At 36.8% G+C, this 70172-nt stretch overlaps 8 protein-coding genes, 1 non-coding gene and 1 pseudogene across 9 annotated transcripts; 5 read left to right on the forward strand and 5 right to left on the reverse strand.

Annotated features, from left to right (window-relative positions):
• The first annotated feature begins 318 nt into the window (after positions 1 to 318).
• On the forward strand, positions 319 to 2257 carry LOC133852618 (uncharacterized). The gene is made up of 2 exons (XM_062289387.1): positions 319 to 1728; positions 1817 to 2257. Exons 1-2 carry the CDS (start codon positions 319 to 321, stop codon positions 2255 to 2257), a joined length of 1851 nt encoding a protein of 616 aa, XP_062145371.1.
• A 144-nt stretch (positions 2258 to 2401) lies between these two features.
• Positions 2402 to 3342, forward strand: LOC133852619 (uncharacterized). The gene is made up of 2 exons (XM_062289388.1): positions 2402 to 2791; positions 2884 to 3342. Exons 1-2 carry the CDS (start codon positions 2402 to 2404, stop codon positions 3340 to 3342), a joined length of 849 nt encoding a protein of 282 aa, XP_062145372.1.
• Positions 3343 to 6479: 3137 nt separating this feature from the next.
• On the forward strand, positions 6480 to 12030 carry LOC133851000 (pre-rRNA-processing protein TSR2). The gene is made up of 4 exons (XM_062287286.1): positions 6480 to 6789; positions 7535 to 7623; positions 9777 to 9875; positions 11600 to 12030. The coding sequence occupies exons 1-4, from the start codon at positions 6600 to 6602 to the stop codon at positions 11840 to 11842; spliced, it is 621 nt and encodes a 206-aa protein (XP_062143270.1). The 5' UTR covers positions 6480 to 6599; the 3' UTR covers positions 11843 to 12030.
• A 1095-nt stretch (positions 12031 to 13125) lies between these two features.
• LOC133852729 (aldehyde oxidase GLOX) lies at positions 13126 to 15469 on the forward strand. Its single transcript, XM_062289481.1, has 3 exons — positions 13126 to 14221; positions 14354 to 14687; positions 14985 to 15469. The coding sequence occupies exons 1-3, from the start codon at positions 13313 to 13315 to the stop codon at positions 15410 to 15412; spliced, it is 1671 nt and encodes a 556-aa protein (XP_062145465.1). The 5' UTR covers positions 13126 to 13312; the 3' UTR covers positions 15413 to 15469.
• A 577-nt stretch (positions 15470 to 16046) lies between these two features.
• Positions 16047 to 19413, reverse strand: LOC133852620 (uncharacterized). The gene is made up of 4 exons (XM_062289389.1): positions 19305 to 19413; positions 18200 to 18344; positions 16413 to 16827; positions 16047 to 16316 (listed from the first exon to the last, which is right to left on the reverse strand). Exons 1-4 carry the CDS (start codon positions 19411 to 19413, stop codon positions 16152 to 16154), a joined length of 834 nt encoding a protein of 277 aa, XP_062145373.1. The 3' UTR covers positions 16047 to 16151.
• A 1272-nt stretch (positions 19414 to 20685) lies between these two features.
• Positions 20686 to 37488, forward strand: LOC133851063 (serine/threonine-protein kinase EDR1). Its single transcript, XM_062287366.1, has 13 exons — positions 20686 to 21356; positions 23731 to 24153; positions 30357 to 30460; positions 31755 to 32929; positions 33495 to 33535; positions 33826 to 33894; positions 34660 to 34760; positions 34946 to 35024; positions 35105 to 35203; positions 35916 to 35984; positions 36087 to 36136; positions 36738 to 36914; positions 37018 to 37488. The coding sequence occupies exons 1-13, from the start codon at positions 20928 to 20930 to the stop codon at positions 37151 to 37153; spliced, it is 2952 nt and encodes a 983-aa protein (XP_062143350.1). The 5' UTR covers positions 20686 to 20927; the 3' UTR covers positions 37154 to 37488.
• Positions 37489 to 42592: 5104 nt separating this feature from the next.
• On the reverse strand, positions 42593 to 42725 carry LOC133853070 (U1 spliceosomal RNA; annotated as a pseudogene).
• A 1621-nt stretch (positions 42726 to 44346) lies between these two features.
• On the reverse strand, positions 44347 to 44506 carry LOC133853068 (U1 spliceosomal RNA). Its single transcript, XR_009896194.1, has one exon. It is a non-coding gene; the product is annotated as a U1 spliceosomal RNA (small nuclear RNA).
• A 2700-nt stretch (positions 44507 to 47206) lies between these two features.
• On the reverse strand, positions 47207 to 53040 carry LOC133851814 (uncharacterized). The gene is made up of 5 exons (XM_062288400.1): positions 52601 to 53040; positions 52104 to 52252; positions 50416 to 50577; positions 49229 to 49344; positions 47207 to 47515 (listed from the first exon to the last, which is right to left on the reverse strand). Exons 1-5 carry the CDS (start codon positions 52830 to 52832, stop codon positions 47497 to 47499), a joined length of 678 nt encoding a protein of 225 aa, XP_062144384.1. The 5' UTR covers positions 52833 to 53040; the 3' UTR covers positions 47207 to 47496.
• A 10317-nt stretch (positions 53041 to 63357) lies between these two features.
• LOC133852411 (uncharacterized) lies at positions 63358 to 67946 on the reverse strand. Its single transcript, XM_062289168.1, has 2 exons — positions 67576 to 67946; positions 63358 to 64316 (listed from the first exon to the last, which is right to left on the reverse strand). The coding sequence occupies exons 1-2, from the start codon at positions 67890 to 67892 to the stop codon at positions 63662 to 63664; spliced, it is 972 nt and encodes a 323-aa protein (XP_062145152.1). The 5' UTR covers positions 67893 to 67946; the 3' UTR covers positions 63358 to 63661.
• Between the last annotated feature and the right edge of the window lie 2226 nt (positions 67947 to 70172).

A 70172-nucleotide genomic window follows, 5' to 3' on the forward strand; every position in this document is an offset into this window, starting at 1 on the left:
GTGGTCCCCAGATGAGAAGTTGTGGTTGTGTATATTGGTTGCTGTGTTGTGGTCCCCATATGTCACTTAATGTGTTGTTGGCCTTTATTTAATTTTACAACATGTCACTTACTATGTTTTATTAAATTTACCTCGTAGGATGGCACACAATAAACTAGTGGTTGAGGTCCATTTTGGGGTAGGTTTGACCGGAGTTTTGGGTGTGAGTATACGGGTGGTGAAGTTGAACTGCACAAAGATAGTGTTGACCTTGATAAACTATCTTTCTTTGAAACTGAAGATATATGTAAGGAATATGGATATAAGTTAGGGGATTTAATGTATTTTAAAGACCCCGTGAAGAGTCTTGCTGATGGGTTGCATTTAATTACTTCAGACCATGATGTGCTGAACCTGTCTGCTTGCCATAATGGGCATGCCATTTTGCAATTATATATTGTGTCTTTTGGGAATGGAGGAGGTGATGAAGAGGATAGTCAAGATGATAATGAATATGGAGGTAGGGCTGATTTGGATGATCCTTGGTGGGATGATAAGCTTACTGATACTGAAGACGTATTTGATGTTGGTGTTGATGTTGATAGTGCTGGACCCTCTAATGTACAACTTGATAATCCTAGGGTTGAACAAGGTAATGTAGAGGATAATGAAGAGGGTAATGATGAGAATAGTGAAGAGGGTGGTAATGATGAGAATAGTGAAGAGGGTGATGAGAAGTGTGAAGAGGGTGGTGATGATGAGAATAGTGAAGAGGGTGGTAATGGTGATAATGAAGATGAAATTGGTCATGATGACGATGACAATAACTCTGATATGGCTAGAAGTGACATACTTGTCTCACCAGTAGCTAGTGATGAAGAAGTTGAAAATTCTGAGTCAAGAGGGTCTGAGTTCCATGCAGTTGACCGAGGGGATCCAAGTTTGGAAGTTAAGATGAGATTCCCAAATATACAGACATTTAGGGAGGTTGTTAGGGTGTTCAATCTGAAGAGGGGTAAGGACATTACCTTTAAAAAAAATGAGAGAAAAAAGTGTATTGTTGTATGTAAAGAACCAAGGTGTAATTATAGAGTGTATGCTAGACAGGTGGATGATGAAGCTACATTCCAGATAATCAGCCTTCAAGGTAGACATGTGTGTGGCAGGCAATTTAGGAACTCAATTGTAAACTCTACATGGATAGCCGATAAACTGATTGATAAGTTTAGAGTTCAGCCCGACATGCCATTACATGTGATACAGAATGAAGTGAAAGAAAGATGGAGGATAGATGTGAATCCGAGCATGATGTATAGGGCAAGAATCAAGGCTAATAAAAAAATATATGGCAACCATGGGGGTCAGTATGCGGCCTTGTGGGACTATTGTGAGACCTTGAGAGCAACCAACCCAGGAAGTTGTGTTGTGATGAAAGTGGATAGGACAGTACCCGAGGCGAATCCAAGGTTTCAAAGACTGTATTGTTCTTTGGCAGCCATGAAGAAAGGCTTTTTGGAAGGTTGCAGGCCTGTGATAGGGGTGAATGAGTGTTTCTTTAAAGGGTCATTTAAGGGGCAACTTCTAGCTGCAATTGGACGCGATGTCAATGATAACATGTATCCGATTGCATATGTCGTAGTTGAAGCTAAGACTAAAGACAGCTGGATCTGGTTTTTGGAAACCCTAGTGTCTGATCTTGGGAACCATGAGCGGCATGGCAGGCCAACATTTATTTTGGATCGACAGAAGGTAAGCCATGGTTAGTGCCCCGTGTGATCTCATTTTATTTTAAAATGTTTAACATTCTTAATCTAATGTTGTGGTTTTTTGATCGTAGGGTCTAATGCTAGCCTTTGATTATGTCATGCCAACTGTCGATCACAGGATTTGTGTAAGGCATCTTTATGCGAACTATAGGGACATTGGGGGGCATAGAGGAATTGCCCAAAATGAGAAGTTATGGGCTACAGCTTCTGCATACACTGAAGGGGATTTTCTAAGGGTAATGGGTGAGCTGAAGAGAATGAAGAGTGATGCCCATGAGTACTTGGCCAAAATTGATCCTAGTACATGGTCAAGAGCATGGTTTGCTACGGATTCAAAGTGTGACCTTCTGCAAAATAATATATGTGAGTGTTTTAACTCATACATTCTAAAGGCTCGCAATAAGCCTATCTTAACCATGCTGGAGCAGATACGAAAAAAGTTGATGAGGAGATACCAGGCTAAGAGGGATGGCATTCAAAGTTTGACAGGGAAGTTAACTCCAAAAATCTAAAATAAGTTGGATGCAATACGGAATGAATCAATGGACTGTGTTGCCCTATATGCTGGTGATGACATGTTTAAAGTGACTGGTCCAGATGGTAGACAATTTGTAGTCAACATGAGGAGAAAAAGTTGTGGTTGTAGAGTGTGAGAAATGTCTGGAATCCCTTGTGTGCATGCATGTGCTGCTATTCGACATAGTTGTAAGAATACAGAGGATTATGTTGATGAGTACTTCACTGTGGAGATGTACAAGAAAGCATATGAGCCAGTTATATACCCAATGCCTAGTCAAGAGCAGTGGATACCAACCCAGCATGACAAGTTGGAACCCCCAGTATCAAGAGTGGCCTCGGGTAGACCAAAGAAGGTAAGAAAAAGGCAAGTTGATGAACGTAGAGATTCGAAAAATCCAAACAGAATGAGAAAATTTGGTGCTAGGATGAAATGCTCCATGTTTAAGGGCAGAGGGCACAATAAAAGGGCATGTCTAATGAGAAGTACCCAAGCAAGTGTTGTGCTGCCTACCCCACCTCCAGACAGTGTGAGTTTATTAATTATTATTATCCTTTATTTTTTATTATGTACTATATGCATACTGATAGTCCCACACCTTATTTGACTCATTTGGAACAGACACAAAGTACCACTTCAAGAACTCCTACACAGGCTACAAGAACAAATCTGGTCTCACCGCCTCCACCAGCAAGAACAAATTCAGTCCCACCGCCTCTACTAGCAACAACAAATCCAGTCCCACCGCCTCCACTAGCAACAACAAATCCGGTCCCACCTCCTCCAAGGAGACGGAAGACACAAAGGGTCGCGGCTATTTTTGGGAAGTCCAAACCGGGTCCCACCATACCTATTGATCTAACTGAGGGTGATAGTGATGAACGAGGTGGCCCTGCAATCCGAGGTGGCCCTGCAATCCGAGGGGGCCATGCAATTCGAGGTGGCAGTGCGGGAACCAGTGGGACAGCAACTAATCCGGCATCCAAAAGCAAGGGCAAACGTGTGATGGCCACTGTTGAAAAGGCAATTGAGATTGCTGAAGCGAAGAGGAAGAGAATGAGGCCAGAATGGAAGCGTTAATTAAATATGTGCTTGTATTTAATGCACATGTGCATAATCTATGTGTTTGACAATTGGTAGTTATGTGTTTGACAATTGGTAGTTGTGCGTTTGACAGTTGGTAGTTGTGTGTTTGACAGTTGGTGGTTGTGTGTTTGATACAGTACTAAAAATGCAGGATTGGTGGTTGTGTGTTTGATAGACAGTACTAGCAATGCAGAATTGCTTATTTTGTGTAATGATTACAATGTGTTTTATGATGTTGGAATGCATTGCAGGTTTTGACATTTGTGTAGTTTTGGAATGCATTGCAGGTTTTGATATTTGTGTGGTTTTGGAATGCATTGCAAGTTTTGATATTTGTGTGATTTTGGAATGACATTACAATATTTGAAGGGAACCTGTTGATGTAATACATAATATTGTCTTGAGTTGTTTCTAAGGTATCCAATTTTAAGCAGGTCCATATCATCGGATTGTGGATCAATTTTTTTTTTTTTTTTTTAATTCAATGATAGTGTGAAAAATATAATGGGATAAATTTCTGTTACTTTATAAATATAAGCAGCTCCAACTACAAACAATCCCACTTAAATACATGCAACAAGGCAACCAAAATACCACAACACAACTTAGTGCACAAAAAATGGTTCACTTCTAGCTTCTATGGCCCCATAGAAGTGCACAAAAAATGTCTAACAATACAACTCAAGGCAACCTCAAATAACCAACCCTATTGTCCTCCTGGTTTTTGGCTACATGTCCGAAGAAGAAACACAATGCAAATAAAATCCACGAACACACAAGCATTGTGTGGTAATTCTTCTTCACTGCTTCAAATTTGATCCCGCAAATCTCAATTTCTTTACGGTATTGTGCAATTTTTGCGTTCCTCTCATTGTCAACTTCGGCCTTCACCTTCTCAATCTCTTTCTCCATTTCGGCCTTCACTTTCCCAACTTCTACTTCAACCATGGTTTCACATCGTTTAGTTTCTGCCATCAAACTTTCGTGCCACTCAACCAATCGACCAACAACCCTCTGACCATGTGCACACATTTTGGGATCAACCCACTCAAAGAAACCACAATCTTTGTGGATCTGCAAAACACAACAAATAATGAAAAAATTGCAACTTGTCCAACTTGTCTAGAATGCATTCCAGATTTTGCCACTTTTTAGCACCAACAATCCAACATCGAATGGTATATATGCAGAAAAGCCAGATTCCAAAAGCTGACTATAAAATTGCAAATTTGAACTCCCAAATACAAAATGAAACCCTAAAATCGATCAGAATAAGTACTACTTGCCTTCTAATTTTCACACCCCATAAACCTTCTTCCGAAATTTTTGCTCGTGTGCCCCGTTTTCACATTCATTGGCCGCTCGCAGTAGCATACTCGTTGCCGTGAAAAAGTGGCAACACTCTGTGGGGACTCCGACCTTGCTTCCATCCTCTCCTTCAAGTGCCCAATCGATTGCCTAGAACAGACGGGTATCTGGTCAGGGGTCGAGTCCTGTGTCGAGGCGTCCATTGTCTCCGTCAGCCTTCAAATTCGAAACCCTTGTTTTTCTTGAAACCTTATCTTCTCTTTTTCTCTCCCCAATATTTGAACCAAATATACATGAAACAAAACGGGTGACTTAGAAAACAACGGCTCAATTTTTTGAGGGTATTTTTGTCTGGTTATCTGCATATAGTTACATGCCACGCACGTGGGTTCATTTCTGTCTCATCAGACGGAGCAATTGGACGGAAGGGGGTGGATTGAAATTTTTTTCAACTTTCTTGGGTGCAATTGAAGCAATTTAAACATTGGTACCAAAATTGAAAATTCGTGTAAACATCAAGGGGGTAAATTGCAGTTTTCCCAAAGTTTTATAATCTTTTTGATCGATGCACAACAAGAAGATGGGATATATGCAGCGTGTCAATGATATCGGGAAGGGGGGCTTGCATAGTTGCATGGGGGAGAAAAGTCCAATTGACAACAAAAATATCTTTAATAAAAATAAAAATATAAACTCTAACAGTTCTTTAGAGAAAAAAAAAAAAAAAAAAAACTCGGGTATAAGTTAGGCGGCTAGCAATTTTTGACATAAGTCGCGCATCCAACACGAAATTAAAGGGTTAAGTTTGAAAAGTCTGACCCGTTTAATTAAATGAGTTGAATTATGGTTGACCTATATAGTTTATACTCATCATGTGTCAACAAGACCAAAACCCAACATGTGACTACAAATTTCAACCCCTAGAGGTTCCTACTTCCATTGAACAAATGGAAGGTGTCGAACTACCTCAAGGCCATGGGTTGGAGACTTAGAGTGATCTAGCCACCCTTCTGCATAGAAGTAAAAATGCGGGCAGATAATAACCGTCTACATCCGCTATCCGCACTTAATTGATTCCATATATGATTACGCGATTAGTAAAAATCATTATATGCATATGCAGATGCGAATAGCGGTTTTAGGTTATGTGAATGCAATTAATAACAGCATTTACATTCCTTTTATATATAATATATATTTAATTAAATTCACTAAAACTACGTCGTTTTAAATTTGGTAAGTTTAAGACCTTTAGTTTATGTTAGGTTTTTTTTCACTATTATCTCAAAGTCATACCTTACTACATTTTACTTCTTTTTTTTTTTTTTCTTTTTTTCTTTTTTTCTTTTTTTCTTTTTTTTCTTTCTTTCTTTTCTTTGAGTAATCCAAATTTCGATTACTCTATGAGACAATGATCCTCTACGGCTGATAATCATGAATTGTGTAATAAGTGAAATCTTAATTTATTTAAACTTACATATATTAATAACCACATTATTTAATCTTACATATATACTAAATAGTAATCCAAGATGCTTATTATCTCATACGCGGATAACGAACAATAACCGCATTTAACAATTGCGCAAATGCGGATAGTAATTGCATAAAACGGATGCGGATACTTAAAAGTGATAACCATATTTTGTAAACATGAATGTGGATATTTTTAATAACCGCATCCGCATTTTTACTCCTATACCTTTGTCCGTCTAAGCAGAAAAAATAATAATAATAATAATAATAACAACAACAAGAAGTAAACGACGCCGTTTATCTGACGTACGGACACACTCTCTTCTTCACCAATCTTGAACCAGAACTACATAACACGAGACAGGATTAGAACATCGCAAGCAACCAAACCGCTCGCTCTGTTATAAGAGGCTTCACGTTCGAGCTCAAGTTTAGGGTTTTACAGAGAGAGAGAGGGAGTGGGTCCAATGGATGTTGATCGTCCGAGAGAGCTGTCGATGGAGGCTCTGGGTGTTCTGAGAGAAGGCATTGGTCTGGTCTTCTCTAAGTGGTGGGCGCTCCAAATGGCCGTCCAGAACGAGTGGGGGGGCCCTGACTCGGGCCGCAAGGCCGACCAGCTCGCCTCCGACATCATCTCCTGGTTCACTCAGTCCAGAGGTAAGTATGAAAATGTTGTGTTAAAATGAGAATTTTTCGCACTAAATCTTACATTATTTGTACCGAAAATGAAAGCTTTGTGTACAAATGCCATCTTTGTGGCACTTGATTGGGTTTTATTATGAAAATTAGAAAATTAGTACTTACAATGGGGTATAATTGGAGTTCTATTGACGAAATCATAGACCTTTTGCCTTACTTTTGTGCGCTTTTTTTTTTTGGCTGTTTTGAGTTGTAGAAAACAGGATTTGTGATAGTTGAGCAAATTGGTAATTCTTTTTGCCTATTATATTCAGCTTAATTGGCTTTTGTCAACTAAATGGAAGTTTACTTTTGAGTTTTCTGTCTTTGGGAATTCATTGAGGTTTGATTGGTTTCTTTTTTATGCTATAAGTGTTTTGTTTTATTGTTTCTAATGTGCTTGTCTTGTTTTGTTTTGTTTATTTTTCCCCGTTTAGTTTTTTGTTCAATTGACTTTGCAAAGCAAACTAAGGATTGATATTGATAGCGGCTCTTAAGCCTCTTATGATATGAATTTCCTTATATAAACTAAGATTGATGGGGGTCTGGTGCTTGTTTTATGATCCAAATGATTTTAGATCTAAGTTTTGAGACTTTTTGTACTTTATTCCGGATGTAATTGATATTTGATTTGCTTAAGATGTGCATGAGGAAATGTTTTCACATTGGATGTGATTTCAATTCTTTTCCTGATAAAACTTCTTTTCTTTTTTGTTTTCCCCAGAGCCGCTTTATATAGATGATTTAGAAAATATGCTTCATCAAGTTCTTGAGTCTCTCAATACCTTGGCTGAGGATGGCAGCGCTGAGGAGGTATGCCTTCTCTACGTTATTCAACCTTGAATTGCTAAAATCCATAGTTATATGTGATAATGGGGGTTCTGTTAATACTTCTGCCGAGTCTATAATTTTTATCATTTTTTTTCGCCGGAAAACATCATGTCTTTCCATTTGACTTTTTTTGATAAGTAAAGTATATTGAAAAAGCGCAAAGGGGCGCAACCCATAGTACACAGGACGTATACATGAAGCCCTTAATTCAAAGAAAAAAGAGAGCACCTATCTAATGTCTTTCCATTTGACTTCAGATATTAATCTTGTTGTGGTATCTATAAAGTGGTGTGGAAACTGTGGTTTTTTTCAATTTTTTTTATAAGTAATAGAAATATCATTAAAAAACGAAAAATGCAATCCATGTATACAAGAAGTATACTTGAGAAACACCTAGCTAGAAGTAGAAAAAAGAACAAGAAAATCAAAAAAAGTAAGCCAATTAGGAAAGACAGATGCAATTGTCCAATGGTAAAATTAATCAAAAAAAAAATTGTCCAAAGGTAAAGAATTTTTAAGAAGAAAGACTTAAACTCCACCACCATGCTCTCACGGTCTCGAAACTTCTATTATTTCTTTCCCTTCAAAGACATCACTAAAGGCATGAAAACATCTTCCACATAGCTGCACTTTGAGGTCTACCAAATAATCCCCTCCTACAAGCACAAAAGTCTACTACTTGTCTAAGCATGACCTAAGATAGCTCGACACGACTAAAGATAGTCATTTTGAAGTAATAGCACATAGATGTCTAGAGCTTCTCTTGAGTCATTACAAATGATATCAAAATAACATAGTAACGTAGTAACACCATGTGGTTGTGCGACACAACATGACATGAACTCTAACAAGGATGCAGGGATTTTAATGGGGGAAATTGTGACACCCCAGAACGTTAGTCTCACATTGGGAAGATGAATTGCCTAAATAGAATGAGTGGATTATAAAAGAATTGATGAGTGCTATGTCCCACACAGACACGGACCAAGGAGAGGCCCAAAGGGGCCATGGCCCCCTCTTGTAAAAAAATTGATAATGTATATATTTGGGCCAAAAGATTAAGTTTTGCCCCTATTGACTTGACTCCTATGGCCCTATTATAAAAACCTAATCTTGACCCCTTTAGTAACAGAACGACGTATGAAAATTCCTATTAAGTATGAAGGATAATTGGAGGATTCTTTTTCCTTTTCTTTTGTTTCATTCTTTGTTTTCAACATGAAGAACTTAATAGCCTTGGGGAATTCTATTGATATTGAATTGTTGATGAATATTACATGCTGAAATTTCAGAATCTCTCATAAACATATTGAGGTAATTCTAGGAAAGCATAAGCTTTTACATATTATACCCAAAGATTTTACTATTTTGAATAAGTTTATGGGGAAATCAAACGGGGTCTTAAGTCTGTTGATGATCCCACAATGTGGAATACATTATCATATGTGTATGAGCATATATAGGTTAAGGCACGAAAACTTCCAAAACAAAAGAACTTAAGATAAACCAAAACAATCAAACAAAGTCTTAAGTCAATTGATTGCATACTACAATGTCTTCTAATTGTTATTTGATAACTATAGTAGTTTTTTTAGCTCCTTAGAAAAAAATTTAACAAAAAAAAAAAAAAAATTGAAAAAAAAAAAGACTAGACAACCAAGAAACACCAAAAAACTGAGAAAAAAATATTACACAAAAGAAGATAAGCTTCAACACTATTGCGAGGCCCTAGGCTGCAAAGTCATTGTCTTCGTGCTTTGACCCCCTTTGATAAGAATTTTTGGTTCCGTCTCTGAATCCCAACATTGTTTTCTTACTAGATGAGATTAAGTTTTATAAGTGATTCTAAAGATCTCCAATTGTAACTTACTAGCATTTTTGGAGCAATAGTGCATATATAACTAGCGCTTTCCCTGATTCATTACAAAATACCATGGGAAATTACTAATATCAAATTAATGATCTTCAAAAATTTAAAACTGGTTTTATTAATTTATCATTGAGCTTGCATCTTCATGATTTGTTTAGTTTGAATGTCATTATATTATATGCTTTTGTTCTCTGGTTAATTTTTCAAATGAGAGTAATCTGTGTTTTTGGTTTTTGTGTTTGTGCATTCTCATAATACACAACAGGTAGCTGAAAAACTGATGATTATGCATGAAGAATGTTTGGAAGGGAATTTTAAGTCTATTGAAAACCTAAGGAAAGTTTCCGCTCATCATGTCAGACAGGTAATTATATCCCCCCCCCCCCCCCCCCCAAAAAAAAAAAAAAAAAGAAAAGAAAAAAAAAAAGAAAAAGAAAAGAAAGGAAATATATATATATATATATATTAGTGCTGTTAACCTAGGTCCTAGTGAGATGGTGGGAAATTTTTTAATCGAACTTGAAACATATCAAAAAGAGGTGCATTAGTTAATATAATGTAGGCAATTTTGTGTTATACTCCTTCCAAAATAAATGCCTTTCTTTCTTTTTTGATACAATGATACTACCCAAAATAAGTTGCCACTTTCTGAAAGTTGAAGCAATCATCTTTTTAAAATTTCCATGTTACCCTTACTTTTTTATTTTATTTTTTTGAAAAAAAAAAAAGAAAAAAAAAAAAAGAAAAGAAAGAAAGAAGAAAAGAAAGAAAGATGATGGCCTGTTGATGGTGTTTTCTGCAGATTGCTTTTCTGTTTGTTGTTGTTTGCTGCTATGCAGATCTGGTTTTCTGTGGGAGGGGGTTGTGTGTGTATTTGGTTATTGTTTGTTGCATGTGGTAGTGGTTTAGCAGGTTCTTTTTCTGTTCAAGTAGTTTCCTTGCTTGGGGATTGTCCTATGCAGGATTTGTATCCAGTTTTAACTGGAGTTTAAGGATGTTGAGTTTTGAGCTTATGAAGGGTTTTTATTCATCTAAAAAAAGAAAAGAAAGAAAGAAGAAAGTTCATTAAAATTCATGCCCACCCCTTTCTTTTATTTTCTTTTTTCTTTTGATAACTGGGGTATCCGGAGCTTTGCCTCGACTAGATCAAAGCGCCCCCTCTACATGGGTTGGGTAAAGCTTGGGCTTTCGCCTGCGGGCATGGCCCAAATGAATTGTTTGTACTCAAGGGTCGAACCTTAGACCTAATGCTTCATGATGCCCACCCCTAATTCAAAGGAAATTTGAATTAGAAACAGTACATATAAACTGGGACAGTAGAGGTAGTATATTTTAAGTCTTTAATTTCTTTTATTATATATTACAACATTATGTCAATGGCCTCTTGAGCAAAATGGCACCTCCATACCCCATAAGCACGGGTGGTGGTGACATCAGGGGTTCAAGTCTTATGGATTGTATTAGTTGCTTATAAAAATAAAGAAGTCATAAGATCTGGTCAAGAATTTTCAAATGGCCCTGCCTTACAATATTAGACAACCTATTATGCTACTACTTGATGGGAGTATCCTGTCACAATTAGAATATTTTGATATCACTCACCTATTCATAGTCGTTAAATTTTTATTTTTATTTTTCCTATAGGAGACTGTGTAGTGGCCTTTTTCCCTTGAAGGATGGCTTATTTTACTTTGTCAAAAACTGTTCTAGTGTTCAATGAACTGTGAGTCAAATATTAATAGTGATTCCAGTGAATCCCAAAGAGAGTTGATAGAAACTTAAAGTTTTGTTATGTAAGAAGAATTTATAATTGTTAGGTCTGGCATGTGAGCCATTATGTTGCAAAGTGTTGCAGTGAATGATGCCTAGACTATGGTGCTGGTGCGAAAACAAAAGAAGAAAAACCTAATTATGATGATGTATTATCATTTGGAGATTCTGTCATTTCGGTGTACAATCATGTTTGGTGGAAAGTGTAATATGTTTTTCTTTTTTGGTCATTGAGAGCCCCAAAAACCATGAATCAATGGTGTGATGTGTTGTCGAAAATTCAGAAGTTGGAATGACAAATTTTAGATTTAAAACCAGGTTGTGAATGATGATGACGATGAAGATGTTGGTGGAGATGATGGAAATGATAATGATGATTCATCATCAGCTATGATGCCGGATGATTCATCAAATATGATGCTTGATGCACCGGATCAGTCGCTGTCAAATTCAAGTCCAATAGATATGCCAGTCAATGACCTCAGACCCAAGGTGGCAACTGAAGCAGAAGATGGATGGGTCCAAGTTGCACGCAGACGAAATAGAGGTAAAAGAAATTAGCTAGGTTGAAACAATGTACCTGTAATACCTTTTCAGTAAGTATGCCAAGTACCCTTTCAGTATATCTTCTCTTCTACTTCCATTTGCGGTTTCCCCCCACAACAGTATGAATATGTATTATTATTTGTCGTGATAATTATTGTAAAAATTTTGGTTTGCCAATTTTATGAAGTTGTGGTCAACAAGTATATTGCTTTTTTCTGGACTTTCTAAGAACCTATAAAGCATCTAGAGAGATGGATATCCGATCATCTCTTGATGGTCGTGTTTCTTGGTTGAGTTTTTTCCGACTATGTTTAGTGATGGATTTCGGCTCCTCATCCTTGCCCCTAAGCATCCAAATGGAGGACTAAAGTTCGCTTCTTTTGTGTGCTGATTTGGAAGTGCAATCGTAGACAACTTTTAATCAGTCATTAAACCGGTTAGTCTTTCTATAAAAAATAATAATAATAATTAAAAGTTAAAAATTGCCATTAAAAGGCCGAAGGCTTTGTTATCTTAAGAGGTGAATTTTAGTTAGCCAGAACTAACACGGTTTCAACCTACTATATATTATTATGATGGTTCATATTTACCCGACAAGCATTAAATTTAAATCTATCTCAAGCCATATGTTAATAAATTGACTAACTAGCTAATGGTATAATTAATATATGCTAACATGTTATATCACTATTAACTAACATATATACTAATTACATGTAGTTGGTATAGTAATATACATTAACATATTGGCATGCATTTAGTATACTAAGTACTAACTATTTAATATATACACATATAGACATTAGACCTATGATATATATGTATATATATATATATATATATATATAGAGAGAGAGAGAGAGAGAGAGAGAGAGAGAGAGAGAGAGAGAGATTTAATATATACGAACAAGCTAACGCATCAAGTCAAACTTATACAAAGTACTTGTTCACAAACATTAATGGATTGAAGCTAAGTTTGTACATATTCAAACCAGTTCATGAGTAGCCTCCCCCTCCCTACATGAGGAAACAGTACTGCAAAGCATCCATGCATGCACATAAGTAGATCTGTAGATAGATATTAGATAAGACTCCGCCGATCCATCTAAGCCCCCAAATAAAGAAATAATTAATACTATATATGTTGATGACTATATGATTAGCAACTTGCGGAAGGAAATTAATGAACATTTTTTCAGCCGCAGATATGCAAGACAGCAAGAGTGCTTTCTCTGTGAGCTGCGCGCGAAGTTTAGGAGCCCCTGCAAAGATTAACTTTTCCCTCCGTTATTATTATATTAGTATTTTATAACAGTTTCTCATTTATAAATATAATCACATTTTCTTTCACTCCATCAACCTACCTCACTCCAACACCAACTTTTTTCACACCTCCGGCCGGCGACCTAACTGCCACCAGCCCTCCAAAACTCACCTCTCTCTCTCTCTCATTCTCTCCGCTTAATTACCATATTACCCACCGACATGATCGCACTCTTTCTAATTTTAGCCTCATCCATTCTAATCCCTTCCACCTTGGTTTTATCTCAAACGCTGCCAGCTCCATATTCCGGCGCGCGTAATGGCGAGTGGGAGCTTTTGCATGCATCCGTCGGCATATCTGCCATGCACATGCAACTCCTCTACAACAACAAAGTCATCATGTTTGACCGGACCGACTTCGGCCCATCTAACCTCTCACTACCCGACCGCCGGTGCCGGAATGACGCCGCCGATAATGCACTGAAGGTCGATTGCACCGCTCACTCTATCCTATACGATATCGGCACCAATACTTTCCGAGCTCTTACCATACAAACTGACACGTGGTGCTCTTCGGGAGCTGTTCTTCCCGACGGAACTCTCATCCAAACCGGCGGCTACAACGACGGCGACCACATTATTCGCTCCTTCACCCCATGCATGGACGAAAACTGTGATTGGATTGAGTTTCCAAAACACTTAACCAATCGGAGATGGTATGCGAGTAATCAAATACTGCCGGATGGTCGGGTAATCATTGTCGGAGGGAGACGACAATTCAACTATGAATTTTACTCTCAAATCCAAGAAGATTTTACTTCATCATCCCCGGGAAGTACTTTCTGGCTTAACTTTCTACTCGAAACCGTGGATCAAAGTGAAAACAATTTGTACCCATTTTTACACCTTTTGCCAGACGGAAACTTGTTCATTTTCGCTAATACACGATCGATATTATTCGATTACAACCAGAACCGCGTGGTGAAAGAGTTTCCTCGCATCCCCGGTGACGACCCACGTAACTATCCGAGCTCAGGCTCGTCAGTCTTGCTCCCTCTCGACGAAAATTATGGTAATGTTGTAGCTGAAATAATGGTGTGTGGCGGTGCACCACGATCTGGGTTCTTGCAGGTAATTTAATTATAAAACGTGAAATATATATTTAATTGAAATGTAAGGTGAATAAATGAGACAATTTAAACTGTCATGACATTGATTTTAATACAATATTAAAGTATCACTTAAGCTGATATATTCTATCAGGCAGCGGAATTTGGGAGCTTCTTACGCACGCTTTCCACATGCGGCAGATTGAAAGTCAGCGATGAAAACCCTAATTGGGTCATGGAAGACATGCCAATAGCGCGAGTGATGGGTGACATGTTGCTTCTTCCCAACGGAGACATCATTATAATCAACGGCGCAGGACGTGGAACGGCTGGATGGGAAAATAGTCAGGACCCTGTGAGAGCACCAGTCATCTATTGCCCTTCTGCGGCCTCCGACCAGCGCTTCTCAGTCATGTCGGCCTCGCCAAAGCCAAGACTATACCATTCCTCAGCCGTTTTACTACCCGATGGACGAGTTTTGGTTGGAGGTTGGTACATAACGCTAAACGATCCTTATCTCAAAAATTTAAGCTAATAGGAAGAGATGCTTTTAATAATTTAATTAATTATATTATAACATACATTTCATCTCACACGCGGGTTTAAACTCTTTCTTAGTAAGGCTCAACACATAGAATATTCTAATTAAAATGATGGATGAATTGTAAAGTTAGAGTTCGAACTTATGACATCTGCTCTGATAAACTAATACTGTATTAGATCATCATTTATTTCAAAAATTTAAGTTAAGTTATGAATTTAATCATTTAATTATATTTTAATAGGTAGTAATCCTCATATACTTTACAACTTTACTGGTGTCGAGTTCCCGACTGATCTAAGCCTAGAGGCCTTTTCGCCGCCCTATTTAACAGCGGGCTACAGCCTGATTCGGCCGGTAATTCTATCACTAAACGAGGTTGTAAGGCACAAGGAATTTTTCACAGTGACGTTCACCATACCAGAGTATTTGACGGTGAAGGTTATTTCTGTGAGGATCATTGCTCCTTCCTTTACAACACATGCATTCTCCATGAATCAGAGGATGGTGGTGCTGAAGTTGATTGCAGTTTCACGCTTGACAAAATGTACCTACAATGCAACCGTGGTGGGGCCATCGACGGCTGAGATTGCGCCACCGGGGTACTATATGTTGTTCGTGGTGCATGCTGGTGTACCAAGTTCAACAGGTATGTGGGTAAAGGTGCAGTGATTGGGTTGGTGAACTGCTTAATTAATTGTAAATGCTAATTAGGGTCGTTGTTGCTAATTAAGCTTATTAGGGTTACTGTCCTATATATTTGTGTAACTCTTGAGGTTGGGTGCATGGAAGGTGTGTGATATATATACACAATAACAGTTGGGCTTTAGTTTTATCAAAGCTAGACAGCATGTTTTGGACTTTGTGTTCTAAATAAAGCGACACGTATCCTTGTAAAAGGAAAAAAAAATAAAAAAAAATCTATATATATATATACACACACACATATCAAATACGTTCAAATGAACAGTCAAATTTTGATGTCCGGCTTACAACAATTTACAGAATTTACAACAATTTACAGAATTTATATATATATATATATATATAAAACAACACAAAAACAACGACAAACATTAAGCATCAAGCTTCTCCACCCCCCAACCTAAAACTTACATTGTCCCAAATGTAACAAAATAAAGCACAGAAGTATAGATTAAGAAGAGTACCTTGAAGTGATGAAAACAAACCAAACTTATACATGCAAAATTAGAAAAACAAAACAAAAACAAAGGAAACCCCAAACTACGACACAAACATAAATTTTAAAAAAAATAATAATAATAATAAAAATAATTCTCTATTTCATTTTTTTCTTATCAGCAATGTTCCAATCCATCATGCTTTTATAATCATACAAAACATCAAATGACTTACCACCTTGCAAAGCATCAAGTTTGGATGAACTTACCTAGGGAAAGTCATCATTGAATTTTAAGTGCGCATACTTGCGTGCTCCTGGCAAGGATTTTAAGTTATCCTTTTGCACAGTATCATTTGATGGCAATGGGTTGAGCTCATGAGGTGGCTGTTCAAACGGCTTCCAGGTGTTCACCACCAATCCAAGTGCACAATCCTTACAAAAATTCAAATCACAAGAGTTAGTCAAACAAGAGTCTAAAGGCTCATAAAGACAAGATATATCAGAGTGATCTTGCACAAGCGTTTCAACCAACTTCAGTTTATGGACATCTGCATCTTCTTCAACATCGCTAAACATATCATCCTCATCCATTTGAGGATTTTCAATTTCATTCTCCCCATATTGAGTCATTGAGTCAGAAAAATTTTCATTCTCAATATCATTCTGCAAATAGGACTCAATTCTATAGAGTGCGTCTTTCAACTCCTGTAAATCTCGCTTGGTGTCTTGGTTGATTTGGGCTTGCTCTTTCATGAAGGCTTGTAATGTTTCCTCCAAGGTTTTGGTTTGCACTGCATCATCCTTAATATTGGCTTGAAGGAATTGGTTGCTGACTTGAAGATAGTTTTGGAATGTATCCTCCAATGTATTTCGATGTGGTGGCACAAAAGGATGATGATTATAAAATCCTTGGGGCTCATTGAAAAACGAATGATTATTCCAACTGAAATTGGGGTGATTTTGCCAAGTGTGATTATACGCATGTGAGTATGGATTGCACAATGACCTTGGATACACACCTGAAAAAGGATTGCTCCACCAATCTTCCATTTCAAAAATAAATTAAAAATTAAAAATAAAATAAAAATAAAAATAACAGAAATTAAACTTAGTGTCCTAGACGCAATCCACGGCAACGGCGCCAAAAACTTGTTGGACCAAAAAGGGTGCAAACCCAAGTGTAGGTTTTCGCAAGTAATAATTCTCGGTAAGTACGAGGTCGATCCACAGGGAATGGTAGATACTAAGTAAAATTCCTATTATTGTGCAAAAAAGTAAATTGAATTGATTTTTCCACTAAAAAGTGAAGCAATGGATAGATAATAAACTAAACTAAATTAATAAAAAGAAAAGTTAAAAGAAAACACTAAGGCTTCAGGGATCCACCTAGCAATTTATTACATATTCTTGAGACATAATATAAAATAGATCAAACATGGGTTGATTGAGAACTTGATTTCATAAACATGACACAATAAATTAAGCATTCAAAATACTTTCGAAACATAACAAATCAAACAAAGTAAGCATTTGATATAAACAAAAATCATAATGAATCAAAATAAAGTTGTATCATAAAATTACTCTCAAATAAAAATCAACCCCAAATTTAATCAATAATATAAGAGTATCAAGAATACATAAAAAAACTAGGCTTCACCCCTAGCCTTAGCTAGAGATTTAGCCACTCAAACAATAAAACAAGTTTAGAGCCTCCATAACTGTCCTTGCTTCTTCCTTCTTCCTCCGGGGCTCTCTAGTGCTCTTAAGACCAAAACATGGTATTTATAGTGCTTCCGAGGTCTTTTTGGGTTTTTCTTGGTGGTCAAACTAAGGAAATAATCACATCTTGCATTGATTGCATAGCAGCCCGAGGATGGAAATAAATCAGATCTTGAATATGTGTGACTTGGTAAAAATCATGGAAAGAAATCATGTAAAGTCATTCTGATTTGTGCTCCACACGTCCATCACCAAGTATATATGGAAAGAAAATCAACTGTGTATGGAAGGAATTTGCTTTGGAAGAAAATCAGCTTGATGCGGTCCCCTCGTCATAACACATCCATTGAAATTCCAAATCAAGTAGGAAAAAGACTCCAAATCCGCACAGATTTGCGTTCTGTTATTGCGGGGAAATTTGGGCATAGTAAAAGTCTGAAACAGGAAAAACCTATTTCAAACTTATTTGTAGAATTTTTCATTAGCTTTCCAACGCCACCAAAATCAATACAATCAGATTTTTGAGCCGAAAGTTTTGATGAAAATAAGATGACAAGCTCATTTAGGATTATTTCCCTAAATAAAGGATTTGCCACTTTGTTGAAATCTTGGAATTTAGACGATTTTCTTCCACAGCCTTTTTGCCAATAACGTGTAGAGTAGCTGCCTCAATCTTATTTCCCAGCTTGTTTGTCAATTCCACCAAGTGGTCCAGTCGCTTGAAAGCAACAACAATTCCTACAAAAAGAAATACAATTCATTGCATTTATATCAATTTAAGCTCAAATTTAATAATTAAACATTATTCCACAATTAAGTATTAAATGCAAGAATTATGACAAAACATAGTATGATAATGCTTATTTTAATAGAGAAAATATGCATTTTTGAGCACTTATCAAGAATGCTTGAGCTATTACAACTTTTTCTATAAAGTCATTTACAAACTAACGTTATCTAAGTATGACTTGTCACGTTAAGCAAAAAAAAAAAGATTAGCCTTTTCTAAATTATTTTATTAATTATGAATTGTCACGTTAATTAGTTTTGTAAATGACTTTGTAGTAATTCTAACACTACTCTTGTGTAAGAGATCAATTAACATGCATAATCTAAGTATCAAAAGTTCCATTTAGTAAAGGAAAATGGTTGAGGACTACAACGTTTACCACAAAGTCATTTACAAATTGATATGACAATTTGGTGTAAAATAATTAAGCATTTAAAAATTACAAATTTTTTGCTTAATTATTTTACACCAATTTGTTAACGTACAACTTAGCATTTAAAAAGTGACATATGTTATTTAAGCACGTGAGAAGCACATGTAATTAAAAAAAATATATCATTCTCACATATATAAAATATATATCACTTTTTTAGAGTTTTAATTGTTAGAACAACCTAGGGCATGTTTGGTAACAATTGTTTTTTTTTTTTTATTATTTTTCAAAAACATGTTTGAGTTGTTTTTTAGAATTCAAATTCTATTAAGATTTTATTAAACTTTTTTTTTTAATTTTGTATCAGATTTTCTAAACTATTCAAACATAATCTCAAAAAATAAATTATCTCGGTATTCCTAATTTTAAATATAATACAAAATAATAAAATATAATATAAAAACCCTAATTTCTAAGAAATTTTTGGTCCCAGCACAACTGGTTAGTTAACTAGTTTAGGAGGTTTGCAAATTACCATTTTCCTTTGCAGCTTGATGTCTTGATGATATGGACCCTGACCTCAACCTACAACGTACGTAATCGAACCCTATGTCCCCGCGTACTCCATCATGTCGCTTTCTCATTGGTGCGTTTACTTTCCCTTCTCTCAGCCTCGGCGTATGAGAGCGTGAATGCCACTCTCGTAATACTGAGGAAAAACGTGCGCATTAGTTACCGTCCAACATAGATGAAGTGTAAGACAAATGATTCACAATAACACAAAATTTATTTTTTATTTTTGAAGTACCTAAAAGAAAAACTACGACAGACAACGACATCAAAGAATGGCTGTGAATCCAATAATAACTTAAAAATAAATAAAATTAAAGAAAAATTAAAAGAAAATATATAAAATAAATGATTTGACTTTATAAATTTTTGGCACAGTCACTTAAAAAAATACTACCATTTAAAGCGGTTAGATAAGGCACGGGTAGGAGCATGATTGTCACGAGCTTACCCAAACGCCTAGAATTAGAAACACAGATAAAGACATGATCTTCGAAATACCCTTCAACCCTCCTCGAATATAATAATACATGTTGAAAAACAGCAACAACAATAAAAAAAAAAAAAAAAAAATAAGAAAAAGCAAAAATACGTGTATAATTTTTTATGTGATGGGGAAAATTATTATTAAATTTTAAATTTAACAATAATTTAAACTGCTACTTTAAAAAACAGGTAAATATAATTTTGAGAGTTTGTAAATTAAAAAAGTTTTTCTCTTTTTTTTTTTGTTGTTTTAAAGAAATTAATTTTTTTTCCTTTTTTTAAAATATAAATTTTCGTTTTTTTCAAAAAAATTAAAATTTTTTTTTTTTCAAATTTATAAGAGTATTTTTGTTATATTGAAAAAGTTTTTAAGGTCATTTTTGTATTTTTGTTAACCTTGAAGACATTAACAATTTTTTGAATAGTTTAAAAAGACATTGTTTTAATTAAAAGTTTAAAAGGATATTGTCAATTAAATAATATTTTGAAAGGTGTACGGGACTTTTCCTCAATTCATTCTTCTAGCAATTATTTCAATTGACAATTAAGCGCTTCTAGTTTGTTTTTTTATTCTTTTTTCTCCCATCTGGTCATCTTTTTCCCTCTCTCTCACTCTCTTTCAACTTTCACAACAAAATGAATTAGAAAAAAAAATAAAAAAAAAAATTATTGAAGAATAATATTTAAAAAAAGGTACAGAATGAGATAGATAATATGTTAAAATTTAATTTATATTAAAAAAAAATAGATAAAATAGGAAATTAAGTATTTTAAGCATTTAAAATTACAATTACTGTCGGAGATGCGCTGAGCCTCTAGAAAAATAGTGATATTCACATTTATCTACCACAGAGGTGATGTCGTGTGAAACAGAGGGGGATAAATGGGGGAGGAAGAAGACTAGGATTATTCTGCAACATATTATATGCACGCAGTTGACAGTCCCACCTCGTTTAAGTTTCCCCTCCTACACTTTCCTCTCCCTTGGCACCCCGAAACCAAAAGAAAGCGAGAGAGAGAGAGAGAGAGGGAAAATAGAGCGAAAACGGTGAGAAAGTGAAGAGATAGACAGAGACAAAGAGCGAGAAAGTGAGGGAAAGAGATGAAGCACATTTTCAAGAAGCTTCACTTAGGGAGCAATCACGACCCCATCCGATCGAACGAAAACCCTAGCCCAACCACTGCGACGACACCATCGTGCGCCTCCGATAACAGCGCGATTTACGGGCAAGGCCAGAGCTCCGGCGCCGCTCCGGCGAGTCCTTTATCGCCTTCGCCGCCTCCGGCTAGCAGCACCACGGTTTCCGCACCATCCGCCGCGGCGGCCAATCCCGCTGACTATATGTCGGAGGAGGAGGAGTACCAGATTCAGCTGGCCATGGCGATCAGCGCATCGAAATCGGAGTGCCAAGACGATCCGGAGAAGGATCAGATCCGCGCCGCGACGCTGCTGAGCTTGGGCGGTCATCAGATCGATTCGACGAGGGTTAAGGACGGGGTCACGGCGGAGGCGCTATCGAGGCAGTATTGGGTGAGTTTTGCTGAAACACTTGGATATGAAATTCGGTGAAGTTTTTGGTATTGATGGTAGTGAATGATCTTGAATTGGCGGTTTTTGCTAGCTTTCTTAGCTATTTCTAAGTAATTTTGTATTGGGTTTTGGATTGGTTTAAATTAGGGCATTTTACTGTTCATTTATGCCAACTGCTTAAAATTTGCTTAAATCACCTTTGAATTGGAGGAAACTTGGTTCAATGATATGTGATTGAAATGGTATGTAGTGAAATGTACGGTACGAGCTTGATTTAGAGGCTTTTGACAGTTCCAAATTTGTTTTAATTTACTCAGACATAAGGGGTACCTTGGTTCATGAGTTGTGATTGCATGTAGCATGTGGGGAGTTGTACCATATGAGCTTAATTTATAGTGGTTTACTTGGTGTGTATAAGCATACGGTTTTGGATGGATGTTGATTAGTGCAGATTGTCAAAATTCTGCTTAATCGACAGCCAGTTTGGCAGAATCTGGTTCGTGCAAAAGAACATAGCAAGTGGCTGAGTTTATTTTTCCTGAACCATTTTTGAGTTTTGAATGTTTCTAGATTGTACCATATGAGCTTCGGTTACCAATATTTCCTTGAGTTTTGGTGATTTGTATTGAAGTATTTGCTGCCTGAGTTGGAAGTGGTGTTGATTGGGGCAAAGTAGTGGATATTTTTGTTCATGAAAATAAAACTATGTTGTAAGTGGTTTCTGCAAGTAGTTCTCATGAAATGGGTCAACTTTAAAGTAGAATAAGTTTCCTGTGTATTCCCTCCAAAAGTTACTTTCCACAGGATATTTTACAGAACCAACCTGAATATCGCTGGAATTTGGTTCATGCCAAGTGAGGAACATCAATTGCAGATTCTTATCCAAAGTTTCTTGAATTTTATTTCTCCAAAGTTTTTTATTTTTTCTGGTGACATTTCTAGTTCTGTCATTGGGGCTTTTTTTTTTATTTTTATTTTTTTATAGTTTTTGGCATTTTTTTGTGAATTCCTATTGCTATCTACTTCTGCATGGGGATTATTATAATCTAGGAGTGTTAAATAGGGTGAAGCGTCTAAATCCTGTGTCACTCACGGTTAAGCAAGGAAAAATTTGGTTTATGAAGATTGAAGTCCCAAAAACGTGAAAAAGGGACTTATCTTTTGCTAATTGGTGTTGTCTATGTAAAAAGAACGAGGAAACGACTAATCACCTTTTCATCCACTGCGAGTATACTTTGGCTCTCTGGCAATTGATTCTTAATCTTTTTGGAGTCTCATGGGTTATGCATAGCAAACATCCAAGAACTTCTTCATTGCTGGATAGTACAAGGGTGGGACATCCCAAAGAGGCTATCTGGAAAGTTATTCCTACCCTCTTAATGTGGAGCATTTGGAGAGAAATGAATCATCATATTTTCGAGGATAGTGAGACAAACGTGCTCTTTCTAAAATCTTCTTTTTTGAGATCTCTCTTGGGTTGGGTTCTTGTTAATGTTCCTAATTTTGTCTCTACAAATTTGGTTGATTTGATTAGCTTTTTACATTGTAGCAGCTTATAGGGTTGAGTCCCTATTGTATACTTTTTGTGTACGAGGGTTTAACCTTTTTTTTTTCTCAATGAGATCTGAATTATTCATAAAAAAAAAATGTGAAAAATCTCATTTGTTTCTGAGTTTGTTAATTTTATCTTCTTGAACATTTCTTGAGTATGATGATTATTGTGTGCTAAACTGGGTATTTGTGATTTATACGGGGATAATTTGCTTTGATAATTGGATGGAACTTTTGCTTTCCAAATAAAATCAAGTAGGGAGAAATGTAATAACTTTGAACTATGCACTTTACTTTAGGCAAACTAGAAAAATTCCGAAGTGGAATTTTTTTTTTCCCTCCCAGTTTAGTCAGTTTGAATTACAAATTTAGTTTGATTATTGAAACTGCATAGTTGACTTTTATGCTTTTTGTTGTTATTTTTTAATGTTGCTTGTTAACAATAAATAATGATGTTTTGGTCAGCATACTGTTAGTAAGAGAGAGGAGGAAGAAGAAAGACTTCCATGGTTTCAAAAAAATAACATCGTACTTTTTCAGATATCTTTCCTTATTCATGTTGCAATTTAGAATGCAGAAGGGATTTCAGATATGTAGAATCTACACTTCAACTGGTGCAACTGGATATTACTTATCTACTTATCAAAAGAAAAAAAAAAAAGGGTGCAACTGGATATTGAGCCAACTTTATTATGATATCCTTAGATGTTTGCTTTATGTTCATGCTTGATTATGTTTTGCTTGGATTTATACTTAAGTTTAAAAAATGTTTTCGTGCTTCTTCTATTTGGCTTGACATGTGTTGGGTTTTTTGGTTCACCAGGAGTACAATGTGCTTGACTATGAGGATAGAGTGGTGGATGGTTTTTATGATGTATTCGGGCTTTCCACAGATTCAGCAAACCAAGGAAAGATGCCGTGTCTCACAGATCTTGAAACAAACCTTGGGAGTTCTGGCTTTGAAGTTGTAATGGTCAATCGCACAATCGATCCTGCTCTAGAAGAGTTGCTGCAAATTGCACACTGTATTGCTCTAGACTGCCCTGTAGCTGAGTTTGATGTGTTGGCAAAAAGGCTTGCTGAACTAGTTAATGGACACATGGGTGGGCCTGTGAAGAATGCTGAGATAATGTCGGCACGGTGGATGGAGAGGAGAACAGAGTTGAGGACATCTCTTCCCACAAGTGTGTTGCCTATTGGGTCGATAAATGTTGGCCTTTCTCGACACCGTGCTTTGCTTTTCAAGGTCAGCTATCGGACTTTCATTATTGACTTTAGGCTCTATAGGCAATATCTTTTGGATCTGTTTCTTGTGTCTATACTGGTTATTGAAATTCCAGGCCAAATTTGGTATATTCCATTTGATGCCAGGCTATAAGATTATATGGGTTCTTTCTCCGCCTAAAACATCCACTCCATGATCTTGAACCAAGCCAGCTTGAGCAGTACCATCTTAGTTGCTTGTGGCAGGGTGGCTTAGTTACTTCGTGTGCTTTGAGTTTTTTTTTTGTAAGATGATATTTATCATGAAGTATCTGGTAAAATTGGCTAAGCTGGAATTTTAGTTTTGTTTTCAAAAAGCATTTTTGAAGGTGGGGGTGGGTTGAGGTTGGTCATAGGTTCAGAGCTTATCAAGCATGATATTAATTGGTGTAGAAAACATGTCATTAATGTTCTTTCAAAAAAGCAGTTTTAGTTTTAAGCGCAATGTAGAAAAAGGAATGAGAAGGAAAAGGAAAATTGTTTTTGGAAATGAAATGAAAAGTTGATGTAGTGAAATGTAAATAGGTTTGTTTTCTTTAAACCTTTTAAGAAATACCCCTTATACTAGAATCAATCAATCTTTGAAGTTCCGAGCATTGCATTCTCTCCAAATACACTATACGCCACATTAAGCATTGGTGAATCATCTTCCAAACTTCTAAATTGTAGTGTATTCCGAACTGTCCCCTCCTACAAACCAACAATTCCACGACACCTTTATTTATTACTCTTAAATTTTTCAAAAATTAAAAATACTTAATAATTGGTTTTAATTTGCGGGTGGCGTTTTTTGTGTGGACAGCAACATTAGGGAAAATATTGACGCTCCATAATTTGAGAAAGAGAAATGTTGTAGTGGTTGAGTGGTGTTGTATGTGTAAGAAGAGTTGAGAGTCTATTGTTAATTTACTGATTTATTATGAAGTAGCAAAAGAATTATGGAGTTCCATTCTTAATCTGTTTGGTGTAGAGTGGGTTATACCTAGACGGGTGATTGATTTATCGGTTAGTTGAGGATGACAGGTTGGCGTGGTACAATTATGGAAGTATGGAGGTTGGCTCCATTGTGCTTAACTTTGGCAAGAGCAGAATGCTCGGAGCTTTGAAGATATAGAGACTTTGGTGACATAGTTGTGGAAGATTGCGATCAACACTTTATATACTTGGATATCTTCTCATCATAGTTTGCTTGTTTCTAGTTTTGCAGATTTTTTGAATTTACTTATCAAAAAAAGATTTTTGAATTTTTTTTCTTCTTATTTTTCAGAGTAGCGGTTCTCTTTTGTACTCCCTATGTACAAGGATTGCACCTTTTTGTGCTTAATTAATGATAATGAAATTACTTTAAAAAAATTGATGTCTTTCTAATTTTTTTTGATAAATAATGATAGTTTTATTGAGAGCGTAAGGCGCCCCTACGTACACTAGAAGTATACAACAGGAAACACCTAACTAGAAAGAGCAAAAGAAGCAAGAAAATCAGCAAAGCTGATAGATAAAGGGTACAGATAAGCCATCGACCAGATATACAGTGTATGGAGAAATAACTCCAACACCTCCTCTAGGGAGCTCTCTAGGTTCTCAAAATGCCTAAGATTTCTCTCTCTCCAAATACACCAAAAAAGGCAAACAGGTACCATCTTCCATGTAGTAGCGCTCCCCGGTCTCCCAGACTTCCACCAACCATCAACTAAGTCCCGTACCCTCCTAGGCATGACCCACGAAATACCAAAGCGGGAGAAGATATTGTTCCAAAGAGAATAGGCTAAGTCACAATGCAGAAGTATATGGTCCACTGATTCCCCATCCCTCTTGCACAGACAGCATCTATCCACAATAATAATGTGCCTTCTCCTAAGATTGTCCAAGGTAAGTATACTGCCTAGAGCTGCAGACCACGTGAAGAAGGCTGCCCTCTGGGGAGCCTGAGACCGCCACACACACTTCCATGGGAACCACGTACCTCCAGAACCCATCATAGAACCAAAAAATGACTTCACCCCAAACAGACCTTTCTTGGACGGAACCCATTTGAGACAATCAGCCCTCTCAAGATTCACCTTAGTGTCGCCCAGTGCCTGGAAAAAGGAGGAAAAAACATCGACTTCCCAATCATGAGCCTCTCTACCGAAGCTGACATTCCAATGAGTGGACCCTCCCACACTTTCCACATTATCGGCCACTGACGCATCCTTCACCCGAGCAATGCCAAAGAGATCAGGAAAGACTTCTTTCAGAATTGAATCCCCACACCACAAGTCATGCCAAAATCTAATCCTGCTCCCATCCCCCACCTCGAACCTAAGAAGGTTAGAGAATTTCTCCCATCCTTTCCTTATAAACTTCCACAACCCTACTCCATGCGCCCCAGACACCTCTCGGGAGCACCACCCCCCCCCACATACTACCATATTTGGAATCTACCGCGACTCTCCACCAAGCATCTCTATCCATGCCATATCGCCATAACCATTTACCTAGCAATGCTCGATTGAACTGAACCAACTTCCTAATGCCCAGCCCCCCCTTCGAAATAGGATTACACACCTTCTCCCAACTCACCAAATGGTATTTAAACTCATCACCCATTCCACCCCAAAGAAAATCGCGTTGCAACTTCTCAATGCGCGAAGCAACGCTCACCGGCATAGGGAACAAAGACATATAGTACGTTGGCAAGTTAGAGAGCGTGCTCTTGATAAGGGTCACTCTCCCTCCCTTGGAGAGGTATAACCTTTTCCATCTAGCCAGTCTTTTTTCAACCTTCTCAATAACTCCCTCCCAGATACGAGTAGACTTGTAAGGAGCCCCCAAAGGAAGACCCAGATACATCACAGGCAAATGAGCAACTTCACACTCTAAAATCTCGGCTAACCTTCCCACGTGAGCGACATTCCCCACTGGAATAATGCTGGATTTAGCCAAATTAACCTTAAGACCCGATACAGCCTCGAATAAGAGCAAGAGAGCTCGCAAATTCCGAACCTTAGAAGAGCTTGCATCACAGAAAATCAATGTATCGTCAGCGAACAAAAGGTGGGAAAAAGAAGCTTCCCCCACACTGAATCCATCCAACACACCCCCACTCACTGCCGCTGTAATCATCCGACTCAGCGCCTCCATAACAAACACAAACAACAGTGGGGACAAAGGGTCTCCTTGCCTCAGGCCACGCGAGCTACTGAAAAAACCATGGGGTGAACCATTAACTAGCACTGAAAACTTCGCAGAGGAAATGCACCGAGCTATCCACGAACACCACTTACCCCCAAAGCCGCATCTCCTCAACATATACAACAGGAAGTCCCAATTAACGTGGTCATAAGCTTTTTCTAAATCCATTTTGCAAATGACTCCCGGCTCCCTTGATTTAATGCGACTATCAAGGCATTCATTCGCAATAAGGATTGGATCAAGAATCTGCCTCCCTCTGATGAAAGCACTCTGGGATTTAGAGATAACCTTGTCCATAACCGTCTTCAATCTGTTGGCTAAAACTTTAGCAATAATCTTATAGATACCTCCTACCAGGCTTATAGGCCGGAAATCTTTGAGAGACATGGCTCCTGGAATCTTAGGAATAAGAGAAATAAAAGAAGCATTCAAACTCTTCTCAAAAACTTCTCTAGCATGAAACTCAGAAAAAACCTCCATAATGTCCAGTCTTTCTAATTAATAACTACATACTTATTTATTCTCCTTGTTTGCTTCTCTTGATGTTATGATAAAAAGTCAAAAAAGTACTTTTTGCTTATTTTCTTCATGATGTCTTGTATCATTGTATAAATTAGATGGTGAGACAATTATGATTTTTCAAATAAAAACTCTTGATTGAGGACACAAATGGGACACAAAAATATAATCAATTTGTGTCAACACTAGGTCTGTAAATGAACTGAGTTATTCGTAAACAGTTTGAGCTCGACTCGAGTTCGATTTGTTTAATAAACAAACCGAGCTTGAACATAAATTTAGGCTCGTTTATTAAACAAGTCGAACTCATATAAACTCATTTTACTTCATTTCTATTATTTTTTTATAGTATTGTTTTTAACTTTGTAATGCAAACATCTTAAGTATTTCGAAAGATAAAAGGAAATTCTCTTCCTAATGTGATAAATATAGCTTGAATAATTGTGATTATGAGTTTTGATATAGATATATGTGTTTATGCGTGTACATGTGTGTGTTAATGTATACATATATATGTGTGTGGGTATAATGAATGTATATACATGCTATAAAACTTACACTTGTAGTCAAGATTGAATTGTTTAAGTTTCAGGTTAATTTATCTGATTAACTCAAATGATAAAATCTTAAGAATGATTATTATGGATTTACAAAAAAAAATAAACACTCACAATATTAACTTTATATAAGGAATGAATAAGTTAATTGAGCAGCTTGTAAACAAGTTTGAGTTCGTTAGAAAAATAAATAAATCAGTTTGAACAAATTATCTAGCTCAATGACAAGCTTAAGCTTGGCTCGTGTTCGAAACAAAATTAAAAAAATCGAGCTTGAACATTCAATAAGTTACTAGTGGAGGTTGCATTCAAAGATGAAGTGAAATGACCTGAATGGGCAAAGGAGGAAGATGCAGTGGTGGGTGGCTCTAGTTGTGACATAAGCCAATGGAGTGTTTCTAGCTTTTCCTTGCTGAGAGTCCTAATGTCAGGAGTGGAAGGGCTAGGAGTAGGTGTCGGATCATATGTGAAAGAGTAATAGCCTAAGGCCGAATAACATTGCCAGAACAACCTCCTCTACCTCTAGTAGGATGACCAGGAAGCCTTCAAACAAGTCTCTTGGGTATGTGTGATTTATTACAATGATCACAGAATAATTTATCCTTTTTATCTTAAGTAACATCCTTTGCTTTTCCTCCATCACGATCCCTAGAATCCCCGTTGCAGTAACTAAGGCAGATCGTTCCTGAGAGGAAGAGTAGAGCATAGCAACTCGACGACTCCTCATTCTGAACATATGCAAACACTTCTCGAATAGATGGTAGAGGCTCCTTTCTCAAAATTTGAACTCAAACACGATCATATTTGGAATTTGAACCTGCAAGGAACTCATAAATACGACCCTCCTCCACTATTTTTTGAAGTTTCACCACATCAATAGAACACTCAATCTGAAAATTCTGATAATGATTCAATTTCTAACTCTACTCTTTTTTTCTTTTTTTTTTTCGAAAGTCTGACTTGTCTATGATCAAAATATCAAATACCAAGAATGTCCTTGGCAACACATCAAATTTCATAAACAACACAGATGGAGCAGCATCAATTTTCCTTTTTTTTTTGGGGGGGGGGGGGCTCAAAAACGACTTGTCGTTTAGGCCAACTTACCCATCATCATCCTCCATGCTGTACGATTTGCCGTTTCAATGTGTACTTAATGTCCCGTCGTTTACTGCTTATTGAATGGTCTGTTGCTTTTCTATCTGCCACCCAGTCTGTTGTTTTAGCATACTGTGCAACCTATTAGTACGCTACACAGGTGTTGGAAATGTCACCATTGCCGCCAAAATTGCAAATTTCTTTAAGAAGTCCAGAAAACACAGATTATACTGATGCACAGCCTCACAAACCAGGTTTGTGGAAAAAGGCAAATCAAATCTCAAAAAACCATCAACACCTCCTCTGGTTGTTCTTTGATAGATTCAACCAGAAGAAAAACTCCACCTATGATCTTCAACCATCTCCGACAACCATGGGTGAGAAGCCCATATGATTTCGACAACCATGGGCGAGAATTCTATTTTCAAGTAAAAAATAGATGCTCCAATTTTGTCCATTCATGCCCATTATGCGATGTTGTTCATTAGTAAAAAAAATGTTCAAGTAAAAAAGTCATCTGGTTTCGAACCAAATTTAGAGGATGTCTATCTATACTGTTTTATTTGATCTGGGTGAGGTCCTGTAAAAAATATTGAGTCGGCACTATTTAGTGAGTGCTTTCTGTCTATTGACATAAAAAAATCATTTTGCTGAAAGTTTTCTGCTTTATGATTGTGCAATTTTTTTTTTCTAATTGTTCTTTGTTTTGGAAATTTTTTTTAATCAAACTATAAAATACTCGGGGTTAACTAATGATCTATATGAAATTCCTCTAACAATATGAGTTAGGGGGCTAATTGGAGATGTATACTCATTTTATCTGTTTCTGTTGATGTAGGTATTAGCTGACAATATGAGGATGCCTTGTAGACTAGTAAAAGGTAGTCATTACACCGGGGTTGAGGATGGTGCTGTCAACATAATAAAGTTGAAGGATGAAAGGTTATGACTTGTGCTTTTTTCCTTTTTGTTGGCCTTTATTGATAATGATGGGCATTTATTTTTGTATGCTCAGTGGGATATAGATTTTTGTAACTGAGATAATCAGCTGATATTTGTCTGTGAATGTGAGTTTTGCTTAGTATTCAAAGGATCTATTCCTACCTTTTACCAAATTTTTACTTTGGTAATGTGCGTGATATGACAAGGTGAATACAGTGACCAAAACAATAGCTTTATAATGTGCGTGATATAGGGAGGTTTGTGTCTTATTGCAATTACTATTAAATTGTAGCATTAATGTGTGGCCCCGCAAGTACCTCGCTATCCCCTTGGAAGTGATCCTTCAAATGCCAATGTTTGGAATTTTACATATTGACAAGGTGAATACTCAAGTGGAAGGGAGTGCAAATTCTTTGCAAAGTAAAATTTGACCACAAATACATTAATACTTGGCTAATATTCTTACCTTCATCTATATGTTAAGGTTCTTGTGGATGTTTCTCTTCAAACTGAATAAATATAAAATGAGAGTATGTCACCGACATAACACATATTTCTTCTCCATTAAGTAACCATTTTTTTTTTTTAATCTTAAGCAGGAAAGCCACTTCGGTACAGGTTATTTGACTTTGAGAAATTACATCCTGAAAGGGATGTGCTTGGGGAGAATTTCTAGAAATTAACTTATTTTTGGCAATCACTATTTTCCTTCACCAACTCCTTTGTTAATCAGATGTCAGTCCCAAGTTAGATGTCCTAATTAATGGTTACTTTTGCCTGATCTTGTACATACTCCCTCTGCATTTATTCATGTATTGATTTAGTATGCACGTCATAAAGTTACTTAGAAGTAATTTCAACATCTGAGAAAATTTATCCAGTAACTTCATTTTTATCCATGTATTGATCTAGTCTACAACTTAGATGTTCTCCATTATGAGCTTTCTTTGTGAGTTTTATTCGTTTCTGTACTTAAACCTTTTTATTTTTCTCTGTTATGTATAAAGTTGTTATGTATTTCTCATGCTCCATCTTTCTCCCTCCCCCATCTCTTCCTTTTATTTTTTCTTTTATTATTTTTTTTTTTTTAAAAAAAAGTTTTTCCTCTATAACCCAATCAAATTCCAAAATTCATGCATGTCCCATGGTTTGTTCTCTTATATGCATTAAGTATATCTTTGTGAGATGCATGCAAATTGCTGTGTGTATGTGCGCGTGTAAACCTTGATAATAAAAATTTTTGTTAACTATTTATGCTTCTACATGGGTCTAATGTATATCTTTTCGCCTTCAGGGAGTTTTTGGTTGATCTAATGGGAGTTCCTGGATATCTCATACCAGCTGATGCTCCAAGTGCAAACGAAGCTACCTTTAACCCATATAATCCAAAAGTAAACAAAATCCCATCTCTCCATTCCTCTAATGACAGTGGAGTTGCTTACTTCAGACCAAAGACTTTACTTGGCGAGGGCAGCAGTCAAAATGCTGAAGTGGAGAGTAGCTCACCCTTGGATAAAAGGTCAAGTTCTGAAAAGTCCGAGTCCATACCCCCATTCCTGCCTGCAAGTGGTGATACTGTTGTTGGTTCGTCTGGTACATCTAATAGGCCAACTCCTGATCAGTCAGATCATATTTCCTCATCAGGCATTGGCACCTCCATGTATAAAGGCAGTCGCATGGTCCCTGCAGTTGGTGATGGTGTGAGGATGAATCTGAATGTAGTTCCGTATAACCAAAATACCTCCGAGGACCCCAAAAACCTCTTCGCAGATCTTAATCCATTCCAGATAAAAGGAACTGGCAAAACTTCTGTGCATAACAAAGCTACAGAGAATAAAGTCGATGAACTTCAGAGACTGAGAAATAACCCTGTTTCTGGTCGACCCCCTGCACCATTGATGTGGAAGAATCGATATGCTTGTAATGAAGTCCCTCAGAAAAAGGAGTATGATTATATTGAGGGTCTGTTTCCAAGAATTAATCGGGAACCTAATGACTATAATCAGTCATCGTTAGCTTCCACCAGTTCGGCTAAGACTGGCAAGATCTATGGTGACAGTTTCAAATCATCTGGTAATTCAAATGCGTCCAGTAGAGACACTGATGGGGAAAATTCTGCCAGTGTCACCAGTTCCATGTTGCAAGCTAGCAAAGGTCAGTTTAAAAATAGGTTGCCTTTGGTTGAGGACCTGAATGCTAATCTAAAGGGAGAACGCCCCAGGAATGGGGAGGAATTGCAAAGTGACACAACAGATGTGGTTAAAGAACATGAAGAGCATGGAATTGGTTTCCATGATCGTAGAAAGTCCACGCACGATAGAGTTATGGGGACAAATTTGAAATTGAAGAATCCAGAAAATCCTAGCCCGTCTGTTGATTCCAGCACAAATAGGGTTGATCAAATGTTTGATGTAGGAGAATGTGAAATTCCTTGGGAAGAACTGGTTATTGGTGAAAGGATTGGATTAGGTAGTGCATATGACTTGTTTTATATCTTTGTTATGTTTTGCAATCATGGTATCATTGTGAAATTTGTTTTTTTCTTCAAAGAAATTTACCATTCTTTTTATAGCCAGAAAAGAAAGAGAGAGAAAGGGAAAGGCCCTTGAACCTTTTTTTAAACTACACACAACTAACACACCCATCAGGCATAAACCCAAACCGCACTCCATAGACTATAGGCAATACACTTTTATTAGAAATAAATTACAATGGTCTCGAAAGTCTCAACTAATGGAAAATGGTGACAACTTACCATTATCTTAACAATTGGTAATACATACACATATACACATAAAAACACAGGCATGCATATAACATACATACATACTTTCTTTTCTGGCTATGAAAAGAATGGTAAATTTATTTGAAGACTTAAACAGTGCATCTTATTTTTGTAGCTTTGTACTAGTGTCATACTTAATAAATTAACTACTAGGAGGAGGGGCTTGTTTATTCCAATCCTTGCATAGCAATAACCTTTTGTTTTTTTTAGAGTTTTGTAATTTTTTTAATTCATTTTCCTTGCGCATAGGTTCATATGGAGAAGTTTATCATGCAGATTTGAATGGCACGGTGAGTTCTACAATTCCTTTTTTTTAGTACATATAGTTGCTAAGCATTGTAAAATCTTGCTGTCCTTTTTTATTTTGCTCTGTATAATTCCTTCCATCTTGAAGATGCTTTGATGTTCTGTGTAGTTCCTGCCATTATATATTATATTAGATATTAGATTAGATGTGGACGATTCTCTATCAGTGTCTGGTATTATTAGTATCTAATGTCTTAACATTAAAAAAAGAAAAAAAAGAAAAAAAAAAAAAGAGCTACTTTCTAATTTTCTTCTGGTAAATTTTGAATGACAGGAGGTTGCTGTGAAGAAGTTCTTAGACCAGGATTTCTCAGGTGCTGCTTTGGCTGAGTTCAAAAGAGAAGTAAGCAATGAATTGGCATTCTATATGCATGTGATGTTGCTCTTGATGATATTTCGAAAGAAAGAAAAAAAAGTGATATTGCTCTTTTTGATTCAAGTTAAGGAAAAATTAAATTGAGAGCCTTACGTTTAAACATGTCATATCTGGATACCTAGGAAATAGGACAAAATAATGTTAGTCAGAACATAATTAGTTCAACTCAACTATGCCTTTTATAATTACCTGAGATGGTAAGAAATGCTGCTCTGCAATTCTGAATATCTAGACCACCAACAAAACAAAAAAAAAAAATGAAAATTCTGGAAAATAATCATGCATTGCTGCAGTGGTGGTATTGCCTTGTTGATGGCTGGAGTCTGATGTGGTAGCAGTAGCAGCAGTGCCAATGAGGGAGCAGGATGTGATGGCACTACAAATGACGCTGTTGCAAACACCTTTTGCTGCCTTATATGAAAGAAACAGATTCCATTATGAGAATTCCAATCCAATTTCAATTTCTTAATGTCTCCCCGATTACAAGAATCCCCTAAGCTACAGAACCCAACTTTTAATTGTGGCGCCTTACGCTGTTTTGAAATAAAATTTGCACTTATAAAAAAAAAAGAATCGACATTTGGTGATAGAATAGAATGACATAACAAGAATTGTGGGCCAAGTCTCTTGTTTATTTTTTTTTTTTTCTGTTTTTTCCGGTCCATGGGCTCTAATTTGGAATCAATCCAAAATCATTGACCTGCATTTTTCATTTCTCTTCTGTAATATAAGGTACGGATAATGCTTAGACTGCGGCATCCAAATGTTGTTCTTTTCATGGGTGCTGTTACTCGTCCTCCAAACCTTTCTATCATTACTGAGTTTCTTCCAAGGTATAATTCTGTGCCTCACTTTGTTGTCATACATAATGAGTTGGATATTTTGCAAAACAACATTCATCCAATATCAGATTATATTAGTCCCTGAAAATTTTACATGTTGATTGGTATGTAAATGCATACATAGTTGTGTCCTACTTTCACGTCATAATTTGTGTTACTGAAGTTTGATATTTCAGGGGAAGCTTATATCGGATTCTTCATCGTCCTCAGTGTCAAATTGATGAGAAGCGCAGAATAAAAATGGCTCTTGATGTGGTACGACATTATCAATACTGTGTTCTATTTGAAGAGCATTTACATCCATACCCATGATTAAAGCTCTTGCCATCTTGCAGGCAAGAGGCATGAATTGCTTGCATACCAGCACACCCACAATTGTTCACCGGGATTTGAAGTCACCGAACCTTTTGGTTGATAAGAACTGGAATGTCAAGGTATATAACGATTGTGTTTCAGTGTCGTTTTGGCGCACCAATTCTTGCTTTCATTTTTTGTTAATTGCCTCACTATCTTTCTGCTCACATAATCAATATTATTGTTTTATTATCTCTTGATAGTTTGGAGTCAGGTTCTTCTATAACCCACAAATTTTGTAATTTTGTGTTTACAGTGACTGAATTTCTGGTTGTTTAATAGAGGTCTTGAGTTCAAATCTTAATTCCACAATTTACCCCTATTTTAATCAAAATATTCCACGTGTTGAGCATCACTTGTTGATGGGGAGTTGCCCTACACATGAGAGAGTGTTAGAATATTAAATTTAATTATAAAATTCACCCGTTCTTAGTTTAAACTTTTGGGACAAGTGATAATTTAACATATTGGTCTACCTAGGATACTGAATCATTTTGGTTCGAAATCTTTTGGTTTGAATTTAAAAATGGTTTATGTGCTAAGCCCATTGTTGCATGGCTTGTTTAGCCTGAAAGTTAGGCTGGAATATAGCTTGTTTAGATTGGTGGAGAAACTTAACAAGCTGGTTGATGCACTGCACGGGGAATTATATGATACCCTCTTTTTTGTATTAGAAGTGACAGAATTGCATGAAAGTTCAAAAGATAAAATAAAAAGTGACAGACAGCGGTATGCTGTCAAATATTGGAGATGTTTAAGGTACTTCTGACGGACTACAGTTCTTCTATGCAGGTATCTGATTTTGGGTTGTCACGCTTAAAGCACAACACTTTCTTGTCATCCAAATCAACTGCAGGAACGGTAAGAATCTGAGATTGTTATTCAATATTTTCAATTGTTTATCCAGATGACACAATTTGCATCAGCTTACTTTGACATCCTTTCTTCTTTTATCTGTGTTAGCCTGAGTGGATGGCTCCTGAAGTTCTCCGAAATGAGCCCTCAAATGAGAAGTGAGTTATTGTTTTAAGTTATTTCTATTTTGTATATTCAACTCAGTTTATGTTCAGTTGTCGTCTTATACTAGTAATACTACCTAACTAGACCCTAATCCATTAATCTTTCATAATGTCTGGAAGCTCCAGTAGTCCCATGGTTTACTTGCTTAGGCACATCTTGTTTGTGCTTGAGGGAATTGCTGTATAAGGTCTTATCTGTTTTGGCTTGCTGTTTTAATCTGGGCTGGGTATGGATTTGATGCCTTGTTGGAATTGTCGTAGTCCTGAAGAGTCATGGTGGGAAAGATACTAGAGGAGATCATTTCAGGTCCATTCTAAATAAGATCAGGGCTTCACAGTTATGTTAACTCATCAAATACATACGAAGTGTAGATAGGAGAGTATCTATTGAAATACCAAATACTTGTTCTTTTCTGGTCTTGGAAGATGCCTAAAACGCCCTGCTAATAATATGGCTGGATGAAACTGAGCATGCAATAAGATTCTATAATCTTTTAGCTATGGCATGGCAGCAACTAGTGAATTTTACCACCGTCTACAGCCTTGCTGAAGCTGTAGGATCACGTTATTATATCTTGTGTTGGATATTCTTCAGGTGTGATGTCTATAGCTTTGGAATCATTCTGTGGGAGCTTGCTACTCTGAGATTACCTTGGAATGGAATGAATCCAATGCAAGTGGTGGGTGCAGTAGGTTTCCAGAATCGTCGCCTTGACATCCCCAAGGAAGTGGATCCCGTGGTTGCTAGCATAATTTGGGAGTGTTGGCAGACGTAAGTAAAAGAAATATGAACAGTAACATACACCATTGATTATCACTCCTTTACTAAATAAATCCAGTTTAATTGGTTTCTCTTCCTGCCTATTAATTCCCAGCGATCCAAACTTGCGTCCGTCATTTGCACAGCTCACAGTAGCTCTCAAGGCTTTGCAGCAACTTGTCATCCCGTCACATTTGGACCAGCCAAGTTCTCCTCTGCCACAAGAGATCTCAGTAAATTCTACACCTTGAAATCTCTCATTTTCTCTAGTGTGAATAAGGAGATATTTTTTGTTTCTTTGCCGTGAATGTACTACACGAATCTTTAAAAGGGAAAACAGGGAAAAAAAAAAAGGGAGAGGGGGTGGGACAAAAAAGGAAGAAAAGAAACGAAGATTAGAAAGGCTTGTAGGACTATGGTTTGTATTAAAATTGTGTATGGATTGCTGTTGCAGCCAAAAGACTGCAGCAGCACCTTTTGTACAGTTGGGTGTCCATAGTTTATAATATATTTGTTCATACCTCTTGTAAGACAAAAGGGGAGTTGTCATTGTGAAGTAAAATTGATATGAGCTTTGTAGTTGAAATTTTGAATTGATGGTTGAAGAAATCTTGTTGCCCCTAAGTTCTCTGAGAGTATTTTGTTGACAGCTGCTCCTTCATCCTCTTATCGACGAAAGGAGACACAGAGAGGAGGCCAACATTCGCTTTGACAATTCTTCTGATCGACAAAATCCCGTCGTGAAGAAGAGCTGGGTGTTGTGTTGCACGACTTCATCTACCACGTGTCCAATAATCCTCAATCTCTATTTTCAACCCATAATTAGCTCGTAATCCGTGCTATGCGCGGGATTCTTCCTTATAATTTAGTTTCATAATAATAAAAAAAAAAAAAAAAATGGAAGAAGAGAAGCATAGAAAATATAGATAAAAAATGAAAACTGAAAAATACTAATATAATATAATAGGGACAAAAATTTCTTATAAATTGGTTTGTAGAAAATTTTCTACCACTCACATTTAAAAAAGATACGTATCATTTAAATATGTGAGAAGCACATGTTTTTTTTATTAATGTTATTCGTACATGCTATTTAAATAATATGTGCTTCTCACGTATCAAATGACACATGTCAATCTTATATGTGGGTTGTAAGAAATTTTCTACAAACCGGTTTGTAAGAAAATTTTGTCCATATAATAGTGCTATCTTTTTTCTATTACACAAAGTAATAAAAAACTACTCAATAACATAATACGCTAAAAAATCATCATATCCCGTACAAAAAATAACCATAAGAAATTCTTTCTCACCATCATTTTCTTGAATTTAGTATAAAATTTACAAAAGATAAAATAAGCAATTTGAATGAAAAATAATATATTAATTACATTAAAAAAAAAAAAAAAAAAAAAAAAAAAAAAAAAAAGAAGAAGAAGAGAGAAAACAAAATAAGAGAACTATAGAAAATATAGACAAAAAATGAAAAATAAAAAATACTAATAGGATAAAATAGAGTTTTCTTTTCCATATACTTTTTCGGTTCATATGAAACCTTGAAAATCAATATTATCAATAAAGCACATTAACAATGTGTATTATACATGGAAAAAAAAATCAGTGAACAATGTAAATTAAAAAATCATCATACCTCGTACTCAAAACAACAATTAATGTAAATTCTCTCTCTCCATGATTTTCTTGAATTCAATGTAAAATTTAGAAAAGGAAAAAAAAAAAAAAAAAGAAAAAGAAAAAAAAAAAAAGCAATTTGAACAAAAAAATAATATAAATTAGGAAATAGGGACCAAAAAAAATGTAAAGAAAGAACAAAATCATAGAAAATAAAGTAAAAAATAATGTAAAATGATAACAACTAATATAATAGAAAATAACAATTTTTTTTATATACTTTTTCCAGTTCCAAAGAAACTACTTTTTCAAAAAAAATATATATATATAAATTATCAATGCAAAATTAAGGATAGAAAATCAAATCAGAAAAACAGAAGCACATAAAATAAATACAAACATATTATTTACAATTTTATTGAACACAACCCCGACAAACTTGAAAGGCAAACTAAAAAAAAAAAGGCAATAGCAGTATTACAAACAAAAAGGTTCCAACAATAGCAAAAACTTTTATCTCTTTGTTTTGAGCACCACTCTTCGGTAATGTAAACAACATTGCAGTTTTGCATAGTCACAAACCATTACTTCTCCATATATTTATTTGAAAAAGCGAGAGATATTGAAGTGACTTTTGACATTTCCCAAAGAAGAAAAAAAAAATGACGTTTGACTCTTTGAGGTTTAGTTTGTAACGGACATTTAGTGGGAGAGGAAGCGGTGTTGGAGTAAAAGATTTTACTTAAAGGAAGAGAGAGAGAGAGGTATATATTAGTAAGAATTTAATGACAACAAAATTAAATGTTTCTATTCAATGAAAGAGATTTGATTAGGAATATTAATGCACCGTTTATTTCACTTGAAATACATGGATCAGTTCAATTTTACTTTTTTTTTTTTTTTTTTTTTCAGTTTTACTTAAAGGAAGAGAAAGATGTAGAAATTAGTGAGAATTTAATAACAAAAAAAATTTGACGTTTCTATTCATTTTTTATTCAATATAAGAGAGTTAATTAGTCATATTAAATGCACCGTTTATTTTACTTGAAATACACAAACCGGCTAAGTAACTAAGTAACTATAATATATATATGATATGATATGTTTCAATAAAAATAAAATCCATATAATTTTGAACATTAAAAAAAAAAAAATTCAAATTTAATGCTTAAACTCTTTAGTGTTTTAAAAGTATTTATTTTTAGTACATAAGACTCTTATTTTTAGTTTAATTCATATAAATTAAAACATGTTAAAATATTTGTTCTCATAGGTGTAGTTTAGAATGAAAATAAGTATGCAGAAAAAAAATAGCAAGAAGAAAACCACGATTTTGATTATCAAAATATAGAATAGAAAATTAGCAGGGATTTTTTTTAATGTCGATGTGATACCTATTATATTTCAATCATATATAATTCTGAACATTCGAAAAAGCAAATGAACAAAAAAAAAAATCTCATAAACATTCAAATGAAGAATTGTTCAACCACAAATTTCACAAACAAAATGGAAACATATTTAGATTTCAACCAAAAATATAAAAATACCAAAGAGTCATACTTATATCATTAATTGAGAGAAAGAGAGAGAGATGGGCTACTTGTATCATTAATAAAAAGAGATATATATATATTAAATAGACCGGTTCAGTTTTATTAAAAAGATCGGTTCAATACTTAAAGGATCAGTTTAGTCACTAAAAAGTATGGGTTCATGCAACATGTCACTATTCTATGTCATTCTAAAGAAGAACTTGACTTTTATATATATATGTATATATGATAATATGCCATACACAGTTAAGAAGATGGAAAAGCAGCTCGCCAACGCGCCGTGAAATGGTTTAGGTTTAGACCCCGTGGGTGTTTCCCCCTACCCCTTGAACCTTGGAGAAGGACCCTCCATTTCATTCGGTTAGTGTTTTTATGAGGGGTAAAATGGTCTAAAAAATTAAAATAACAATTTTATCCCTCTTAAAGACACTAACCGGTTACTCTCCATTTCATTGAAATAAAATGAAGAGGATCCGTTTCCTTGAACGTTAGCCATTTCACGGCCCATCCCAAATGTAGAAGTCCTTGAAAGCTACCCGATGGGCAAGCAAGACTATCTTATTGTTGGACCAAAAAGGGTGCAAACCCAAGTGTAGGTTTTCGCAAGTAATAATTCTCAGTAAGTACGAGGTCGATCCACAGGGAATGGTAGATACTAAGTAAAATTCCTATTATTGTGCAAAAAAAGTAAATTAAATGGATTTTTCCACTAAAAAGTGGAGCAATGGATAGATGATAAACTAAAATAAAATTAGCTAAACTAAATTAAGAAAAATTAAAAGAAAACACTAAGGTTTCAGGGATCCACCTAGCAATTTATTACATATTTTTGAGACATAATATAAAATAGATCAAACATGGGTTGATTGAGAACTTGATTTCATAGACATGATACAATAAATTAAGCATTCAAAATACTTTCGAAACATAACAAATCAAACAAAGTAAGCATTTGATATAAACAAAAATCATAATGAATCAAAATAAAGTTGTATCATAAAATTACTCTCAAATAAAAATCAACCCCAAATTTAATCAATAATATAAGAGTATCAAGAATACATAAAAAAACTAGGCTTCACCCCTAGCCTTAGCTAGAGATTTAGCCACTCAAACAATAAAACCAGTTTAGAGCCTCCATAACTGCCCTTGCTTCCTCCTTCTTCCTCCGGGGCTCTCCTTTCTTAAGACCAAAACATGGTATTTATAGTGCTTCCGAGGTCTTTTTGGGTTTTTCTTGGTGGTCGAGCTAAGGAAAGAATCACATCTTGCATTAATTGCATAGCAGCCCGATGATGGAAATAAATCAGATCTTGAATATGTGTGACTTGGTAAAAATCATGGAAAGAAATCATGTAAAGTCATTCTGATTTGTGCTCCACACGTCCATCACCAAGTATATATGGAAAGAAAATCAACTGTGTATGGAAGGAATTTGCTTTGGAAGAAAATCAGCTTGATGCGGTCCCCTCGTCATAACACATCCTTTGAAATTCCAAATCAAGTAGGAAAAAGACTCCAAATCCGCACAGATTAGCGTTCAGTTATTGCGGGGCAATTTGGGCATAGTAAAAGTCCGAAATAGGAAAAACCTATTTCAGACTTATTTGTTGAATTTTTCATTAGCTTTCCAACGCCATCAAAATCAACGCAATCAGATTTTTGAGCCGAAAGTTATGATGAAAATAAGATGACGAGCTCAATCTGGATTCTTTCCCTAAATAAAGGATTTGCCACTTTGTTGAAATCTTGGAATTTGGGCGATTTTCTTCCACAACCTTTTTGCCAATAACGTGTAGAGTAGCTGCCTCAATCTTATTTCCCAGCTTGTTTGTCAATTCCACCAAGTGGTCCAGTCGCTTGAAAGCAACAACAATTCCTACAAAAAGAAATACAATTCATTGCATTTATATCAATTTAAGCTCAAATTTAATAATTAAACATTATTCCACAATTAAGTATTAAATGCAATAATTATGACAAAACATAGTATGATAATGCTTATTTTAATAGAGAAAATATACATTTTTGAGCACTTATCACCTACTCAAAGCCATGGGGCGCCACCAGGCTTACCATGTTCATTGCTTTTACTCTTTTTTTTTTCTTTCTTTTTTTTCTTTTTTTTTAGGAAAAAATTGCATCATTGGTTTTTGTGGTTGGCTTAAATTACAAATCGTTTTTTGTGATATTAAAATTAATTCAAAGATTCATATAATTGGCTTAATTTACAAATTCGTCCCTTGAGTCAAATTCCGTTAAAATTTTTAACAGATTTCGTTAGGTGTCACGTCAGCACCAATAAAATAGCAACACGTGTCAATCTTAATAAATATATATATATATATATATATATATATATATATATATATATATATATATATATATATATATATATACTTTTCAATTTTTTATTTTTATTTATATATATATCTATATTCTCATGAAAACAAAACAAAATTTTCTTCTTTAAACAAGTAGAATGGTTTAGGGAATAGAATTAGGGAGGCCGCGCAAACGCAAGCCCCTACTAGCACAAATTATGACGCAGGCAGCCCTCCCAAGTGCAATGGAGGTCACCCAACCTAGGCCATGAGCCTTAATGATCGTCCATTGACCCCGTCCAGGTAAGTAATTTCTCACGGTGCTCCTCACTTGTTATATCTACACGCGCACCTCCATGTCTTCATTCGGACTTACTCGATGTGGGAGATTAGATTCTGCATGAAATTGGATAAGCGGTTCAATTCCATCAAGTCCTTCAACGCTGCAAATCGAATATTGAACGGGGAAAGCAACCTTGAGACTATGGATAAAGCATTCTCATCTGTATACGCCTTTCTAACATTTAAAGGGCGATAATAAATCGGAGTCTCAAAGTAATGTCATTGTCATTGGAATACCATTAGACGCTATAATAGGCTTCTCATGGGTGCCACAAGAGTGGCAACCAAAAGAGAATTAATCCGTCATATTTCACTGCCTCAAAATAGTTATGCCACATTAACCAAAATAAAAAAGTTCATTACCACGGAAATGATGTGTTATTGTAAAAATCATTCACTATACACAGAAGAAGAATTGGCTCAATCCTCACCGTTGGAAGAGAATGAATTAGGTATAAAGACCCCCCTAATTGAAATGGAAATGTAAGAAATTGCTTAATCAGAAGCTTACAAATCTTAAAACAATGCCTTCAAACTAAAGTTGGGCAATGGCTGCCCCAGGGCAAATATTAGAATTGACACTTTCTAACACAATTCACAAACTTACCACGAAAATAACTTGAAACTAATGGGTTAAGATTGTGTTATGGGTCTAATGGGGGGAATTTTAGGATTAAAATAACTTAGAGATAATAAGTTATCATTATTGATAAGATTAATATTAGGATTAAGATTAGGATTTAAACATTAAATATAATATGTTATCATTGTTGATAACATTAGAAGTGGTTTATTCTAGTTAGATTTCGTTTGGGTTTGTGATTTCAAAAAGTGCGATTTGAAAATGTAATTTTTAAAAACGTAGTTAATTGTTTGGCAAAATCGTAGTTTGACATTTAAAATTGTAGTTTATCCTTTAAAATTGTGCGTTTTCAAAAAAATATCTCATTACCTACTACGATTGGAAAAGACAGATTTTCTGCATTTTTAAATCACAATTTTTTTAAAAATGCAATTCTAAAGAATTCATTTTCTGTTATTTAGTTTAAAATCATACTTTTTGTCTACGAAATCACAATGTCAAACACATCTTAATCTTTTATTTCTACTATTCATTGTAAGTGTCCATTAAAGACTCCAAAAAGCTAATAAAATAATCAATGAGTTAAATATTATCAAACACTTGTCTTTGTGTAGGCAGGTTTAAGGTTCCATGAATTACCCTAAAATAAATTAATAAAGAGGCCCAAGATTTCTCTAATTATCCCCTTCAATTCATTTTATGGTCAAGATTCTTGACCAAAATTAGTATATCTAACAGTGTATATTGACTTTGGTACCGAATAAGATCCCTCCTTCATTTCAAATAAAATTGATATAATTTATTTTATGGTCAAAATTCAAAATTAGTATATTTAACAGTGTATATTATTGAACTTGTTAATTTAAATAATGTCAAATCTTGTAACAACTAGATACACCAACTTTTTTAAAATTTTGGCCACAATAAATAAGAAAGGCAGCAGATCCTTCTCCTGTTAAAAGCATTGCTTAATATTGTTTGAAAGAATGATTTGGGCTACAATTAGATAGGGGCCGCGCGAACGCAGGCCCCCTCTGCAACAAATTATGACGTAGGTTCTCCCTCTTGGGGAGACCTTAGAAAGGCACCCCTCCCAGGTGCAATGGAGGTCACCAGCCTAGGCTATGGGCCCTCTTGATCACCCAATGACCCCGTCCAGGTAAGTAAATTGTCTAATTCTGCTCACTTCTGTATTATACACCAAGCTAGCCCCTGCTCTGACTTGTATTGTCGATATGGGACGCAAACGGTCTTGGAGTTTGGATGCAAAACTTCTCTCGATCGGTCTCTCTTCTAAAATCTAGAGGAGGAAAAGGTTTTTAGGTTGGGAGTCTTAACACAACGAGGCACAACATTGATATCAACCAACTAAGGATGTTGGAGAGAGGTTCTGGTTGATTGGAATTGGTCTCTTGCTTGCGAAATAAATGGGATAAATATTGTGGTGTTTTGATGTGAAAGTAACATTCGTAGATGAAATCTAGACCTTTAGATTCGTAAAGGAAACTTAAGCCTTTATATTCATAGAGAGAACTTAAACCTTTTGACAAACAAATGGTTTGAAAATAATAATCAACATTCAACATACTTCTAAAGTAACTTTTTCATTGATAGTTTCTCCTTTAAATAGAAGTAAGAAAAAAGAATTCAACAAGGACTCTAAATTATCTAAGTGATCAACTAGGACTAAAGACTCTAAATCCATTCAGAATCTAATCACCTTGGACTTGGAGATCTAACTCCTTATTGGACGCTAACATGACACTGATTTATGATTATATCATGTTTTTCATTTTCATTCATTTAATTTTTCGTATTATTATAATTTTCCTTCAAATTGAGTTGAAGGAATTTCTTCTAATCCAACTTATTAAATTGACATGTTTTTGTAGAGTATGTGATCACGTATATTTTTAATGAATTAACAGAGCATGTGGCGTGTGTCTCTAGAGCACGTCAATTCAAAGACAAGGCATAATAGTTGAGGGACTAAGATCTTCGGCAATTTGCTGTTCAAATTGCCCATGTGAGAGAGCCCATATGAAACCCATCTGCTCGAGTAAGTGTCTGGACAGTCCAAAATTTACTTAAGCAGGTAAATTCTATGGCTGGACAGTCTAAAATTTTGATAGCTATTACTTAAAGAAAGTGTGAGGGGATCTTTGAAAGCTATTATTTGTGTATTGAAAACGGTTTTATCTTTTTATAAGAAAAATGAGAAACTATATTTACTCTCTTTAAATGACCACCTTATTTGTAATGTTTTTCTAAACTTTAAAAGTTTGTAATGTCCCACTTAAAAACACCTTATTTTTTCACTTAAACCCCCTCAATTAGGGTTTTTTTTTTTGTTAAATCATAAGGTAAAATGGGTCAGATTCAATACACTTTCCCCAAAATGACAATAATACCCCTGCTATATTTTTCCTTCCATTTTAATGTCGGCAACTAAATGGAGGGGGTTCATTTATGCCTAAATGATAGTTGAAGGGTCAAATGTCACAAATGTTAGTTTGGGAATAAATGTGCAAAATGGGTGTGAGGGGGGTTAACTGGTTTAGTATATTTCCCCCTATCTTCTAAGAAGCTAGTCAAAATCAACAACGCTTAAATGCTCTCCTTTCATAGCCAAACCCGAGAAGCCCCTTAACCCTAGTGTTTGCGTATGGCATGAGGACTATGCTACTTGCTCTCAGGGAGATTTATTCCTTAGATAGTTCTTTCAATAAGAGTATAACATATTAGGACACACTCAATTCAAAAGCTGAAGCTATTGAGTTTGAGCCCAATTGTTTTATATTAATTACTCATTCTTATAATAAATTTGCAATGTGGGACTAAATTGCTATTCAATCAAGTACTCACAAAATTACAAGCTTACTCAAATGCTAACACGTCTAAATGGTAGTGTTCATACTTAGTTGCAGCTACTTCAATATAAGCATAAAGAGTAATGTTATACATCACCTCCTTATTTCCTATTATCCCTCCAAACTTATGTGGCGTTGTCCCTACAACATACATTTGGTATATGGTAATTTGTTTTTTGGTTGTGCGGACCACACCACATGGGATTGGGGGATGGAAGGATGACAAATAGAATTACTCAAGCATACGTATCCGTTTGGTTTAGCAATTTCAAAATAAGGGATTTGAAAAAATAATAATAACAAAACGCAATTAATAAAAACATGTTTTTAAAAAAAGCAGTTAAGCGTTTGATAAAATCATGGTTTGGCCTTCAAAATCATGATCCGGCCTTTAAAATCGTGTGTTTTTTAAAGCTCACTCATTGCCTGCAATACGAAAACGTAAATTTTTTCACATTTTCAAACTGCTATTTTTGACAAAACGCACTCCTCAATGAGATGCTTTCAACGACTTTGTTTAAAAATGCTCTTTTGACCTGCAAAATCGTGGGGCCAAACGATTTTAAGCAAACAAACGACTCCATTTACCTTTTTCTGAATGTGTATTGATTCTTGATGATTAGTAAGTATTGACTTTCACCAAATTTAAGAGGACAATAACTCATTTGAACAGATTTTAGCATCACAGTCCTCATGTATAACTTAATGGTTTTGACCGAACGGGAGAAATGAAAACCCAATTACCTCCGAACAAGTAAAGAATAGCCATTAATGGGTCATCTTTTACGGCCATGTTCTAATTCTTCAATCACTGCCCCTCTTGGCATGGTGGCTACATTTACAATATATGTACATCTCAGGTCAAATGCTGCACAATTGACAAGCCATTTTTGAACCAGACAAAGCTTTAATGCATGAGAAAATCAAGTAAACATTTCCTGGATTCTTGGACGGTGCATTGAAACATGACTAAATATATCATAAAAGGCACATAAAGTGAAGAACAAGGCTTTTATGCATTATATACCAGTTTCCAATTTCATTGCAAAAATGTATAAACAGGAGCAGCGATTGGGTAAAAAATCTCATCTGATCATCAGTTTCTGAAAGCAGTATGAGGACCTCGTCTGAAGGCCAACTTGTCCAACTAATTGAAAAAAATAAACCAAAGGGCTCCAACAAGACATTATTTGAGACAAAACTGATTCTACTATCGCTGCGCAGCTCTCGTATCCAAAACTTGGAGCAGGATTCTTTTAACCGTAAAGTTCTAATTCCCAAATCCCTTCAATCCTTCCCACAGCACCTTCATCACAAAAAATATGGAGAAAAATAAGCTCATCGTAGTTAAGTGTCTGCATATAACGTAGACATGTAACCATTTTGCTCTCTACACTATTTAGAGGCACAAAATATGTCTCCACTAAAAGATCTGTTTTTCTCAACCCACCAAATTTTTTTTTTTAATTTAAAAAAAAAAAAAAAAAAAAAAACTTCAAACATATGCCCTATGAAACAAAATTCAGCAGCCATCACTTTATTACTGAGTTTAACATAGACACCAGCTGAAGATGAGTATACTAATAGTCAAAAGGAGATAAAAACATAACCAACCTCATGAAAATAGCTCATTTTATGGTTGAGAAGAAAGATGGAGACTTATGAATGAATTTTTTTTTATGATTGCTGCTTCTGTTCACACAAGATTGTCCGTAGAGGAAAAAAGGCCTTAGGGAAACTCCCCCCACCCGAAAAAAAAAAAAAAAAAAAAAAAAAAAAAGATTGGATGAAAATAGCAAAACTTTGGGGTCGGTTTGGTAGAAGTTAATAAACTCTTTTCACTTCTCAAATGTTGAAAACTCTTTTCAAATACAAGTTAACTAAACAGATTTTCAGACGTGGCCCAACCGCTAACACATTTTTCAAAACAAACTACAAAACTCTTCCCAAAACTCAAAACTCTTCTAAAAAAAAAATAAAACACATGTTTTTCAAAAAAATAATTTTAACATTGTTAAAGAAAAAAACCCTAGGCGGTGTTGCTGCAGCTGCCGCCTGATAGCGGCAGCCACCGCCAGGGCTGCCAGATCACACCACGATGGCAGCATGTGGCGGCAGCATTATTCTTAAGTTTTTTTTTTTTTTGTCATTTTTCTTTTATTTTATAAAAATATTTCTCAATTTTTTATTTTTACAAAACACTCTTTCAAAAATTTTACCAAACCACTTTCCAATTTTTCTCAAATGTAGTGCCCCCACCAAATCAATTCTTATTTTTTACCTTTTTCAAAACCCAAAACACTTGCTCAAAATTTTACCAAACCGACCCTTGAATACTTTTTTTTTTTTTTTTACAAATAATTGAAATATCATTAAAAGCATAAGGCGCTCCCAGATACACATGAAGAATACAAGAAAAAAACTGAACCTTGAATACTTAAAATGAATAACTATCGACCATCATATTTTAGTGGTCTCTTTTTGACCGTCGATAAGGGGGAGGTTTGAGGTTCAACTGTAGTAGAGTAGGGTATTTAAAGTTAGGTCTAAACTATCCCCAGTCATGTAGCTTACTATTGTAAAGAAAAGTGATTGACCTTCAACCATTGTTTGCACATCCGAATCCTTTATAGCCACAGGTTGATCTGAGCTTATTAGGTAGCTTATGACTACTTACGAACATCAAACTAAGCTATACAAAGCCAAAACTTCCAAAGTATGAAATGTAAGTTTCTATCTATTACAGGAATGAAAAAGAGCATGCAAAGAATTACAACTATTAAAATTTAAATCTATTTGAAAGAGTCTAAAACTTTAAAGCAACACCATGTATCTTGTTTCAGGAGGGAATAAAGTGAGTTGGGAAAAAAACTATATTATAGTCTATCACATATTGCAAACATGTAACAGTATCTACTGAAATTAAAAGACATTATTTAACATTTAATCTAGTAACCTTTATGACATTCTAATAAGAGTACAAAATATTACTCAAAAGGTTTAAGCAAAGCAAGAGTACCGTTTGTATCTCTTCTTGGAACCACAAGGGCATAGCGCATTCCTACTGATTTGACCACTCTTAGCCAAACTAGACTTTGCAATATCAAATGGTGTTGAACCCACCAGCTTTTGCACCTACAGAGAATAACATACAAATAATTGCAAGTGTATTTTCAGTTTGCATTTCTAAGGATTAAGAAAATTGAACCAGCCCCTTAACCAGCAAACAAATCTGCATTACAATGCATGTACTCCATACTCTACCTATCTACATATTCTAGATTCTAACAGTAAAGAAAGAGTAGACAATACAGAAGCAGCCTTAGATAAATCCAGTCATCAACACTTGTGTTTGAAGAAACGAGATAGGAATAATAGTAAAAGACAGAGTTCGAGGCAAATTTATTTGCAGGGTGATATAATCCAACAATATCAGGCAATGAAATTGCATACAATCCCACAATAGCAACTAGATGTGTGATAAAAAATGGAATAGGACCTACACAAATTCAGGTCTGATCCCAGAAGGGTGGGGAAAGAGTCTAAAAAGAAACATTCTACCATAACTTATCTGATCAGAGATTTAATAAACTTCAACCACCCAGCTGAAGGGTGGGGAAAGAGTCTAAAAAGAAACATTCTACCATAACTTATCTGATCAGAGATTTAATAAACTTCAACCACCCAGCCCCATCTTTTTCCTCATTGGTGTGTCACTGTGCAAAATCCTTTGTAGTTTACACTGTAAACATTCAAAACTCTGTTCATTTTAATAGAGGTAATCATATTACTCATAATCTAAGACTCGAATTTTGTCTATGGTCTAAGCAAAACCTAGACCTAGTCAAGAGGTGCTTAGCCAGAAAACAAACCTCACGAACTTAACGCAAAATATGTGCAGATCAAGATACTCTGCTTAGGGAACTATATGTCCCTCCAGAGACTAGAATTAAGACACACATGTACAGGCATGCATGATGCATATGCTAAAACTGTTCTTTTCTTTTCTTTTCTTTTCTTTTTTTTCAATTTTACCCAATTTCAAACCAACTAAAACAGATTTAAACATTTTTCAATTAGTAATTTTTATATATAGTACACAGTCAGTAAGGTTTCCGCCATACATATGGAGAATTTTTCACAAAAACCATGAAATTAGAACCCAATCTGAGAGTAAGAAAAGAAAACAAACTGAGAGAAGTCTACCTCAGCAATGTTCTTCGGCATTGGTTTCCCTTCTTCTTTTAACTTCTCTATCTTCTTTTGTGCTTCTTTAGCCCATGTAAACTTCGCAAGTGCATTCTCTACGTCCGCTATTGTGCAATTACAATGCTTTGCTGCTTCTTGTTTTTGACTGCTTTGAATATTCTACACATCAAGAGACCTAAAACCAAAATGAGGAGATTCACCCAAACAAAATTTCACAAAAGAAGTGAAAAACAAAGAACCAATGTAGAACATTCCTAAATGCAAATATTTTGGCTGCATTCTTCAAATAATGTGTTCTTCTGCTTTATAACTAGTAATTGAAATAGTCAAGGGTCGCACAATGGAAATATTGGCAATTTTGAGAGGAAAGTGTGATAAAATTTTAAGAATATATTCAGGGTTGTTGGCATATTAAATACTTAGCTCCAAAGAAGAAAGGAGCTATTTTAAGAAAATAAGAAAGGTTTCTCGACAAGTGACGAAAATAAATCAAGAGCTATCCTAACATTTAGCATACTGAGGGATAAATAATTAAAAAAGAGAACAAAAGTATGCATGGCTAGATTCATAGAGAAAGGCGGTAGCAGAGATCCACTCCAATAAGGCTTTAAGAAAACAAGTCTATAGATCCGAGCTCGTTCTCTCTTGATCATCGAACCTTCGAACGTTCCTTTCTCCCCAAATGCGCCACAATAAAAAAAAGAAGAAATTGCATTCCAAACAATAATGATGTCATTTCGGCAGACCCTCATATTCCAACACGCCAAAAGATCCACCACCCGTCTAAGCATAACCCACTCTACCCCAAACATCTGAAAAACCATAATCCACAGCTCTCTAGCAGCATCACAATGAAGAAGAAGATGATATGGGGTTTCCCCACTCTTTTTACACATACAACACCATCAGAAAGCATAGAGCCAACAACCTCCAATTGGGTCGAAACAGCCTGTCCAACAACCTTGGGCTTCGGCAAGCCCCAAGGCCTCAACAAAGAAGCTTCAACGTCAACTGAAATCAGAGGTGTTTTCTCAGCATTATTGGCCTTCATCTCTACACCCTCAACCCTCTCCAAGCCTATATTTCCCTCAAAACCAACACAATTCAGTTTCACCTTAATATTAGCTAGTAAATTATCGATCTCCTCTCTTATTGACCCCAACATGTTCCTAAAGTTACGCAGATCAAGACAAACGTCCTTGCAAACCTTCGAGCCCCCTACAAACTTCCATCTTGTCCTTGTCAGCAAAAAAGCTAGGAAAAACTGAATCCCCATACGCAAACAAGGATTGTCCTTGAGCCAGCCATACCTTCTGCTCTAATGCCCTGGGAATATCAGCAACAGCTCTACTGCCTAACATGTCAGTTGTGGACTACCTCGTACTAGCCAACACCTCCGCAAAGGACATACTGCCAATGGGCCCATAACAGGAGGTAGCCTCTCCCACCATTTAAACTCCCCTCCTCATCCAGCTGGGACTTCATCCCAACCTCTTATACGACCAGGAAAAAAACAAAAGAAAGAAAACAAGAGTTCACCAACTATGAAAGTTCTTGGGAAGATTGGGATTGGGGGTGGCAAAGATTATCTTAGTATCATTTCTATGTTTCTGTTAACACAATATATATACGCACACACATACGTAGAGATAAACTAAATATAAGGGAGAAAAGTGAAAACCAACATCTCCGGTAGGATCAAAGCCTCCAAGGTATCGAATTATAGATTCCTGTTTCTCAAAAGCATCGGAAAATGTCGCTTCACTGCTTCGACCCACTATGTATTGCTTGAATGCCCCTATCCTTCTAGCATTCTTCAATTCATCCGCAAACCCTGCAATCAAATAACAATAACTATGATCTTAATAACATTAACAACTTACTACTAAACATAATAGACACTAATTCCAAAACAAAACAAAATGCAAAAAAGAAAAGAAACAACAGGGTTAATCACTAAACTAGAATTTGCAGAAAACAACAACAACAAAACTTAAAATCAAACTTTAAAAGAAAAAAGTTTCATGACAAATATGGAAAGTTAAAGGAAACGAAAGCATCGAAAAATCAAAAGGATTTCGCCAAAAACAACCAAAATGTGAAGCACATCAACTGTAAGCAACAAAATCGAAAAGCAATACTAGCTAGAATGACAGGGTGGTGATGTGATGCGAGGACTCACGGAGAAGCGTGAAGGATTCGGAGCTGAGCTGGGGTTCTCCCGGGCTGGTCTTCTCCCCGGTGAGGACCCCTTTGATCTTGTCCATCCATGAGCCCTGGAGCTGCGCCGTGGAGAAGATCGAACGGTGCTGTGACAGAGTTGGGTGACAGTATCCAGAGGAAGAAGAGAAGGAGAAGAATGAGAAGATAGGCAGTTTGTTGCAAGTGTTGGTAATGATTCGTGAAGAACGCATTTTCTTGGGTTTTGGCTCTGATTCCCTGAAGATGATGCCAAATTTTATGGTCTCTCTGGGCCAGTTTTAGGGTTTAAGTCTTATGGGGTTTTACATTTTCAGCTATGACTGGATTTAAACGATGGAAATTCCTCTTCTTAAATAGTGGATTTAGGCGTCTTATGAATTTTAATTTTGTCAAATAGTTGTCTGCGTTTGATTCGGTGCCAATAAATCTTTGGCTAACGTACATTTTCTTTCTTATTTTTATTTTTATTTTTATTTTACTAAATAACTATAAAATTTCATTTAGGTCTACAAAATTATTAAGAAAAAAAATAGAGAGAGATACGAAAAAGATAGAAAAACAATGAAGAAAAAAGGATGAGTGTCTACTTAGTGTTTAACCACCAAGTTCAAAATATTAACTAGCGATTGACCGATTGTGAGAGAACAATAATAATAAAAAAAAATTACAGAAGTGGGTGAACCACCTTCATCCTTAGTCGAGGGGCGAGTAGGGTGCCTCGTAGCGGAGGTGGGTGGAGCCACCTCACTCCCCTCCCACAACGAGGGGTGTGTGAGCATGCTTCCACCCTTTTTATTTTTCATAACTATTTTGAAGTATAATTCGAATTTCACATACATTTAGTTAGAAAAATAAATAAAATGGAAAAGGAAGGGATATTTTGATATTTTCCTTTTTTATTTTTCATTTTTCTAAGTTAGTGAGATGTATAGGCACGGATAAGGCACCCACTCTCTTCCACCCTAAACCTTACTTACAAACCCAATACAAATTTTCTCAATTTTTTTTTTTTTTTTAGAAAAAAAACCATTTAAAGGGAAGCTTATTGAAAAGCAAAATTATCTCTATTTTAACTAAAAGAACCATTTTTGGATATCTATCAAAAAGAAGTTACTTATAAGAAAAAGTCTTTGTATATCTTTTTTTTTTTTTTTCTTTGAGAAGAAAGTTAAACTTTCATTAATGGCCCAAAGTTACATAAGAAACCACCAAATTAATGTAATCAACCACCGTAGAGGTGGACATCCAACATGAGCCCACAGACAGTTGCAAACAAAAGAAACTCAATCAAATAGAATGGTGCCTCTGCGTTGACATAAACATTTGCTTGAACAGGGAGTCGGTCACGTATTCTAAGTGAAAACCAATGACCAAGTTAATCTAGCACGAAGCAATCTGTCAAATATAAACAGTCAAATACAAGAAAACACCCAAAAAAGAAGCTGTCATCGAAAGAAAAGGCCATCGAAGACAGCGCGTGTGCGGAGACGGCACGTGAAACACACGCGTCGTTGCCAAATGATCCCCAACAGCATCCGATCACCAGAAACCCCCGGGCTCCACCAAGACACGGCAAAAGAGACGGGTCATTGCCATCACGCGTGGCCCACAATGTGAAAACACCCTGGCACGTGATGACCATGCGCCGATCACCGACAAGCTTTTCGACCGTAGCAAGGGGCGGCTGGACCAAAGGACAGCGGTGAGCAAGGCTGGGGGGCGCGTGTCGATTAGAGGACTGCGAAACTGCACAGATTTGGCTTCAAAGATTGTTGAAAAACTGAAGCACGGCCAAGCGCTCCCGTCGACAACACGAGCAGCGGACTCTCCCCCTTCAGAACCTCTCTAGAGTGCTTTCCTGCTAACAAACAAAGAAATCTAAAGAAACAAAAACCTCCATAAGACTAGAAGGACAAAAACCACCATCGGATTTAGTCCGGGGAGACAAAACTCCACAGCCCTAGTGGCTGAAAATTGTGGAAAACTCTAGCCTCTACTGGAACAACCCAAGAAGGAACAAAAAATAGTGTCGTCGTTTACCGGGGGAGGGAGGCTCTTAGCCTCTCCCCCCTCCCGATTTTGCTTCTCCTCTTAGCCTTTCTAGGGCTATAGAGGTTTTTTTGTATATCTTTTGAAATGTTTTCTAATCATTATAACTGTAGATCATAGCCTTATATTTTGTTGGATTTTGTGTTTTACACCTTAGTTTTCAATTTGGCCAATTTAATACCTGAGCTTGTAAAATTTTTGAATCTAAGATCTCTAGCCATTTTTCTCTTGTTTTTTTATTGAAATAAATAACAAAAATGATATAAAAATATTCTTATGTCATTTTCAATCAAATAAAAAAATTAAAAAAAAAATGGGGCGGCTCATAATATATATATATATATGTATATATATATATATATATATATATATATATACATATATGTATATAGATAACCCCCACGACAAGCAAAAATTAGCATGACAGTCACTGGTGCCTCGTGAAAAATTTACTAGACACTTAATAGCACGATGAATCACACAAAGATGTGGTCTATCAGTTTGGATCCCTTCTTGAGTGGGTTATCAGTTGGAATCCATGCTTTTCGAGTTTTTAAATTTATTATCACATTGTTAAATGGAGTCTTGTTAGGATTATAATTATATATTATTAGGTATTAAGACTTATGTTACTACTGCTATAGCTGATGAACGTAAATCACCTCAAGCAATGAAGGCTTACATTACTAACGCTACAGCTCATGAACAACACTCTACAAGGGAAGGTTCTAGTGTATATCATGATGTAGCATCTTCTACCAACTCTACAAAAGTAATGTCTCATTATGAAGATAAGGAAGTAACGTCTCAGCAAGAAAGAAATGCTCATCTGCAAAAGTCAAGGAAATATGTTGATGACCCACACAATGAATGACAATCATATTTGTCATTAAATAAACCCATAAATCATGGAATGGTGTTTTTGTAACGTAATGAGTATTCGTGTATATAATCTACCATGTACACTGCTGGTGAAAATACAAGTGAGAAAATTACAAAACAATTCAAGTATTTTTACCTTTTATGGTATCAAAGCTTCTCAAGCTAGACTCACGTCTAAATTTTATTTTATTTTTCCTCAATCCTATGGATTCTTCTTGACCTACAGTGTCTTCAACCAATTCCCCATGCTTCTTTCTTTAACGCTATCTCTTACAATTCCACAGCGAAACTCATTCGTCATAACTATAACACATGGCATTTTCAAATGACCGCCTACCTCAAAGCTCAGCAAGTCTACGGTTTTGTTAATGGCACCATTGCTCCACCTCCCCAAACCATCCCCAACCCCACATCCTCCTTTGACGCCCCTGCTACTATTGCTAATCCAGAATTTCAACTCTGGGTTCAACAAGATCAGCTTGTGCTCAGTGCCATTCTTGCTTCTTTGTCTGAGGATTTAATTTCTCACGTGGTTGGCTTTGCTACAACTTATGAAGTTTGGCAAGCCCTTGAACGCATGTTCTCATCTCATTCTCGAGCTAGAATTATGCAAGTGCATTTTCAGTTAGCAACCATAAAAAAGGGTGGTTCCTTTGTTACTGAATATTTTCAACGATTCAAAAGTTTAGTTGATTCTCTTGCTACTACTGGACAGCCCCTGAATGATTTTGAGCTTACATCATTTTTGTTGGCTGGATTGGGATCAGAATTTGATCTGTTTGTCACCACTGTAACCACTCGGGTTGATACCATGTATCTTGAAGACTTATATGCCCATCTTCTCACACATGAGATGCAGCTGCAGCACAACCTCCAATCTACTGAAGCTAGTTTTCCTTCAATTAATATTGTTGACCACTCTTCTGCTCCAAAACACAAAGGACATTTTTCGCAATCCATCAGGTTTCACTGGCAACAATTCCTCTTCTACTTTTGCAAACCGCGATTATGGAACTACTCGCGGCAAAGGACATGGAAAGAGGTTCTCTTCTACCTGATCATCTGGCACTAATTTCAGAACAATCTACCCAGTTTACAACAAGCCGGGTCATATTGCATTAAGCTGCTACCACAGGTTTGACTACTCTTATCAAAAAGATTCATCCTCAACTATGCAGGCCAACACTGCAACCTCTCACTTCGACAAAGATCTCAATTGGTACCCCGACACAGGAGCAACCAATCATGTTACCTCGGATCTTGCTATTCTCACTTTTCATGCTGAGGAGTACACTAGCCCTTATCATCTCCGTGTAGGCAATGGGCAAGGTTTGACTATTAAACATCTCGGTTCTTCACAATTGTCTTATCCTCATATCTCATTTCGCTTACAAAAGATTCTTCATGTTCCTAATATTCAGAAGAATCTTCTTTTTGTCTCTCAATTTACTCCTGATAATGTGTTTCTTGAATTTCATCCAATTTTTTTCTATGTCAAGGATCAACTAGAATTGCTCTCGTCTGCGGCCCGAGTAAGAATGGGCTGTACACCTTGCCTTCCATTCCTCAGTCTTCTTGTTTTGCTTTGGTTGGTGAACGTGCTTCCTTGGACCGTTGGCACTGTCAACTTGGTCATCCATCTCTCCGGATTGTGAGTCAAGTTGTTTCTATCAATGCCTTTGCTACTCTCAAGAATAAGGCTTCCACCGTTTGTCATGCATGTCGGTTGGGAAAAAGCCATGAACTTCCTTTTTATTTATCTTCTTCAATTTCTTCGCATCCTTTAGATTTATTATTCCAGATGTATGGGGCCTCCCACTTTTCCTTCTATCAAAGGAAAACGTTATTATGTCTGTTTCATTGATGATTTTAGTAAATTTACTTGGTTATTTCCTATTACTACAAAATCTGAAGCTTTATCTACCTTTTTGCTTTTTCAAAAGCATGTTGAAAAATTATTTGATTGGAAAATTAAGGCTATACAATCAGATTTTTTTTTTTTTGGGGGGGGGGGGGGTGAATTTCGTTCCCTCAATTACATTTTGGCCAAACAAGGAATCTCTCATCGCATTTCTTGTCTTCATACTCATCAACAACAGGGTTCTATTGAAAGAAAACATTGACATCTAGTTGAAACTGGATTGTCTCTACTCGCTTCTGCTTCCATGCCTTTAAAGTATTGGGATGAAGCTTTTTTGACAGCCTCCTTTTTTATTTATCGCTTCCCTTCTCCGTTCACAAATCATAAATCCCCATTTGAATTACTTTTTCACAAACCTCATGATTACACCTTTTTAAAAGTTTTTGAGTGTGCTTGTTGGCCTCATTTACGTCCCTACAACACCCATAAACTTGATTTTCACTCTAAATTATGTGTTTTCTTGGGGTATAGTTTGCACCACAAAGGATATCGTTGTTTACATTTTTCGTCCGGCAAAATCTATATAACACGGCATGTCATTTTTTATGAAACTATTTTTCCTTTTAACCTACCCTCTATACCCGCTTCTTCCTTAAATTCCCATTCAGTGCCCCTTCCATCACACCTTCGGGTTTTCTCCACACTTCCCATCATGAATTCCTCTATTCCTTTAACACATGGGTCTTCACCGTCTCCATCCTCCTCCCCCGAGATGCTCCCTATAATCTCTACCGATGTCCCATTACCTGCCACGGAAATTATGCCTATTGTTCCTCCTCCTGGCACTGCACAAGCTGCCTCTCATCCCATGCAGACTCGCTCCAAAAATAACATTCAGAAGCCCAAGAAATTTAAAGATGGAACTATACCTTATCATGCACCCAAGTTCTTATTCATTGTCATTACCTCCATTGAGGTTGAACCCACCTCATTTACTGAAGCTTCCAAACATCTACATTGGAGGGAGGCAATGAATAATGAGTTTAATGGCACTTGGTCTTTAATTCCTCGCGCATCTCATATGAATTTAGTTGGGTGCAAATGGGTCTTTCGAATTAAACGTAAGCCTGATGGAAGTGTTGATTACAAGGCTCGTTTCGTTGCCAAAGGATTTCATCAGCAACCGAGCATTGACTACAGTGAAACATTCAGTCCTGTTGTGAAGCCTACAACTATTCGCACTGTGCTTTCAATTGTTGTGTCCTCTAACTGGTGTATTAAGCAATTAGATGTCATAAATGCCTTCTTACACGGTTTTTTGTAGGAGAATTTATACATGGTTCAGCCCCCTGGGTATGTGCATCCTTCTTTCCCATATCATGTTTGTCATTTAAAGAAGTCTCTCTATGGTCTTAAGCAGGCCCCACGAGCGTGGTTTTCTCGTCTCAGTTCACAGCTTCTTGAGCTTGGTTTTGTAGGCTCTAAACCCGACACCTCGCTTTTCATTTCTGGCCATGGCTCTTCTCTGATATTTATACTAATTTATGTGGATGATATTCTTATAACTGGACCTAATCCTCAGGCTATTGTAGCATTAATCAGAAAGCTTCAATCTGATTTTCCAGTGAAAGACCTTGGACCCATTCACTACTTTCTAGGTGTGGAAGTTCTTCATGATGCTACTGGGTTGTTCTTATCACAGAAGCAATATATTATTGACTTATTGCAAAAGGCCAACATGGAAAATGCTAAATCAATAACTTCCCCCATGTGTTCTTTCAAATCGTTGTCTCAATTTGATAGTGAAGCATTTTCAGATCCTTCACTGTACCGTAGTATTGTGGGGTCCTTGCAGTATCTCTCTCTTACTCGCCCGAATGTATCATTTGCTGTAAATAAGGTATGCCAGTTCCTTCAACACCCAACAGTAAATCACTGGACTACAGTTAAGCGGATCTTACGCTATTTGAAGCACACTTTGTATCATGGATTATTTATTCGATGACAATCCTCTACTAATCTCCATGCCTACCCAGGTGTTGATTAGGCCAATTGTCCTGATAATCGGCGCTCTACTGGAGGCTATTGCATTTATCTGGGTTCTAATTTAATATCCTGGAGCTCCCGTAAGCAAGCTACTGTCTCTTGCTCTAGTACTGAAACAGAATATCGCTCTTTAGCAAACGCCATTGCCAAACTTCAATGGCTACAATCACTCTTAAAAGAATTGGGTATTTTTTTACCTCATCCACCCACCTTATGGTGTGACAACCTCGGCGCCACATATCTCATGGCCAATCCTATGTTCAATGCCCGCACAAAGCATATTGAAATTGATTTCCACTTCGTCCGTGACAAAGTTGCTTCCAAAAATCTAATGGTTTGTTTTATCTCTACCAAGGACCAAAGAGCAGATATTTTTACCAAGCCATTAGTCTCCACCCGTTATGCTACCCTGTGTGACTCTTTGCTCTTTCGCTTATTGTGGGGACCTATTAAGACTTACGTTAGTAACGTTACCAACGCTACAGCTCATGAATGCAAATCACCTCAAGCAATGAAGGCTTACCTTACTAATGCTACAGCTCATGAACAACACCCTATAAGGGAAGATTCTAGTGTATATCATGTTGTAGCATCTTTTGCCAACTCTACAAAAGTAATGTCTCATTATGAAGATAAGGAAGTAATGTCCCAGCAAGAAAGAAACGCTCCTCTGCAGAAGTCAAGGAAATCTGTTGATGACCTACACAATGAATGACAATCATATTTGTCATTAAATAAACCTATAAATCATGGAATGATGCTTTTGTAACGTAATGAGTATTCATGTATATAAATTACCATGTACATTGCTGGTGAAAATACAAGTGAGAGAATTACAAAACAATTCAAGTACTTTTACCTTTTGTTAGGAGTCTTATGAGGATTAGGGTTGTATATTATTATTAGGATTATCAATGATAGGCATGCATGCTATTCTTTATAATTATATTTGCATTCAAATTCTTTTTGTGAGCTTATATAAGGCACCCCACGTTCATTAATAAAAGGGGAGATTAGAGTTATTATTTCAACCGATTGTTGTTTTCATGGAGACGTATGGTTCCTAGAAATACCTTACTACCCTAAAAATCTCTTAATTACTTTCCTTCTTCTTTTTTGTCTAGTTTTCTCTTTCATTACCCATATCTCATTTGTTACACGTTCAATTAGCAAGCATGGAACAGAGAACCTGGTAACAAAACACAGGAAATGATAAATCGAGTAGGTTCATAAAGAGAATCTAGACCTATAGATTCGTAAAGGAAACCTATACCTTTTGCAATGGACACGTTGCATAAACTAAAACATATTGATCCAGTAAAGGAATTACATGAAATCTTTCAATTTGTTTGTATTGGATATCAAGACCATGTCTAAGAGGACAAACTGTTTAATGTCATGTTATGGTTGCAACATTGAGTGCAAAAAGAATTGCAAAGGTAAGGGGTTCGAACTTTACCCACCGCTATTGTGACTATTAAAGACTTAGTCAATTATAGGCTAGAAAGAACCTTTAAAGAAAACAATCATGAGCCTGAGTCATGGGACAATGACAATTAGAGTGAAAGAAGACATGATAGCACCAAGGAGAGCAAGAATGTTGTGGCGTCAAGGGAAATCAAAAATAAAAGATCCAAGAGAAGTTATTTGGCCCCTACTTCTCTCTCAAGAGATAATTTGTTTATTCTCTTCACCTGCAACATCTCCACCTCCTCAACAAGGGCTCTCTTTCATCTCTGTGCGCTTTTTGCCCGGATAGGAGGAGGGACTCCCTCCTCCCCTACTCCCCTTCGCCTTGTGTGGCCGTGTCTCCTCCCCCTCCGTCACATGTCTCTTTTTTTTCTTTTTCTTTTTGCCACAGAGAAGCTACACCGCCGTTCAACCTCCACCAATCAACCTCGCTCCGCCTAGTCATTGTCCTTTGGTTGTGTTCCAACCCTAGCCAGCGCACCATTCACGGTTCTACGGTGGATCTCAAATTCGGAACTTTTCAAGCCAGATATGTTGTCCTCTCCGCTCCGACCCGCCATACCATTGTGTTCTTTAGCCTCGCACCGTTCCGCTGATGCATCCTTCTTCTAGTTCCAATCATCCAAGTTGCTGCCAAAAGCTTTCCAGCCGGTCTTCCTCAGCCTCGCCCTCTGTTGAAGTTGCTGCTCATTGGGCTTTATTTCTGTTATTTTTGTTTTCACTGTATTTTTTTCTTGCTTGTGTTTTACAATTTTTTATTTTTATTTTTTTTTTTGTTGCTGTTGTGTTTTGTGGGTTATTGTCTCCCTCCTCTTTGGCATTTAGATCTTCGAGTGGAGACTTTTGTAACCATATTTGTGTTGGTACATCTATACTCTTCAGCTTTGTATCAGACTATGACAATGCATCTTCCGTTTCAGTCTCCTTTCGGTAATTGTTGTTGTTCTCAAGTGGGGGTTCAGATAGATTCACTTTAATCTGTACCCATTTTGCTTCTGTAACCTCCTTGTGCTATCCCTTAAGAGGACCGGGTCACTTGTTTGCCCATTTTCTTAACCTTTGTTTATATTTTGCACTATTGTATTTCGTTTTGGATATGTTGTTAGGGAACCCAACCATTTTTCGTTTATAGAATTCTCCATTCTCTCTTCCTTTTGGATTAGAAGTGAGAATGATCTTTCTTTGTAACTTTTTTCCTTATTTAATTAGTATAATAATAATAATAATAAAAATAAAAATAAAAAGCAAATCCAAAGACAGAGCAAGGATAAGGAAAAAAGTTTTGGTTGCTTCATCTGTAAATGGTCCTCAATGGGTTAGGAGTGCATTAAACCTGAGTGGTTTTAAGTGCTCTTGTTATTAAGAGTGAGAGGAGGTTGCAGAATACAAATGCTCTTCTCAATCGAACTGGATGTAGGTTCCACGATATGCCCTTTAATAGTAGACATCTATGGAGTTGGGATGCGTTTCTAGCAATTCAGAGAATGAATGGCCTAAGTTGACCACCTAAGCATTTACAATGAATATTAAAAAAAATAAAATTGATGACCGCCCGTTTTGAAGGAGTGGAAGGAGTGGCCAACCACTCCTTGATTTTTATTTTTATTTTGGAAGAATCACTCCCTCATCCACAAGAAGGTGGTCGGCCACCCATAAAATAGCTTTAGGGGTGGGACGACCACCTCCTCGCCCCAAGAGTTTGGTCGGTCACTCTTAAGAGAGTGTTTAGGGTGGCCGAACCACCTCTTAAGGTGGTTAGCCACTGCACTTTCAGGGATTGACCGATCATCTCCACTTTCAATTGGGTGGTTGGTCCCAAAAAAAAAAAAAAAGGCTAAAGGATGACCAACCACCCTCACACTTTTCAAGGAAATGGCTGGGGTGGTTCAACCATCCCCTCACCCTTTAAGGGGGTGGTCAATTACCCCATAATTGACCCGACCATCCCTTTTGAGTGAGGAGTGGTCGGCCCATCCCTTTTTTTTATTTTGTTTTGGGTGGCCGGCCCCCACTTCTTTGGAATGAAACAGTGGTCCTCCCACTACTCTGGCCGGGCTGTAAAGTTTTTTTTTTTTAATAATTTTTTTCGTTCATTTTAAATGCCTAGTGACTCAATTTAGAATAAACGGCCTGAATCAATGAATTGCATACCCTACCATTAAAGGGAATCTCAATCCGTAAAAAATTACATGCCTCAACATTGAATACTTAGGAGCCATGGGTTTCTGTGCGTGGGTTTATTTGTGTATGGACAGAATGCCTGAGACCAAGAATAAGTATATGATGAAAAAAATCTGCCGTGTCATGGTAAGATACAAGAGAAAATTTGAAGCAAAATATTTTGTAAACCTTTTCCTCTGTATTTCTACATCGAATCATGCTCTTGTGCAACAAAAGGAACCACCATAAAATCAACGAAGAAGAAGAAATAAAAGAAAAAGAATATGTTAACACATCTCTTGTAGCCATTTCATGACATGACAATTCCATACACCTAATTTACAGCTTCCAATGAATACTTTGTACTCAACAATACAACACAGGTTCAACTTTGCGCTCAAGCTATTGATCCATCAATTTGTTATCCCTCACCCTTCCATATGCATTTATCGACAGGAAGTTGAAGACTCTAGCTTTCTGGTTGCAGTAGTTACAGGCCACCTGTAGCTTCGATACCTGCTTCCGAACTATGAAAAACTAAATCCGAGGATAAATTAAAAAATCCACAAAGTCCTAAGCTTTCGACCGTTTAAACTCAAACCAGATCTCATAGTGATTGAAAAGCAAGCTATCATGTGTATGCTTTCCACCATACTCAAGCCCCAAACTTGTGAGCCGCTTCGTACACTCCTCTCCACCCAAACGGGAACAGAACTTTATGTTATGTGACACAAAGATTCGCCCATCATAAGGTTTCAATTTACTTGCTAACCTCTCAAGGCCCGTCCACACAAGCTTATCAGGCATATGAAGAAAGACAGCACTAGCATATATCAAATCATACACAATTCCTGAACCAAACCTAGTGAAATCCATATCCTCGCCTCTCACAATCAAAGGGCGCTTGTATAGGAGCCCTTGGGAAGGAAGCTCATATCTAAATGCAGCCATCAGAGAGAGCTCATCCCTTTCAAGACAATTGTAATGCCCAGGATTGAGATAGCGAATGAAATGCAAGCCAACTCTAAGGGTGCCACAGCCAACCTCGAGGACATGTGAATCAGGCGTGAGATGGGCGGATACAGCGAGGAATTCAAACACATCTCGCCCGCCTGCCCAGGGCTCTCCATAGTTGCTGTGGTGCTCTTCAACAAGAAGCCCTCCAGGACAAGGGAGAGCAGTGTGGTTGTTTGCTTCAGGTCCTTCATAATGTGATATGCCTTTGAACCTGGAAAAAGGAATTTGATTATAATCTTGACAAGGATAGTCATAAAAACACACAGAAAGGGATATCTACAAACTCTAAGATGTGCATTGAACACATATATCTATCCAAACACTACAAATACAAAAACACGAACATAGAATTGATACATATAACAGATAAAGAATGCTGAAGCTGCAAGAAATGACTGAACAAGCACTAAATATAGTTTATGAAGTTCTACCAACTTTGGTTGCTAACAGAACTAAATGGAGGGGGGGAGAAGAAAAAGGAGCTTTTAATGACATGGTTTATTTAGTATGCGCTTTATCAGGTTCCTACAGGTCTAAGTTCTACAACTTTTTATCTTCTCTCTATTCCAGTGCTTCTCAACAACCAATTGATTTTTTTTTCCTCCACATTTGAAGCCAAGACCCATCCAATCCAACCTCACCCAACCAGCCAAAAACAAAGAAAGCATAACTTACCCCATCCAAAAAAGAGGAGCACTAATCAACTGAAACCATGGCGAATAGTATCACAAATCTAAAACCGGTATCCAAAGAATACAGTTACGATGTTTTACAGACTCCAATATCAAATATAGGCGATTTCTTGCATGCACTCAATCGCCTGCAAACATAAAATCTGTTTTTCATAAAAACCTCACCATTGTTTTAAAACAAAAATGTGACGATAATATAGAACTTCCAATAAACACATTGAGCATTGTGTGCATGTGTCAGTGTGTGTATGAGAGAGAGAGAGAGAGAGAGAGAGAGAGGATGCCCCAAAAAGATTTCCCAAAAATTCCTTGCATTTCCTCTGAATTTCCCATTGTCTATCACACTTTCCCTTCGGCCCTCCTTCATATACATATCAATCCTAAGCAACCCACATTTCCACAAATTATTGTCCCATTCCTCTTCTTAACCTTCATTCTCTTCTAAATCCATTCTCACATATTAATCTTCTAAGAGTTCTGTTTTCTTTGCGGGTGTTGCTGCTCCTGAGAAGCAGGACATTCTCCATCTCCTGCATATGCCTGAAGGGGCTTTACCTGTAAGGTATCTTGGGGTTCCTCTTCTCACTAAACGCATGTCTGCTGCGGATTGTGATTGTTTGATCTCTAAGGTTTCGTCCAGAATTGATTCCTGGTTGGTTAGGAAGCTCTCTTTTGCTGGAAGGTTACAGCTTCTATCTTCAGTTTTATTTAGTCTGCAGAATTTCTGGACTCGGGTGTTTATTCTTCCTAAAAAGATTATCTACCTTTTAGAGCAGAAATTTAACAGATTTCTTTGGAGTGGTGGTGATGTTAAAGCTCATGCTAAGGTATCTTGGGAAAGGATTTGTGTTCCTAAGAAGGAAGGTGGCTTAGGGATTAGAAGAATTGACCTTTGGAATCAAGTTTCAATGTTAAATCACATTTGGAACCTTTTTGCCAAAGCTGGTTCTCTTTGGGTGGCATGGATTGAAGCTAATTGGCTGAAGGGTAGGAGTTTGTGGCAACTCTCTATTCCTAAGTCTTGTTCTTGGAGCTGGAAAAAGATTCTTCAGCTTAGGGATATTGCTAAGTCTTTCATCCGGTTTCAGGTTGGTGATGGGAGTAATATTTTCCTTTGGCATGATCATTGGCACCCTATTGGTTACTTGTGTGATCACTATGGTTTTAGGGTGATATATGATTCAGGTTTCCATACTAACATTAAGCTCTCCTCTATTATTCTTAATGGAGATTGGTTTTGGCAGGGGGTTAGATCAGAGGCTTTGGTGGATATTCAAAGCCAACTGCCGGGGATTAAAATTGGGGGTGTAGATACTCCTATTTGGTTATCAAAAAAGGGGACTTTTTCTTGTGCTGAAACTTGGGATAGGTTGAGGGTTAAGTTTCCGGAAGTCTCTTGGTGGAAATTGGTTTGGTTTTCTTTAGCCATTCCTCGGCATTCATTTATTTGTTGGTTGGCTTGTAGGGATGCTTTAGTCACTAAACAGAAGATGGTTTGCTGGGGGTATACGGGTGATGTGAATTGCTTATTCTGTCATGGAGGGATGGAGGCTCGGGATCACCTTTTCTTTACTTGTAGTTTCAGCAGGAGAGTGTGGAGGACAGTTTTGGCTGAATGTTTATTTGATAATATTCCTGTTTTTTGGGAGGATGTTATTGAGTGGGGTATTGCTATGCTTAAGGGGAAAAATCTTAAGGCTTGCTTGGGGAAGTTATGCTTTGGGGCTGTGATTTATCATTTGTGGAGACATAGAAATGATCTTCTACATGGGAATACTCCCAAATCTGAAGAGGCTATTGTGGCTTGTATTTTGTGGGAAGTTAGGTCTCGGATCTTGGCTAAAGGTAGATTTAAAAATCTATCAAACCACTTACCTCTTGTGCATAGATGGAATTTGCATTTGATGCTGCCTTAGCTGCTGGCTGCTGTTACTGTGGTGCTATTTCTGGTTTTTTGGATCTTTCTGATGCTGAGAAGTGGAGGGCTTTTAGTCTTTGTTCCATTGTGTTGGTTTTCGAATATAGTTTCCAGCTGTTTTGATTACAGAGGAGTTGATTATAGAGGAGGTTTTGTTCCCTTTTCTAGTTGGTCTGATTGGATTGAAGGGTAGCTGTGTTTCTGAGCTGGGGATTTCTTTTGCAATTTAGAGCTCTAGTTGATGGTGTTGCAGTCTCCAAATATGGAGTGCCGGATGTACTAGATGTAGTTCCCAGAGGAAGTGTTTTGTTTTCTGTTCTGTTGTTTTGGTTGTGTGTAGCAGTTTGTTGCTTTATTAGTTGTGTTTCGTTGAGGAGTAGTAGGCTGTGTTGTTTGGTATTTGGTATCCTAGCTAGGGGGTTTCTTTGTCTCTATGCAGGAGTGCTTCCAGTCTTCACTGGAGTGTTTGTTGGATGTTGAGGTTGTGCTTTATAAAGTTTTTTATTCATCGAAAAAAAAAAAAAATCCATTCTCACATCTTTCCCATTCTTTCTCCTCCAAGCCACCGTCTTCTCCAACTTCCTGCCTAAACCCCAAATCACTCAATCCCAGACCCAACACCGAACCACCCCCTCCCCCCAACACACACAAACAGAGAGAAACAAGCTTAAACACAATTCTGAAACAATACAGACACTAAAACATAAAATTCAAATCGGCAAAATCCGAACTGAGAGAGCAAGCAATGCGTAAATAAATCAATAAATAAGTACCCCACAAAGGCACAAACCCACATCAGAAATTTGTTCACTCACAAAACTACCCACACACAAACACAGAGTGAGAGAGAGACAACGGACTCTGAGAGATCCTGGAGCTGCTGGGCTCGGGTGCGAGGGTTAATGCCCTTACGGAGGACATTATCTTGCATGTGGAGGCCATTCACTCGGATCTGCTCCTTTACCCACTCCACATCCTCTTTTCTCGTCGACACGGAAACACCACCACCACCGGACACGGGGACACCGACGCCGACATCGGTACCGGGGCATGAACAGGAGGAGAGAGACGACAAGAGGAAGAATAAGAACACGGCGGCCACCGAGGCCGCGAGTACTAGAACTGGGACTGTCACCACCACGCCCTTCGGTGACGCCGAGGACGATGAGATGGCCATGTGTGCCTGTGTCTCTCTGTGTCTTTCTGTCTTGTGTATTTTAGCAAACTCGGAGTCTCGGATCGACGATTACTTTTATTCTTTGAAACGACAGCGTTTTTCATCGATTAGAGTTTGGTTTGCTTCAGGTTGCTAAACGACGGCGTTTTTCTTGGGAGACGAATGTTGTTCACATATCAATCATCCCTAAACTATTAAATTTACTTTCCAAATTTTGTTGCTTAATTTTATTTTATTTTTACTCATATTGGGCCACATGATATTCGTGTGGAGTTGTAGACTATGATACTATAGCTTTACTACAAGTCTCTTTCAAACAGATGCAGTAGTCAACACATCATTCATGTGAACTATCGTGCCGATCTCTAAACAATTAAATGTACCTGTTAAATTTTATTGTTAATTTTTTTACTCATGTTGTGCAACGTGCCATTTATGTGGACAATCATGTGAGTTTACAAGGAAGTTGTAAGGAATATTTTTCAAAGACTCTGGGAGTTTTCTCCATATTACTTGTGAAAAATGGCAAGAGAGGAAAATGTGGTTTATTTTTTCCTTTTGAACATTACAAAGGGTCGGGGCATGTTAAAAGCTCAAATTGAGCCTGACGATGGAGTATTTATTGATACCGAAGTCTTGATGCTTGTTGCCATTTCGTGCAACCATCAAATGGCTCAGATTTGGTGATCACTACCACCAAATCAAGTGGTCCAACCACTCTCGCGTGGTGATTGGGATGGCGTGACTAAGAGAAGGAGATGTTACTCCTATGTTATTTTTAATAAATAAGGGTATATTAAAAAATTTAGTCATTTTTTTGTCACCAAACGAACAAATAAGAATGATAATTTCATTTCAACTTTTTATATTCCTGATAATACTTATTCATATGTCCAAATAAACATCATTCTATAGCATTAAACTACCCTAAGAAATGTGTATATCAAAGAAACTAGAATAAGAAAGATGTAGGAATCAGCAGGGCTGAAAGATGGGGTAGACTGGCCGAAGGCCCGAAGGCTAGATTTAGATTTGGGTTGCCCGAGCTTGCTTACAAGAGGGCTAAGCTGGGTCCGGTTTAAATAAAAAGACCATGTTGGGGATAAATCTCACTCAACCCGATCCAAAGAGGATATTCAAAAGTCTAATAAGGTCCAAACATATAAGAATAATGATCATATCAGAAGTCTAAGAAGATATCAGATCAGAAGTCTAAAGAGATATCAGATTGGAAGTCTAAGAAGATATCCAATTATAAGTCTAATAAAGGATTAAAGTCCAAATAGAACTCTGACAGCAGTTCTAAATCAACAAGGAGCAGGAGTCCTAATCCAGGTTTGACTCCACCTCTATGCCTATAAATAGGCCCATACCCCAGGTATAAACTAAGACTCAATTTTTATGCATAGAGCATTATTTCTCTCACAGAAGCTAACTTAGGCATCGGAGCGGGATCCCCGGAAGGGTCCCTAGGTTTTGTTGTTTTGCAGAGTTATTGAGAAGCGTGAAGAACATCAAAGGAACGTGCAGATTCACACCATACCGGAAATTGTACCAACAGTTTGGCGCCGTCTGTGGGAACTGATTATTCGTTCCTCATAAAAGAAAAAGAAGATCCAGCATGGTGATGAACACACGTTCCGGAAGCCAGACCAATCGACAGCCCGTGGCCCCACAGGAATCGGCTATTCAGAATAATTTGCAGCCTCCACCGAACCCTCCCCCGGGGGGTGGAGATCAAGATCGCATAGCAGCGTTGGAAGCCCAGATTGAAGACTTAAATGCAGAATTGTTACGCATGAGGACGAGACAGCCCAATCCCGAGATGAACAGGGATGAGCGTGAGGAAGAAGATCACAATAGCAACATTAATTCTCGGAGGGAGGATGACCGCCAAGGAGATCTGAGCAGAATTATTGCCGAGCTGGAGAGAAGGTGCACGTACATGGAGATGGAAAGAAAGGACAAAAGCAGATCCGTAATGGTGGACAAGCTCCTAATGGGTACAGACTCACCCTTCACCAGACGGGTGGCAGACTATCAGCTTCCCGATAAGTTTAAGGTACCCCAAATTCTAAGTTATGCAGGAGACAGAGATCCCTTGGATCACCTAGAGAATTTCAAAGCTCATCTAGACCTTCACGGGACACCCGATGAAGTAGCATGTCGGGCCTTCCCTCTTACTCTTGCGGGGAATGCCCGAGACTGGTTCAGGAAGCTGCCCCCGAATTCTGTTGATCAGTTCAAAGAATTGTCCAAGATATTCCTAACGGAGTTCTT

The sequence above is a fragment of the Alnus glutinosa genome, chromosome 12 (assembly GCF_958979055.1).
Source record: "Alnus glutinosa chromosome 12, dhAlnGlut1.1, whole genome shotgun sequence".
In the NCBI taxonomy this organism is placed as follows: Eukaryota; Viridiplantae; Streptophyta; class Magnoliopsida; order Fagales; family Betulaceae; genus Alnus; species Alnus glutinosa.

Bases quoted from the DNA above. Each gene is read 5' to 3' on its own strand.
- LOC133852618 (XM_062289387.1), top strand. From the start codon at position 319: ATGTATTTTAAAGACCCCGTGAAGAGTCTTGCTGATGGGTTGCATTTA. The intron at 1,729-1,816 runs GTAAGCCATGGT...TTTTGATCGTAG, and splicing joins TTATTTTGGATCGACAGAAG to GGTCTAATGCTAGCCTTTGA.
- LOC133852619 (XM_062289388.1), top strand. From the start codon at position 2,402: ATGTCTGGAATCCCTTGTGTGCATGCATGTGCTGCTATTCGACATAGT. The intron at 2,792-2,883 runs GTGAGTTTATTA...CATTTGGAACAG, and splicing joins CTACCCCACCTCCAGACAGT to ACACAAAGTACCACTTCAAG.
- LOC133851000 (XM_062287286.1), top strand. From the start codon at position 6,600: ATGGATGTTGATCGTCCGAGAGAGCTGTCGATGGAGGCTCTGGGTGTT. The intron at 6,790-7,534 runs GTAAGTATGAAA...TGTTTTCCCCAG, and splicing joins CTGGTTCACTCAGTCCAGAG to AGCCGCTTTATATAGATGAT. The intron at 9,876-11,599 runs GTAATTATATCC...ATTTAAAACCAG, and splicing joins CCGCTCATCATGTCAGACAG to GTTGTGAATGATGATGACGA.
- LOC133852729 (XM_062289481.1), top strand. From the start codon at position 13,313: ATGATCGCACTCTTTCTAATTTTAGCCTCATCCATTCTAATCCCTTCC. The intron at 14,222-14,353 runs GTAATTTAATTA...ATATTCTATCAG, and splicing joins CACGATCTGGGTTCTTGCAG to GCAGCGGAATTTGGGAGCTT. The intron at 14,688-14,984 runs GTTGGTACATAA...ATATTTTAATAG, and splicing joins TGGACGAGTTTTGGTTGGAG to GTAGTAATCCTCATATACTT.
- LOC133852620 (XM_062289389.1), bottom strand. From the start codon at position 19,413: ATGAGAAAGCGACATGATGGAGTACGCGGGGACATAGGGTTCGATTAC. The intron at 18,345-19,304 runs GTAATTTGCAAA...TTCTTTTTGTAG, and splicing joins TCAAGCTGCAAAGGAAAATG to GAATTGTTGTTGCTTTCAAG. The intron at 16,828-18,199 runs GCAAATCCTTTA...CCCCAATTTCAG, and splicing joins TCCAAGATTTCAACAAAGTG to TTGGAATAATCATTCGTTTT.
- LOC133851063 (XM_062287366.1), top strand. From the start codon at position 20,928: ATGAAGCACATTTTCAAGAAGCTTCACTTAGGGAGCAATCACGACCCC. The intron at 35,204-35,915 runs GTATATAACGAT...TCTTCTATGCAG, and splicing joins ATAAGAACTGGAATGTCAAG to GTATCTGATTTTGGGTTGTC. The intron at 36,137-36,737 runs GTGAGTTATTGT...GATATTCTTCAG, and splicing joins AATGAGCCCTCAAATGAGAA to GTGTGATGTCTATAGCTTTG.
- LOC133851814 (XM_062288400.1), bottom strand. From the start codon at position 52,832: ATGCGTTCTTCACGAATCATTACCAACACTTGCAACAAACTGCCTATC. The intron at 50,578-52,103 runs GTTGGTTTTCAC...CTTGATGTGTAG, and splicing joins GCTTTGATCCTACCGGAGAT to AATATTCAAAGCAGTCAAAA. The intron at 49,345-50,415 runs GTAGACTTCTCT...TATTCTCTGTAG, and splicing joins TGCCGAAGAACATTGCTGAG to GTGCAAAAGCTGGTGGGTTC.
- LOC133852411 (XM_062289168.1), bottom strand. From the start codon at position 67,892: ATGGCCATCTCATCGTCCTCGGCGTCACCGAAGGGCGTGGTGGTGACA. The intron at 64,317-67,575 runs GTCCGTTGTCTC...TCCTTTTTCCAG, and splicing joins CAGCTCCAGGATCTCTCAGA to GTTCAAAGGCATATCACATT.